This window comes from Ahaetulla prasina, chromosome 3, assembly GCF_028640845.1.
Source record: "Ahaetulla prasina isolate Xishuangbanna chromosome 3, ASM2864084v1, whole genome shotgun sequence".
NCBI lineage: Eukaryota > Metazoa > Chordata > Lepidosauria > Squamata > Colubridae > Ahaetulla > Ahaetulla prasina.
In genome coordinates, this window is record NC_080541.1 from 46,661,862 (window position 1) to 46,733,950 (window position 72,089).

The following is a 72,089-nucleotide window of genomic DNA, read 5'->3' on the forward strand; positions in this document are numbered from 1 at the left end:
TAATGGTTTCACACACTTGTGCTTTTTGCTGAACAAAAGAAAAACACCTTGCTTTTTACACCTACCAATACAGCGGGGATGGGAATAGATTATGTACCATTACTGTTTTAATTTGTATCTGATCACTGACTTGAAAATGGTGTTATCATTTCCCATGGCTTATGCCCAGTCATTTGCAGAATCATTACAGACTTTATGAACATGATCCAAAGTTTTAAGTCCAGCAGGTCAAACTTTTGAAAAATTTCAGAAACTGTAAAGAACAAGCTAATTCAGAACACAACAAAATACTCACTTTATACAAAGATGAATCTAAAAAGGAATTATTCCTCAGAATCTGAAATTAGAAATCAAATCTGAGATTGAGCACAAAAACTTATTCCTTTAACCCATTTGTTTTAACAGAAGCACATTTCAGAGAAAGATGAACAGGTGTCCCCCAAGAAACAAACCCACTTAAATCATAAGTCTCTTTTACCCTCTTAAACATTCCTTAAAAAAAAGTGTCCATTATATACTAATATAAGTTGTTACATTCATGAAATATAACAGCAATAATTATTGTAGGCTATAATCTGATGTGAATCTTCTATTTTATAAATATAACAATGAAAATGATAAATATTAGTTGAACAGCTGGAAAAGAATCCCAGATATTCCCATCTCAAAAGTCTGTTCATTCTAATCTGACAGTCCATGAAGACTGTAATGTATCTAATGAGTTTCAGTGCAAGCCTTCCCTTCTTTGTGCAAAGGGATAATAATGCCAAATTCAGAAAACAGAAAAATGCATTTCAATTGTCTTGAAGTATTGATTATCAGGCCCACGATACTTATGAATATTGAACTGTGGTGGTGGGGGGGAAGATCTCTGACACCTGAAACAGAATTTATATTGCTTTGTCTGGTACACTTAAAATACACCCTAATTACTGTATGTTTCAGTTTCATTGCCTCCTGGTGTATTTTCTTGGGAAAATCAGGCTAAAATAGCAAGATGGTTTAATGGAAGGAGGAAACAACCTGTCCATAATTCATAAATACTTGTACAATTTTTATTTACATTTCTTATGCAACTGACAGTAATATATGGGAATGCGTAATGTGAAAATTACTTACAGAAATTCATGTTTTGTCTGCTAGGATGGAATATCTATTTCCATTATTTAAAGGCTTTAAAAATCTGGTTAAGGCCCATTTTCAATTATTACATTGAAAAAACTAAAATATAATTGAACCCTTCAGTCTGACCTTAATGAGATTTTATCTTTCAAAATCTGAAATGTTTTTAGAAATACAATTGCTTAACAGAACCACTTCCCCACCTAATTATTTTATTGTCTATGGCCAAATGTTAGCAAGAACATTTTTTATTATGTTTTGACTCAAGGCAATCTTATAATTTTTTTAAAAAAAAATCTCAGCTGCTAGAGAAAATAAATCTGACTCGGGCACTCCCACTGTAGTTAAAGTAGCATAATACAGTGTTTCTTGTATTTGCCAAGAGTCTGTTCCTTCTTATCCACAATATTTAACAGCGTTTGTAACAAGTCCAAAAATAATAAAATCCGTCCCAAGAATAGAAGTGATAGATCCATTACATACTACTTTTTGTCATGGTCTTGGCTTTGTTAAGAGTATTTTAGTAGTTTTTATTAGCAACGATTTGGTTTCTTTCATGCATAGCAAACCTAGTACTGTAGACAGTTCATCAGCTGCTTGCATAGTACAGTATCAACGTGGATTATTTACAAACTAAACTTCAATATTACAATAAAACAAAACATATTAACAAGGCTGCAAGGATATTCTATATCTTAGAAAAAAAACTTTACTATATTGTCTGAGTAAAATATCAATAATTTCCATTCTAAATGAAAACGTATTTCCATAAATATATTTAGCTTTCATATTTGGCAATTTTTGAACTTTTCCGAGTGCCTCATTTTTAAAAAATAAAAACATAAAACAAGTAACTGATGAAGTTTAAGCTAAATACCATGCCAGGCACCATCCTTAAAGGATACCTCTATAGTATTTACAAGTAAATGGAAAAAAGCACTGTCAAAACAACTTTCTAGTTTTCCTAGTGATACTCCGAATTGCTCTACCAATTTCTAGAGACTAAACTTTAAAAAAGTTCCATACAATTAAAATGAAGCAGATTGCTAAGTATATACTGAAATACCTTATTCTAGGAATGATCAACAGTAAGCAGATAGGGTACTTCCAATGCCTTATCAAAGTTTCTTTAATGCAAAGGTATTTTCAACACTTGTAACACTATGGCTGCTAAAGCATCATTTTCAATATAATTCTGTATTGTTTTTGAAATGGGACAGGGAGAAAAGGAAGGAAAAGGGGGAAACGTTTGCTTGTAACAAAGGCAGAATGAGAATGACAGAGATGAAGCAAATATAAATTTGGAACATATAAACAATACTTCATGTTTTAAGTAGCTTCCAAACTTAGATAATGGTATAAGTAACATGTATTAGTCATTTCTCTCACTTTTGTGAAACACTGCATTAAGCAGTTAGATTTGTCTACATCTGGAATTTGTACCATACAAATCCAGTGATTAGAAACAACTAATACACACATATATTGTAATATAATAGAAAATTCAGAGATTTCTATTTCAAATATGTATGTGTACTGTATATATTATACATACACAGAGAGAGCATATTAGACGTGGTGTACAATACTAAAATGCCATATTGAATGAAAACGTCACAAGACAATGTGGGTCGTAGGCCTCAGAAACTGTATTAGCCTACCATATACAGTTGCTTAAAATGTTTGATGAAAGAACAGGATTTAAAAAGGTACAAATTCTATTTCAAATTATTCATCTTCATAACTGCTCAACTTTTGCAAGAAGGGAACACTGTACCTTAAGAGAGACAAGAAAAACATCACACAAAATATTTCAGTATGGAACAGCTGATTCATCATACAGATCAAGAAACTCAATTTTCATGGCCAACAAGCTCAGAGCTTTTAAAGTATGAGCTTGTTATTACATTTATAGAAAATGTACATTGAATAGTACAGTTGAGATGACAGAAGACAGCATCAAAGAAAAAACAGCACTAGTATTCCTATCATGAACAGTAACCTGAAATCATGCATGCATGTTCAACCTATAAAATCCTTGCATTCTGCATGCCGATTTTAGGTCTTGGGTCAATTCCACATATACTGGTGAATTAACCCTATTATCCCTAACCCAGCATGAACCCAGCAGATGAAGGGATTTGCAGTTGAACTAAATGTGTATATGTCACATATTTCTATCATTGCCATACCCAGCCCTTTATAGACCAATGTTAAGGAGAATGGAGCATTCCCTAAGCATGTAATCGTATCTCCAAGAAATCCGTTTCATGATTGTCATGAAGCTAAAAGGCTTCTCTGGGCACCTTAGAACAGGTGAGCATCCTGTGGGCAGCACAAAGCCAATTCTGTATTTTTATTGCAACTTCTAAAATCCCTCAGATCATATCACTAAAATTTGATGGTAAGGTGCTGCACTTCCCATTATTGATTAAAAGAAACATCAAAATCCAAGAAAAAGAGGTAAATTAAGGCTTGTGTAAAAAAGCTTTAGAAAAATCCACCGTATTAGCACACACACACATACACAAACACTCACCTTCACATAGCCTGGACTGTGGCTCATCCAGTTACAGTTACTGTCCTAACACCTACACTTGTGACTATCAAAAATGTGCAACCTTTGGACACAAATACTATTTGCTATATTTTTGTGATATGATAAAAATGTAGTATTGTTCAGTTATTGAATGTCTATCAAGAAGTTGTAACATTAAATTAGAAATTATTTTCACTTCCATTTGAATATGTCCATCATGTCATATTCTGTCTCTGGTTCTAAACTGGAAATGTTGGGTGATTTTTAAAAAAACAATTAGCAACACTGTTGGCTCAAGAAAAGGCATTCTCACTTAATACAAAAGTCCTATCCATCTTCCCTTGTTTAATATATGATTACCAGGAACTTATTTTGCACAGAGGAAAATAAATGAAAACTATGGAGAAAATGAAAATAAAATCACCATGTGGAGTGCAGCACTAAAGTATTTTCAATTTTGTCTTCAATCAAGTATTTGCAATCTGGCAATTTTATTGTCACACCTCCTTCACAATAGACAAGATGTTTACCATATTAAGATTACATGTTGCCACCAAAAAATAAAAAAAGCCCAAACCAAAAGAAAACCAACTTTACACAGTTACTGTACATCTAAGCTGAAAAACTGTCCTTGATGAAAAACATTTACCTATAAGTGAAAATGGAAATAAATTTAAGATCAAACTCTTCATAATGTACCATTTGGAGTTTCAATGTTTTCTCTTTTTTCATTCATAATATGTTTAACCTACACAATTAAGGCAAACAGCTAATCCATTTCTGAAGAGGTGTTATGGAAGTTGTGAGCAAATAGCAAACATTTGGCATTAAAATAGATAACACATATGTAGCTTCTAATAATATACATAAAGCATTTTTGGGGAGGTGGGGACTCTAGAATGACAAGACAACAAACATGCTAACATATCAATAAAGTTTAAAATTCAATATCTAAGCAATTTCTAATAATGCTTTGCACTTCCAAGCTCTAAATGTATTGAATTTATGCAAATGCATTAAAGAATTATAGCTTGGCAAATACATCCAAGCAGGTTGTTAAACTATATATACAGAAAGTAAATGATAAATACAGGATTAAGAATCCCTTTTTTTTTCCAGAGCTGAAAATGGACAAAATTGAGGACAGTTCTACAATAGTAAACATTAGGTAACCACAGTAGCTGGGCCACCTAACTACATAAACTGAATAAAGTACTCAGATGACTTTGTAGTGTTTAATACAGTTCGTAGTCAAGGGCACAAGACAATATTTGACAAAAATAATCACAACAATGGACTTCAAAATTAAATGGAAATATAGATATGAATACAATCTCCAAAACCTGTATTTTAAGTGAACGTTAACCATTTATTCAAAGTTGTACAAGATTTGAAGAATAAAGTCTTCCGCAACATGATGCCATCTTACAATAATTTCGTGTCATAGTTGAAACTGAGTGGAGAGAGGGGAGGATGAAAGTTAGTAGGTCTCATCAGGCAGCTAGGAAGTAAAAATAGGTTCAACAGCAGCCTCCACCAGCTTGTTGTCCTCCTTGATTGCCTGCAAGTGTTGCATTAGTAGCAGCATGCTGAGGGCCAATTTTAATGCCATTTGCCTGAAATAAAAGTGGAATGCACATTACTGATTTGAAACAATGACACGGAGTCTGAAAACATTCTATTTGTGATTTATGAACAAATAAGTTGTTCTTTCATTTTCATGTTAAACAAGCTGTAATTATCATAAATTTTAACAAAGGAAATGATAGATTTGTTACATTACTTCTATTTTTTAAACAATTTTAACTGAATATTAATAAATTCAGTACCAAAACACAACAGTCTTGCTATTATAAATTCATATAATATATACAAGCACTTACACATGGAACAGTTTCAAACTGCTTCATACCTAGAATTCCTCAACATTTCTAATAAATTCTTATTCACATCAAAAGAAAGTTCCTAGTTCTATTGCTCTCACACAAATGCTTTCTTCTTCTGAATGCATTTCTTTCTATGTTGAGTCAGCTGTACAGGCTAAGGGCATACAAGTGTTCTGTGTCATCAATAATTTCTATGATCCCCAAAGACGTGGCAACTTGCCAAGAACCACACAGAGAGTAGTTCTTTCATTCATCAAACTCACACTTATATCTTAACCCTCACTCCCTCAAGTGGATTGTACCTAAAATACAGCACTTTAAGAAAAGTAATACAGTAGCTTCAGAAATTAAGCTCTTAAGGAAACTTTGCGTCACAGTAAATCTCAGATTTATAGTGCTTGGCAGTTGTTCTGCAACAGTAGTAGCCTTGGGGTTTCTGGCACTAGCTTAGTATTGACAGCAGCTGATGTGGTTTCTTTTTGCTCTTTGACTCCTCTTTAATAAAAAGCATGCCCTATGGCTCATTGGTTTTGCCCCCTCTGGGTGGTAGCAACTTTTTGAGGAATCAAGTAGCCAGAGGTGGCATTGAGCCAAGTAAATAGCATGCACTGTTGGCTCCTGACAGCATATTGTAATCAAATCTTCATAAGGCATCGTAAAACAGTCAGATGCTGTATGAAACTTGACAGATACAACAAGCATTCTTTTTCAAGAGCCATGATTGCTGTCCAATATATATGCTGTCAACTATAAGCTAAAGAACATCTGGTATAAAGTTATTAAGAGAAATCTGGGGAATGAGTAAACAAATAGAAAGATATGCTATATTGTAAATTTCCCTTCCCATTTTAATTTGTTCATTCAACTTAAGCTATACTCACCATTTTATTGAGTACTCATGGAAGCCTTAATTTTACTGGGGACAATGGCCTACTTGATAATATATTTGGGCCCTGAATTAACATACATTCAAAGCCTTCACAAATTAGCACAGGTCTTTTATTTTAGTCATTCATTCAAATGTGTTATAATAATAGACTCTTATGAGGAGGTTCTTTTGTGTTGTACACCATCTTCCACAAAACATTGTACCTTAATAGACAAAACTATACGATGAGCTTCAAATATTTATAAATTATGAATTATTAGAAATTGCTTATATATTAATACTTTCACAAGTATTTATTATGAACTTCATACTTTGTGACATTTCAATATTTATTCATATTTTGATATACGAGACTATTCAAAAAAACTATCACCGTGGAAAGCTGAAAAGCTACCTAGCAAAGAAACAAAAGTTTAAAAAAAGATGTACAACAGATGATAGACTAATACAGGTAGTCCTCAACTTACAACAATTCATCTAGTGACTATTTAAAGTTACAAAAAGCACTGGAAAAAAGGACTTACGACCATTTTTCAGTTACAACCATTGCAGTATCCCTATGATCATGTGATCAAAATTCAGATGCTTGGCAACTGGTTCATACTTATGATTGTTGCTGTGTTCCAAAGTCATATGATCACTTTTCCTAATCTGAAAAGCAAAGTCAGTGGGGAAGCCAGATTCACTTAACATCCAGGTTACTAATCTTTCAATCGCAGTGATTCACTTAATAACTGTGGCAAGACAGGTTGTAAATGGGGCAAAACTCACATAACAAATGTTTTACTTAACAACGGAAATTGTAGGCTCAATTGTAGTCATAAGTTGAGGACTACCTGTACAGGGGAAATCCAGATTCCTGTTAACTATCTACCCCAAATGCTCACTCAATGAATTTGGGCCAATCTCTCTTTCATACCCATCTGCAGCATAGAGGTGATGTGGAGAAAAACAGAAGGAAGGATCACTATGTATGCCACACTGAGTTCCTGAACCAAAAGTAGTATAATTACAAATAATGAAAATAATAAAGAACTATAGGTTAGGTAAAAGTCACATCTTATTAACATTTTTGCCTTAACAATTAACCCTCACATTCTATCTCACAATATTTATCCAATAAAAGGGAAAAAAGGAAAACATACCTTCTTACTTATTATTTCATTTAATGAATAGGATTAATAGGGCATACCCTCCACTCTAAAGATAAAATCCCTAGTATTTCTGGGTATAGAAAAAAGGATTTAAAAAAACTATACTTTTTAAAACACTTAAAACTACTAAAGAAATACATTAGGCAAATTCAGGTTTTCCTTCCTTTTTTCCTTCCTTCCTTTCCTCCCTCCATCCCTCCCTCCTCATTGCTTTAAGTAGCAACTTTCCATTCTATACAAAAAAATTACAGTTTGGGACAAGATGTGATGTTCTCAAAACATGTGTTCAAAACCTTAGATATATGAGACAAATTGTGTGGTTCTTCGAATTCTAGCAACTAATTAATCAGCTAAGCCCACAGAGCTATACACAAAAATCACAGTCCATGGCATTTGCAGCCCATGGCAATCTGTCATTTTCAATTATAGAAATAGATTGAGATATTATAGTATGTCTTTTAGAGAACACAGTATGCAACAATGCAATATTCGTTCATTAAAATAGCTGGACAAGACTAATGTATATACTTATTATCTTATATAGATATTAAGGATGCATTCCTAACCATATTTATTTGGAAATAAATTCCATCATCTTGTCTTCTAATAGTAGAAAGATTTCAATTTAACATCTTACTTCAATAGTATTAAACAAATTTCAACTGGGTTCCCATACAGATAAGTAAAAGTGATTTTGAAAGATATCTTTGCCTTAAAAAAAGTAACAACAACTTAAAAGTTTTTCTTTGGATGAATTAATGTTGATTCCTGAATAAGGGGAGTCAGTTTATAATCCATTTCAATTACAGTACAATGCCATCCTGTTTTATCACCTAAGGCTGTCAAAATATACTGTTCAGGAGCTGTGTAGCTAAACAAAATTAATTATTAGAAGGGAGCCATTTTCAGACCCAGAGGTTGAGAAACCAGGAAAACAAAACAAATCTGGCCACCAAGCCAAAGAGATTAAACAGGCTGATATCCAGAGTAATCTGTGAAGTGGGAAATTTCAGAAAGTCCAAGAATCTAGAATTTACACCAAGCTAGGGCTAGATAATAGGACCAAAATATTAACTGTTTATAATTCTCATGAATTAGAAAACAAATTTTATATCCCCCAAGTAATGGCTACTTCTATGCTCTCACAAGAGTTTATAAATCTGAGTGTCTCTAGTTCTACAAAGTCTTTATAGTAAAAATATTTTATTTCACTGTCCTGTATTTTCTGAACTTGCACTCTCAGAAGCATTCTCTCTTTGGGCTGCAAGAGAAACTCAAGTAAAGGAGGAATCTACCAAGATACAATGCTCCACTCATCAGGGACCCACAGAATCCAATTCAGGTATGCACCCAAATTAGATTCTGTGGGCAACATACAGCTAGTTCTTGATTTATGACAATAGGGACCAGAAAATTCATTAAGTGGTACAGTCATTAAGTGAAACATCATGTGACCATACCCAATTTAATGATCTTCTTGCTGCAGCTGTTAATTGAATCATCATGGTTGATAGTTGAGACATAATGTGACTGTGATTTTCCTTGCTGGCTTCCCCCTTGACTTCGCTTGTTGGAAGCCAGCTGGGAAAATCACGAATGGTGTTCATATGACCATAAAATGCTGTGAGCATCATAAGTGCATGACAATTGTGGATGGCTAGGATGTAGACCAGAGTTCCCCAACGTTTCTGGCTTTTGTGGACTGGTGGGAGGGAGGGGATGGTTCCACGCGAGTAGCTGGCAAGCGCACGCACGCAGCTCCATTTGCGTGAGCAGTGTGCTCACACGCCTGCTACTCACTTAAATGGAACACACAAACACATGCTCGCCCACTGCTTGCTCAAGAGAGGATGTGTGCACGCACAAGCTCACCAGCCGTTCCTGCGGCCCAGTTGCAAACCCTTCATAGCCCACTAGTAGGCTCCAGCCCACAGGGTGTCGTGTCCCACTCCTCCGCTGACGGCTGGGTCCGGGAAATCCGAATCAGGCGTGCCTCTGCAGCTCTGCCCAAAGTCCTAGCAAAGTCCTCAGAGCAGGCAGGAGACCAGTAAGTGACTTCAGCAAGATAAGTTTGACTTTTGCCTGACTCAGAGACTGCCAGAAAGTAGATCCTTTATATAGGCCATGGGGTGTGGCTCCATGACTCAGCACTCATTAAGGCCTGCCCCTCCCTTCCCTCTGCAGCCTCCGCCTCTCCAATCTTCTGATGCGAGGGTCACACCAATCAGCTGTTGGTAATAAACCCTCCTCAGGCTCACCTGCTGTGGAGGAGGGGGAGGGGTCTAGCTGCTCCGTTTGCCTGGGCATGGAGTCAGGGCTGGGGCAGGGAGATTCTCCTTCTGCAGTTTGTGTGGGCATGGAGCCAGGACTGGGACCGGGAGGCATACATTCCTCAGTGTGCGGGAGCAGGTAAGAAGGCCCCGGCTGCTCTGAGGGCGGGCAAGACACAACACTATCCCTCACCGCAGGGCCCTTCCCCGGGCTGACGATCGGGATGCGGTCGGGCGGGTTCTGCTCGTGGAAGGCCCGCACCAGGTCCGGGCGTGACGCCGGAGGCATTGACCCAGGTGAACTCGGTCCCGTACCCTTGCCACGCCACCAGGTATTAGAAGCGCCCCTTCAGCCAGCGGGAGTCGCGTATGCTGTGCACCTCGTACTCCTCCGCCCCGTCCTCGTCGACAGCGACGGGTGGCGCCAGGCGCCGGAGGGGAGACGGCGGGGCCTCAGGGACCAGCAAGGACCGATGGAAGACGGGATGGATCCGCATGGAACGCGGCAGGGTCAATCGGTAGGCCACCGGATTGATGACCGCCTCGACGGGGAACGGACCGATGAACCGGTGGTCCAGTTTCTTCGCCGGCCGGTCGGACGGGAGATGCTTTGTGGAGAGCCACACGCGGTCTCCGACCACCAGCGGGGGTGTTGCCCGTCGGGAACGATCGGCGACCCGCTTGTAGTCCTCCTTCGCCCGATTCAGCTGCCGACGCACCATCTGCTGGACCGCGTGCAACTCGGAGAGAAAGGACTGTGTCTCGGGAACCGGGGAGTCCGGGGTGCCAGAGGAAGAGCGGATGGTACCCCAAGTTGGCCAGGAACGGGGTGGTCTGGGTGGAGGTGTGTTGGGAGTTGTTGAATGCGAACTCCGCCAGGGACAGGTAATCGGCCCAGTTGTCCTGCTGTTGGTTCACGAAGCACCGGAGGTACTGTTCCAGGATGCCGATGACCTTTTCCGTCCCGCCGTCGGTCTCCGGATGGTGCGCCGACGACAGGCACACCTGCACCTCCAATGCGGCCATCAGGCTCTTCCAAAAACGGGCCGTGAACTGCACCCCACGGTCCAACACCACCCTGTCCGGCAGGCCGTGGAGGCGGAAGACGTGCTGCAAGAAGAGACGGGCCGTCTTGGTGGCGGTGGGCAGCCCGCGGCACGGGATGAAGTGTGCCATCTTGGTGAGCATGTCCACCACCACCAGCACCGTGGTGAACCCTGAGGACGGCGGCAGGTCCGTCAGGAAGTCCATGGAAATCGCCCCCCAGGGTCTGTCAGGAGTCGGCAAGGGCTGGAGGAGACCGGGAGGGGCCCCCGTGGCGGCCTTGGCTTGCCGGCACGGCACGCAGGACGTCACATAGGCATGGACATCATGCCGCACCCGGGGCCACCAGAAGGTCCGCGTTACCAGGTTGAGAGTCTTGAAAAACCCGAAATGGCCCGCGGCAGGGTTGTCGTGGCACTGGGTCAGGACGAGGGACCGGAGCGGCCCCGTGGGCACATACAACCGCCCCCGGAACTTGAGTACGTCGTCTTCCAATGTCCACGGAGACGTGGGGCCCGCCTCCGCTCGCCGCTGCTGAGACCAGGCGTCTTGGCGCTGCGCCTCTCGCACCCGGGCCCGTAAGTCCACCGGTTCCCGGGCGGCGGCCAAGGCTTCCGCCGGCAGTACAGTCCGTGGGGGGAGAGGGGCTTGGGCGCTCAGGGACTCCGGCTTACGGGACAGGGCGCCCGCCCCCCGGTTGTGGCCACTGGGGATATAGGTGACGCGGAAGTTGAACCGGGCAAAGAACAGCGACCACCGGATCTGCCGCTGGTCCAACTCCCGAGCCGTGGTGAGATGTTCGAGGTTCCGATGGTCCGTTCGGACCTCCACCTGATGCCGGGCCCCCTCCAGGTGGTGCCGCCACGCCTCGAACGCGGCCTTGATAGCCAGCAACTCCTTTTCCCAGATGGTATAGTTGCGCTCGGAAGGGTTGAGCTTCCGCGAGTAGTACGCGCAGGGAAAAGAGTGCCGCCATCCGCCGGGCCTGTAGCAGCACCGCTCCGAGGCGGCGTTGGGCGTCCGTCTCCACCACGAAAGGCCGGTGCGGGTCGGGATGTCGCAGGATGGGCTCCGTGGCGAAAGCCTTCCTGAGAGCCGTGAAGGCTTCCTCCCGCGGGGACCCCACCGAACGGGACCTTCTTCTGAAGGAGCTGGGTGGCGGGCCGTCAGCGTGGCGAAGCCGGGATGAAGGTCCGATAGTAATTGGCGGCCCAGCAGCCGCTGGACATCCTTCACCCGACGCGGGGCTTCCCAGCTGCTCAGGGCCTCCACCTTGCGCGGGTCCATGGCGATCCCCTCGGGTGAGAGGATGTGCCCGAGGAACTCAATGGACGACCGGAGGAAAAAACACTTCTCCAGCTTGGCGTAGAGCTGGTGCTCCCGCAGGCGCTGCAGGACCAGGCGGAGGTGCTGGAGGTGACTTTCCCTGGACCGGGAGTAGACCAGGATGTCGTCCAGGTAGATCACCACGAACCGATCCAACATGTCCCGGAACACATCGTTCATAAAATGTTGGAAGACGGCGGGGGCGTTGGTCAGCCCGAACGGCATGACCGTGTACTCGTAGTGTCCGTACCGGGTGCCGAACGCCGTCTTCCACTCGTCCCCTTCACGCATCCGCACCAGGTTGTAGGCCCCGGAGGTCGAGCTTGGTAAAGATGGAGGCCTCCGCAGCCGGTCCATCAGCTCCGGGATGGCGGCGGGGGAAGCGTTTCCGCACCGTGATGGCGTTCAGCCGGCGGTAGTCGCAACACAGGCGCAAATCCCCCGTCTTCTTTTTTACGAAGAGGACCGGGGCCGACAGAGGGGACTTGGAAGGCCGGATGAACCCTCGGGCCAGATTTTTGTCCAGAAAGTCCCTGAGGCGCCAACTCGGCTCGGACATGGAATACAGGCGCCCGTGGGCAGCGGGCGCCGGGTTGCAGGTCCACGGGCAGTCGAGGGCCGGTGCGGGGTAAGCGGTCCGCCTCCTTTCGCTGAAGACGCCAGCGAAGTCCTGCAGCTCGGGGCACGGCGACAGCCGGGTGAAGACGTCCTGGCCGGGCGCAGGTGTGGCGGATGTGGTCGACACACTGCAGGCTGGGAAGCGAGATGGCGTTCGCGACCAGGCCACCTGAGGGTCGTGCGTCCGCAGCCAGGCCAGTCCGAGGATCACTGGGAAGTGGAGGTCCGCCGTCACGTAGAAGCGAATCGCCTCCTCGTGGTCCCCGATGGCGGGCGCAAGGGCTGCGTGGCGGTTAATGGGTCCGCCACCAGCTCCTCCCGCCGATGGTCTCGACGCCATCGGAGGGTCTACCGGAACCAAGGGGACACCAAAATGGTCCACGGCCCGGTCCATAAAGTTCGTGGTGGCCCCGAATCTACCAGCGTGTGCGGGATCCTTCCGCCGGTCACCCACCCACACCCGGTGTCCAAAATCAGGTGCCGAGGGGCCGGGGTCCACGCCGCCATGTCTGGCGGGGCTTGGTCCGTGCCCGCCTAGGGTTTCCCCTGGGCCGGGCCTGCCCCGTTTCCCGACTGGCCAGGCCGGGATTCGGGGATGGGCGTACGTGCTCCGCCGCGCTTCCTGGGGCATGCGGCGGCGAAATGGCTGGGCTCCCCACAGTACAAGCACAGCCCCCCTTGGCGCCTCCGGCTCCGCTCCTGGGCCGTCAGGCGGGGCCTGGCCGCTCCTAACTCCATGGGCTCTCGGCGGCGGCCACGGCGCGGGTGGCCCGGGACGGGTCGGCACGGGTCGAGGAGGCGACGGTCTTTGACGGTTGCGGGCGGCGACAGGACGGGCGTTGCTGGAGACGGTGTCGAGGCGCAGGCAGAGGGGCCCCAGGTCACCGAGGGCCCGCGGCGCCCCCACCCGAGCCAGCTCGTCCTGGAGCTCTTCCGAAAGGCCCCTCTTGAACGCGTCCGCTAGTGCCGTGTCGTTCCAGTCCGAATCATGGCACAGCAACCGGAATTCCACGATGTACTCCCGGAGGGGGCGGGGCCCTTGTTGGATCTCTCCGAGGCGCCAGGCAGCCGTCTGGGCCCGCACAGGGTCTTCATACATCAGGCGTAGTTGCCCCCAGAACCCCTGGTAGTCCGCCAGCAAGGGGCTGTCCCTGAGCACCAAGGGCGTGGCCCACTGCGCAGCCTGGCCAGACAACAGGTTCATCACGAAGGCCACCCTGGCCCGGTCATCTGGAAAGTCCCCCGGCCGCATTGCCATGTAGGTCTGGCACTGGGCCATGAAGGCCGGGAACATCTCCATCCGTCCTGAGAACTTCTCCGGCACCAGTACCGGGCTGTGGCGCTGAGGAAGAGGAGGAGGAGGAGGTTGGACTGCTGGGGCATTCCCAGCAGCCAGTTGAGCAGTCAGCTGGGCGACTTGCTGTTGCAGTTGCTGGTTGTCTGTTTGTAGCTGCTGCACAATCAGCGCCAGCTGTTGCTGATCCATCTTGTAGATGTGTCAGGAGTCAGGCAAGATGTCGTGTCCCACTCCTCCGCTGACGGCTGGGTCCGGGAAATCCGAATCAGGCGTGCCTCTGCAGCTCTGCCCAAAGTCCTAGCAAAGTCCTCAGAGCAGGCAGGAGACCAGTAAGTGACTTCAGCAAGATAAGTTTGACTTTTGCCTGACTCAGAGACTGCCAGAAAGTAGATCCTTTATATAGGCCATGGGGTGTGGCTCCATGACTCAGCACTCATTAAGGCCTGCCCTCCTTCCTCTGCAGCCTCCGCCTCTCCAATCTTCTGATGCGAGGTCACACCAATCAGCTGTTGGTAAACCTCCTCAGGCTCACCTGCTGTGGAGGAGGGGGAGGGGTCTAGCTGCTCCGTTTGCCTGGGCATGGAGTCAGGGCTGGGGCAGGGAGATTCTCCTTCTGCAGTTTGTGTGGGCATGGAGCCAGGACTGGGACCGGGAGGCATACATTCCTCAGTGTGCGGGAGCAGGTAAGAAGGCCCCGGCTGCTCTGAGGGCGGGCAAGACACAACACAGGGTGAGGACCCCTGATGCAGACCATTTAAACATTCTAATGGGTCAGGTATTGATTCCCTCTTCAGACGATGCTTTAAAAGCTCTTTTGATGGCAAGGAATTTGTTTCCACTAAATAATCTAGTTCTACTCAAAGCAATTGAGCTTCTTTAATTTGTAGGCAATGTAGTATATTTGCCACTCACCAAAAAACTATTGGGATCTCCACCATAAAGCCTGTTTCAAGTGAAACCTTTTGTAATGACTTCATCCCATTGACAACTTCATCTGAGATCAAAGTAAACAAGACATTGGTACTACCAGTCTAGAGAATTCAAGACTGAAATGTCAATAACAAAAGGTGCAGTCTAACAATCATTGCACACCCCTACTGCACCAAAATCCCTGCCAAATAAAATAGCTTCTATTTTGGTAGGATTCTACATTTCAGATGATGAAATATTGTTTGCAGGAAACTGATTGACAGTAGGCGTAGTTTATATTTCTAAGTTTGGCAAAGTATGTTTTCTAAAATACTATAAAGATGTCTGTGTAAGCTTATAGTTTTGATAACTACAATAAATCAGAGGCTGATCTTATTAAAGAGATTCGATCATTGAAGTTTGAAAAAAAATACATCAAGAGCAAGTGGTACAATTTTTAAAATAATAATTCTACTGAAGATTAGGAGGTGGGGTAGTGGATAAAGTCTTTGTTCAGAATTTTGTAGAGAAAGCATTTTAACATCACTAACAAGAAGTAACTTTGTCCTACTGGAAACATTTCGCAGGAACAAGAAACATGATGAGGTCATAAGGACGCTGAAACAGGAATTGTTCAGCTCTTTGGATTCCAAACATGCAGTGGAAAATCCTGTATTTTTTGGCAAGTTAATAACTTTACAACCCTTCATCCTGGGTATTCAATAGTATGCCCCTCCTGACTGGTAGTGTTGCTGATAATGGGAGAAATGGAAAACCTCCTGACCAAGAGATGAAATGAAGTGGGAGTCATGCAGTTTCAACTATGATCATGGAAAAAGTGGGCACCGCAACCAGATGTAACTGAATCTTTTCCTATGACTGAGAGTTGAGACCTGGTTTCCTGAACAGTGGAATCAGAAACCAGTAGACAAACATCTGTAGTCTCTTCCTGTGACACATTTCCTTTTATACCTGTGGAGATATGACGGACCTTAGCAAAAGTAGTATCCATTTTACTAGCAGTCTTTACATCAATAATAGGTTTTGTTTTTATAGGAGCCTCTCTAGAGATCTGTATGGTAAATTGAAACAAGACTTTTCCTTATTGTATTATCATACATTGGTCTCCTCCAACTCTTAGCACTCAAATGTGCTAGTTCTGCAGGCAATAACTGATGTTAAAAATCCCTCTGAATGGTACTACTCACGGAACAACTTAACAGGGCATGACATATGGAGAGATCTTACATCTAAGTCAATTAAGTATCATCGGTCAGTATATTTTAAGAGGCATTTAAAGTGGCAGCTAAATCTAAAAATATTCATTCTCCTGTTTGGAAACTTCCATGGTTGATGGAATTTTTTAATAAACAGAATCCATGGTTTTAAAACGATAGGAAAAGGAACATTTTCAGATTCAGGGTCAAGATTGGCATAGGACCGGGTTATTTACGAGACCGCCTGCTGCTTCCAATAGCCTCCCATTGACCTGTGCGCTCCCATAGGGAGGGTCTCCTCAGGGTGCCGTCAGTCAAACAATGTCGACTGGTGACTCCCAGGGGGAGGGCCTTCTCTGTGGGGGCGCCTGCCCTCTGGAATGAGCTGCCTCCAGGGATTCGTCAGCTCCCTGACCTCCAGAACTTCAGGCGCGAGCTAAAGACCTGGTTGTTTTATCGCGCAGGGCTGGCCTAACTGTAATTTTAATATGGGTTTTTATTATGGTCCTATTATAGTTTTAATTTTGTTTCAGCCGAATTGAATTAGATTTTTAAAATGTTCTTAATTTTTATGTAATCTGTTTTTATCTGGCTGTAAGCTGGCCTGAGTCCTTTGGGAGAAGGGCGGTATATAAATTTAATCAATCAATCAATCAATAAAAAGATTAAGAAAGCAAAAAATGAACCCACAAGAATTATGCAAGCAGATATTTGGATGAATCCAAAATCATCAGAGAATTCAGATCACTGCAGGAAGGAAGTCTGAAGAAAAGGTTCAAAATGGTATTTGTCTAAGGTGTAGGTAAGCTAGAAATGCAATCTTTCTATATGGTGAGTCTTGGAAATTCCCATGTTGTCATAGGTCTTTGTGTTTAGGAATCTGTGAAAGTGTCCCCGGTCCTGTGAATCCTGTTGCAAGACAATAGTGCATCTACAGGCTTTCATCTCAGGAAACATCTATGAAACGTGGGGGGAAGTCACTCTATCCATCAAGATCAATTATTATATTCTTTGTAAAATAGCCTCTGCTTGACACTATGTTCTACTAAAATAGCCTCTGCTTGACACTATGTTCTACTAAAACTCAAAATCTGCAGGTGCTTTCTGTACCTGATTTGTTTTCCAGAGAACAAAATCCATCAGGATAGGCATGACAGCTATATAAAATACAGGTTCAAAAACTAGAGACTTCAATATATCTTCCATGGTTGTACTCAGCCCAAAGTAAGATGTTTCTTAATCTAAGAAATGCATATTATTATTTTTTCTCTTGCACCTCTATTTTTCCTAAATGTATTTTATACTCACAGGCTATATACTAATATTTGGAAAACCTACCTCATTATTAATGTCAAAAACGCCTTCCTGTATTTTTTCATAGATTTCCTTTGCTGTGTTAATAAATGCCTGAAAGAAAATGGAAACGTTTGAAATAAGTACAAAATATGCTTCATTTAATTCTTCAATGGCTTATTATGTGTTTGTCAACCTTAGAAACCTTTTGCTTAACTTTTTGTTAAGTTGCCGCTAAACAAGGATTACCTGTTCTGTTAGACTATGATAACCTTTCACTTGGTCACTATATGTCTTCTTCTGGTTTTTTGATGAAAGTAGAATTCTTCATTTGGGGCTTCTCTGAATCCCAAGAAATTTCAACACTGCTAGTTCTAATGGACTAGTTTGATAGTAATTCCCAGGTTACTAATGAAATCTAGTGATAATCTTAAAATCTTTTCAAATGTTTAACTGTTTAACATACAGATAATGTAGCATCAGCAGGCAAAGCAAATCAATCTGTCCAACCAGCAGAGAATCAAGCATTATTTTTAAACAATTTTTTTTGCTATGAACCATGCTATTTATTTACAAACAAAGGAATAGTAAGAACCTAGAATGCATAATATTGACACTCCAGTTGAGAGAGGAGGAGGAAAGATTCTGCAATATAAATATACAAATAAATATACAAATGTGAGGACGACTTGATGGGTAGATTATTAGAACAATGTGAAGTTAAAAAAATGCTGCTCTACCTTATTCCAGGTGATATCCTTTGACCATCTAGCCTATTATGATATGAGTTGGCAGCATTTCTACAGGAACTCAAGCAGAGATCTTTCATGTCACCAACTATCTATTCTTTTGTAGCACAGCAAGGAAAGACAAATTAGTTGTTTGAAAGGGGAGTAGGGGATAATTTTTGTCTTCTTGCCTTAATACATTTCCATAATATAAATAACAACATGATCTTTGTTGTAGATCCAATCTTTGGATGCTTCATCTGGAAATCCAGTATCAGGCAAACATATGATAAACTAAAAATAATGTTTCTTTCTCTCTCTCTCCCTCTCGAGAAAACAAGTTCATATGAAATTGGTTGGACATTTTGCTTACATTTATTTCTTTTGAAGAAATACATGTAAGAAATATGTCTCTATATTCACATCACCATAAATAGTTAAGTTATTCTTCCCTCTTTAATAAGATTATTCAAATATAAAGTGGCCCAGAGTCACCTTATCGTGGAGATGGGTGGCACATAAATAAAATAAATAATCATCTTTCATATAATAGAAAATTGGCCTTATGTTTTATTTATCTATCACATTTATTTTCGCTGTCACCACAAGGCAATTCTGGGTGGCTTACAAAATTAATACCAATAAACAATATTAATATATGTAACAGTAAAATCATAAGATAAGGTAAAACGATGGGGATGGAAGGATCATAGTGTGCAAGGGTTGAGGTGCGATCTGCTATTACTCCATCAACCACTTCCAGCATGGCACTCCTCCATTTGGGGCCCAAGACAATTGGCAAAGCCAGGTTTTCAGGCCCTTATGAAAGGTCAGGAGGATAGGAACAGATCTCACCAGGGTGTGTGTGTTTAAGATGTTCCAAAGAGCAAGATCCTACATTGTAAATTGTACATATCAATATTTTATACAAAAATGTATCAATTTATATCACACACAACTCAATTAGTATTTGACAAATAATTCAGTTCCTATCACTGTAAGAATTTAAGATGATGCACTGTACTGACAGTAACAGAGATAGCCAAAAGAGTAAATCAAACCCTGTCCTTCCAACCTTTTATAATCACTAAATTCTGGTATCATATATTTAGGTGTGCTATATCTGATTGCAAATCTAATTTAAATACTAAAAAATAAACAGGGTTTATGGTGGAGAACAAATCATACCTTTCCTAATTTCTACTCTAGAAGCATTTGACTGCTGAACTTGCCACCAGAGCTTTGTTTCCTAATTAACAGGACTGATATGTTTTCACCTTTAAAGGCCTTACAGCTCCCTAGAGTAATCAATCTACTGCAGCTCAATTATTGCACCAAGTGCATACTACAGCCAGTGAAGGAGACTCAAATATTTGCAGCCATGGGTAGAAAGATATGAATATGCATAAACTGTAAGTGGATGATCGAATCATCACAGAGGGTCATGAAAATTTGCAGCAACATAATGAGAAGAATTAATCACTACAGCTTCACAGGACATGTAGTAAGCAAGACAGTTTTCAGACATCACTAGAACTCGGAAATGAATTGTCTGATGACTCTGAACTGATCTGTAGTCTATAGAAATAATTGTTTTCAATATTAAAAGGGGGGTTGCAATAATTAAATTAACTACTATGGGGGCATAAATGTTCTAATAATTTAAAACTGCAGTCCAAACTTTAAATTTTCTCACAGCTATAATCTCTTAAGAAATTTTCTATTTTCTAAAACAGAACAGAACAACTTTATATCAAAGCAATCTTTTGCTTATTTAAAAATACACTGCTGACAAATAATTGGCAGTCCACTATCTAACATGGTTGTCCCAAAGGTGCTTTTTCAGGAGGCAACTGGACTTTCTTGTTTTTTCTTTTAAAGTCATTTTGCTTCTCATCCAAGAAGCTTCTTCAGCTCTGACAGGATAGTGGGGAATGGAAGGATTTATATTTCTTGCAATTGGAATGGATTTCCAGAGGAAAAATTGCAGACTATAGGAACCAGAAGCACTACTCAGGTGACCCTAAGGCCACCGATAAACCTCCAAGTACTTCAATGACCTTCCTCCAGTTGCCTCCTGAAAAAAGCACCTTTGGGACAATCATGACCTGGATGACTGAGAATCTCTACAGACTTTTAGCTGTGCAATTTGAGATGAGCACCCTTTGAATGGTGTGCGAGTAGAAATGGATTTCCAGAAAAAAAAAATTGCAAACTGCAGGAGTCAAGAGCACTACTCAGATGACTTTGAGGACACAAATAAACCTCCAAGTGCTTCAACAACCTTCTAAAAGGATGCAAATGATCAGCTGTCTGCAAGTCCTTCCATTCCCCATTATCCTGTCAGAGCTGAAGAGGCTTCTTGGATGAGAAGTAAAATGTCTTCAAAGAAAAAACAAGAAAATCCAGTTGCTTCCTGAAAAAACACCTTTGGGACAACCACGACCTGGATGACTGAGAATCTCTACAGACTTTTAGCTAACATGGTATGTTTGTCATTCTGGAATATGAGGATTTCCTATATTTTTCTGCAGCAAGAAAATAATTTGAAAATAATATATGAACTGGATGACCAGGAGATTCCCCTTTCCATTCTGTTTTGACTACTCCTAGAATAGGCAAAATGTAAATTGCATAGAGAACGATAAATTGGCCTAAATGAAAGGGAAGGTGTATTAGGTACTGGTCCTTTTTGTTTGCAGAGAATCAACTTTGAGATTCCTGAATTTTCAAAGGTCTGAATCAAGACACTGGAATATACTGTATGTTTATTTTATTTAAGTAAGTCTAGATTTTGGTCAATGTATTGAGAAATAGTCCTCTTAAAAAGTTATGTTCCTTCCAATCTATTCTCTCTCTCAGCATAACCCAACTCATAGGGTTGTTATTGTGGGGAAAATTGGAAGAGAAAGGTAAGTTGGACATGTTTGCTGCTTTGAATTATATGTAAAAATAAAAAAGGTGAGATACAAACAAATTCCAGTACTATTTGGGACTACAAAATATTCTAACAAAAAAAGATTGCCAGGATCCTATAAACAAATTCTTCCTCTTTTCTTTTTGTTTTTCTTATTTTTCTTCTTCTTCTTCTTCTTCATCATCATCTTAGCTATTTTGTATCCACTGCAGGATGAAGGGCACTTCTGAATGTTTCCAACCAATATGGTCCTGAACTTTCTTTTGCCAATTGGGCCCACAATAAACAAATTATAGGTTCATAACAACAATAAATGGTTTACATGCATGCACTCTCAGCATCCTCCAGTTGTAAAAGTCTTAATACAGGTAGTCCTTGACTTACAACCACAAAATTTCTATTGATAAGCAAAACCATTGTTATAACATTTCTTGCTACAGTTGTAGCACTGCAATTGTTAAGTGAATCTGGCTTCCCCATTGACTTTGCTTGTCAGAAGATGACAACAGGTGATCACATGACCATGGGACACTGCAACTGTCTTAAATATAAGCCAGTTGCCAAGCATTTAATTTTTATCACATGATCAAAATTTTAACTTCAAACGGTCACTAAACAAATGGTTGTAAATCAAGGACTTCCTGTACATAGTCTGAGAAAGACATCAAACTCTTGACAGTAGGATTATATACTAATCAACATGGACTAAAGAACCCTTTTAACATAAGGGTGACTTGTTTACTCAAGATTATATCAGTGTATCAAATTACTTTGAAAATGCAGAATAATAATTCAAAATATGTGAATTTTACAAATTCTAATGTGGGAATAATATTTGCCTAATTTTTAAAGATAACACCTGTTGAAGTTTATTTATTTAAAACATTTGCAAAGTTGCCCATTTTAAATACAACTCTGGGCAGCTTACAATCAATAAAACAATAAACTTACAAACTTGGGAAAATAAACAAAGATATAATTTCGGATACTATTAAGTTTTAAAAAATACATCTGTATGATACTGAAAAAGTCAGATTCCTTAAGTTTTTTATGTAACATGCTGCCATCTGGTGGCAATATATAGTTGATTAGATTTATAATACCAAATCAATCATAAAGTAACAAAAAAAATAGTATATTTTTGAAAGGAAAAAGTTTCACTTTACAAATGTTAGTTTGCATCAAAACTCCAAAATTTCACCCAACATTTTAAATTAAACTGGATAGGTTTTCCTAGAAACAAAACAAAATAGATTTAAGATAGCAATATTATGTTCTGTTTTTTTAATGTTACATAAGGTTCTGTTATGGATTGCACCAGAGAGGCTAAACCATTTTCTTTGTATATGATGTACAATGACAATAAATGCTATACTACTATACTCATTTCAAAATTAGAACAAGCCATTTTGTTTGGGGTCTGCCATATTATTTTGAATCAGCCACCTCTCAGATGAACCTAATTGTGGAAGTTTTTGGTAATTCCTGATTCAATGAAATAAAATTCAAAGAAATAAGAAGGGCAAGACCACCACATCAGCTCTTTCCTTAACATTGTAGTTCTCAGTGTGTGGCATATTTTGCCAGTCAGCTAATGCATCTTCCTAGCACAATCCATTCGTTCCCTCCCCACAAAAATGTTTTAGCCAAGACTGTTTTAGTATATTTTATAGGAGAAAAATAAGGGATTGCATATGAGAATGCAAAGTGGCATCCATATTTCTCCCTTCTTTGGGTATTTAAAATAAGGTTAAATGATACAAAGTGGTTTATTTACAAATGGTTGTTTGCTGTTGACCTGAATATTGTACAAATCTCAATGTTTGCCTCCTGCCTCTGTCATCCAATTTTGATCAAAGTCTTTTGTAAACAACAGATCAATGGACTCTTAATGCAACTTGTGATTTATACTGGAGATTCTGTTGAAAATCATTCCGCCACTCCATGGTGAAATACAACTCAGTAAATTTTTATTTAATGTGCCATCTAATTAAGAAAATAATAGCATTTGTAGTTTGATTTCTGGATTTTCTATTCTCTCTCTTTAGGTTTTATTTTTAATCACCAGCATTTATTCTACTTCCTCTGAGTAAAAAACCTGAAAAGGTTTTTAAACTGTTCTGAGGAAACCTATGGCTCTGTGAGAACTTGGTGGTGTTGCATGACACACTAAATGTAAAAAAAGAAAAGAAAAGAAAAAGTAATTCTAACTTGTCAATTGGCAAATTTTCTAATGTACAGTAGAAAAAGCAGGGCTTTTCAGATGACATTCAGAACATCTCCTTTCCCTAGAGCACTTGACAGAATAAAGTCTGAAGTAGCATGGAAGATAGCATGCTATATACAGCTATTCAAATCCAAAGTAGGGAAAGTACTTTAAATTTGGCATGATCATGCTCACTATATCACTCAATAGCTCCTTAAAAAAAAACCACTGCTTTGTGTATTCATAAATTAGGTATGTGGTCTCAGGGTACACATTTGAGGTAAGTAGGCATTAAGATATCAGTGAAAGGACTGAGACATAGCCAACAGCTGAACAACCTTACAATCCGCATAGAATGCTTCATTTCATTCTGTGGGATCAATAGTTCAGGAAAAATATTTTATCTTTATTTCAAAGATGTTTTTCAATATTTTTCTAAACTTAGAATTTTCATCTAACATATAAAAAAATACTCAAAATTACCTCTTCTACATTTGAAGCAGTTTTGGCAGATGTCTCCATAAAGATAAGGCCATGCTCTCTTGCAAATGCTTCACCTTCTTCTTTTTTCACTTCTCTTCTAGACTCTAAATCACTAAGGGAAAAAATTAATTGAGAAAGATCAGAATTACTTAGCTGTATCTATTTATAATATTTAGGTAAGATCACAATTATGTCAAATTGTCTTATCTCAGGTAGTATTATTTTTCAAAAGTCTAGATTTATGAAATTGCAAATATATGCACTACTGTTGATTAAAAACTCCATGTGGAAAGCTTTAAAATTTCTGTCCAGCGCCAGAATTGCCAGTATTGATGCTTAACAGAAGACATGCCTCTTCAAACAAACTAATGGTCATTATCTTAGCTAACTATTTCCAAACAATTGCCTTTGCTAGGGTATGAGATACAAGTGGCAATAATAAAACAAATCCTGTCTATAAATGCCTATTAATGTATATGACTCATCATAATGGCAGAGGTCTACAACCTAAGTCACATGTGGCCCAAAGCTTTAAGTGAGTCTCCCATATCTTTCAGAGATAGTTATGAAATTCTAATTTTAATGGAAAATTATAAATCGACATTTAGCATACCTATATTTAGCTGAATTAAATGTTAAGTGAAATTAGATCAAATTTAATTATCTTACTACTTTTCAAGGTTTGGTTAGGTTAAATTTGGTGTATAGAATTTCCCACATCACCAAAGTTTAAGAAACTATTTTAGCTGCAACAATACTGCTTACATATTTGAAGTAAGATTAAAATCAACATTATGGAAATTTCTGCTCCCTGTTATTTTGTGCTATTAAGGATATTTATGGATATTCTTAAATAGTAGGTTCAAATTTCAGGTGTCATGCTTAATAATTTCAGGTGTCATGCTTAATAATTTAGGATCTAAAATAGTTCCTTACTATTGCCCAACCAAGTATTCTGACTCCTCCTTAAAACAGCTTTCATTAATTGTCTCCTAAAATATTTCTAGGATATAGTACAAAGGCAATCCAATGTTTCTTTCATCCTATCTTATTAACCATAAACTATTATAAATTATGGAGTTGTGATTTCTCTAACAAGCTACAATTTGAAAGAGTAGCTGGCTATATGGAAGAAGTAAAATCTACTCACTCTGTCAACAGATTTGCTTTAATCAGAAAAAAGTATTTTATTATTCATTATCTTGTTCCCTAAGGACAGTAACATTGTAAATAAAATTTAATAAATTTAAAGCATGCCAGATTTTGGCAATTGCTAAAGTTATAAAACAATGCTTTAAAACAAAAACAATGAAGAATGACAGCAGAAGCCAGAGAAAGTTATAGAAACAAATCCAGCCTACTGAACTGCCAACAGCAAAAAAAATCATGTTAATGTTTCAAATAGCAAATCAACTGGCATAAGGAAGAAGATCAGGAATCTGGTGATTTTATTTAGTTGCAAGAACTGTTGAGACAAGAAGCTAGCTAGCTAACTATACAATAAAGGGCATTTAATATTTTGCATAGAGAAAATATAAAATGTTTTAATTAAACCACTTTTAATAGCCTCAAGATGAGAGTTAAGGTTTGTAATCTTATCATTGTATTTGTTCCATACTTTCTGCAGCTGAGAACCGTTTGATCTAGTGGTTAAGGCACCGAGCTAGAAACTTGGAATCTGTGAATTCTGATTCCACCTTAGACACAAAAGTCGGCTGGGTCACTTTGTGCAAGTCAGTCTCAGCCCAATTCACCTCAGATGGTTACTGTGGCGGGGAAAATAGGATGGGGGAGGAGTATTAGGTACGTTCATAGCCTTGAGTTATTTATAAAAATAAGAGTGGAATAAAAAAAATCTAAACTATAAATTTATATATTACAATTACCTTAATGTACACTATTTCAGAAAACAAAGTACCTTTTATTTCCAATTAGCATAATAACCATATTGGAATTAGAATGTTGACGGGCATCTTCTAACCATGTTGTCAAATGGTTGAAAGTATCCCTCCTGAAAAGAAACTAAAATGTAAATGAACGCAAAAAAAAAGACCCAATAAAATATCTCAAAAGATTAATATTTAGATGTTATATTCCAAATAATTGATATCAATCCTAAGCAACTTACAAATCAAAACTAATTATCGTATTTTTCAGTGTATAAGATGCACTCACCCTCCCCACAAAGTGGGTGGAAATGTCTGTGCATTTTATACAACAAATGTTGCTGAAGCACCCCCCCACCCCCGCCAGCCCCCATCCTTTGGCCTCTGCCTCCCAGCAATTTGCCTCCTTGCAGCAAACAGCAAATAGCCAGGTCAGCTTCAGCATAGCCTGATTTAGCACGAGCAGCTGATTGGCAGTTGGATCTTCCTTCTGGAATATCACCTATCAGCTGTTCCAGGCTACAGGGACTGCCACCACCCATCGCTACTGCCACCTATAGCCGCCTCCGCGCACCCCATTTTTGGCCTTCACACGTCCCATTTTTAGCCTCTGCGCGCCATGTTTGGCCCGTTCCAGGCAGTGGTGATCCCTGCCTGGCAGGGCCAATAATGGGGCATGCGGAGGCCAAAAATGGGGCAAGTGGAGACAGAAAATGGGGTGCATGGAGGCAGCTGCAATGGGCGGCGACGGTGATGGGCAGTGGTGATCCCCGCAGACTGGAACAGCTGATAGGTGGTATTCCAGGAGTCAGATCCAACCATCAATCAGCTGCTCGTGTTAAATCAGGCTGAGCTGAAGCTGACCTGGCTATTTGCTCTTTGCTGCAAAGAGGCAAATTGCTGGGAGGCAGAGGGAGATTTTTTGTTTTTTTTCCTCCCCAAAAGCTAGGTGTGTCTTATAGTCCGGAGCATCTTATAGTCTGAAAAATATGGTAATAACTTGGGAAAAACCAAACACTCTTCACCCTTTTTAAAAAGGCCTTACATTTTGAATTTATATAAGATGCAACCAAATAACACAACTAGAACCAGCACAAACTACCATATTTTTCGGACTATAAGACGCACCTATAAGACGCATGAAAAAAGCTGATTGGGGGTGGATCAGCCTCCCAGAATACCCCCAATCAGCTGTTGTTCCCAGAGGTGAACTTTAGCAACAGGTTCGTTGGTTGTGAGCTCTGCGCCTTGCTTTTTTTTTCAGCCTCTCAAACCTCCGTTTTAGAGGCTTTTTTTTCAGCCTCTCAAATGGAAGTTTTGGAGGCTTTTTTCAGCCTTTGAAACCTCCATTTGAGAGGCTGGGCGGGGCTACTTTTGGTGTATAAGACGCACCCAAATTTTCACCCTCTTCTGGGAGGAAAACGGTGCGTCTTATACTCCGAAAAATACGGTATTTAGAAATCATTCTTGCTTTGACTGATATGATAAAGAAACAAGAATCAATATTTAAAATTCTTTTCATTTTGGTGCTTTATAATCTGAATAACATAAAAACTCTCAGCACAATGTGATATTAAAATATAACCTAATCCAGACAGAAAAGTAATCAACTACGTGATACGCACACACATACATACAACCCCTCTCTCTCCACAGTGTCTATGTAATCTTTAACAAAAAATACCTAGCATTCATCTGGTTGGGAATTCTGAGTTTCTCTACAGAAAAGTATAAATACTTAAGAATGTAGCAGCAGAACACTGTGAAATTTTGTCTCAAATTACAAGCTTTATCAGCTACGCAGAAAATCCACTTCAGAATTAAGTATTCGCCTTAGCCACATTTAATATTGTCTTTAAAACTCAACATGAATATACACATTCAGTCCTACGAAACTTGAGTGTACTTTCGACAATAGATATAATCCATCTTAATAAAGCTTAAAATAGGTCCACTGATAGCAATAAAATTTAAATAAAGCATGAACTAGTAGACCACCAACCCAGTATACTTTACAAGAGTCTAAATCACACTAAACTGCAAGGTTCTCACCTTGTAATGTCATACACTAGTAAAGCACCTGCTGCCCCTCTGTAGTATGACCTTGTGATGGAACGGAAGGACTCCTGCCCAGCCTGTAGTAAAACAAGAGCAACAGTTCCTCATGTGTGAGAAATATCAGTTTACTTAGCTATACTATGAAATTTATTTTACTGAGATTAGAAACAAAATAAACAGCCACTATTTCTTGAAAATAAAACTTACATATTTAAAAAAATCTATAGCACCATTAGGGGAAAAATCAAGAACAAGACCTCTAAACCTTTTTTGGCAATCCCTGACAACCCAATTTACTGAATGGCTTCACAATACATGAATCATTATTAGAGTACAGAATGGACTCCTAGCAACTAAGCTCTGAAGACAAATTTGAAAGGAAGCAAATAGCCCAGTGCTTCACATTTGAATTCAATAACTCCCTCCCTGGGGCAGCTGTTGACACTAGAATAAATAAAGCCCATTGTAAATAAATGATGAATGACATCTTTACGCCCACCATCTGCTGGAGTAAAAGTTGTATGAAGGCCAAGGATGCAGATTTTATTCATTATATCATAAACTGCAACCAGATTTCAACAATTTTCAGATGGGTTTTTTTCTCCATCATTTTATTATGAAAAGCAAGAGCTTTGAATTTGGTTTTATATGTGCCTGTTACCATTTAAATAACATCCTGTACTTCTGAAACAAAGCTTATCCTGAGAATGAAACACACACACACATACACACTGGTAGAATGGCAAGCACAAAAAATGTACAAAACATCTTGTGTATAAGATGGTCTTTCAAATAAATATCCAGAAGTCTACATAAACTAATTATCAGTATAGTTTGGCACAGCTATGCAAAATATGTAATAGATGTTTAACCCATAATGTAATTTATAAATATAGACTTTATAAATACTGTAAATATAGAGATGGAAAAATGGACAGAATTCACATCAATATCAGTAGTTTTTAATAAGCAGTTAATAGAAACAGCTTGTTGTCTGTTAGCAATACTTAATCATGTAGTGATGTAAACAACATATAGAAGAAAATATATTTCTAACATCATCTGCAGAAAAGATATGACAGCTTTGCTTTTTAACCCTAGATAAATTATAGTGAAATAAATTAAGGACATTTAGCAATCAATATTAACTATGCCAAGTTTATGTAGCTTGTGAAGTCTCAGGCTAATCAAAGCAGGGCAGTTACTTCATAAGCTCTGTTATATAATATTAAGCGATCGGTCATATTATAGAAACTTGTCTGGTATTAGATCTGCATACAGCTCTGATATGACATGAAGATATTTACATAAAACATGCAATGTCAGAAGTCAATGATCATATATGAACCATACTTTATTTATTTATCCATCCATCCATCCATCCATCCATCCATCCATCCATCCAATTTCTATACCGCCCTTCTCCCGAGGGACTCAGGGCGGTGTACAGCCATATTAAAAATACAAAAATACACATAATATAAATAACAGATTTAAAAAACATTTAAAACAAATATATTAATTGGCCAGATTGCTAAAACGGTCAAAGCCGACATAAAACCTTTTAAAATTTAAAAGCTATAATTAAAATAAATTTAAAATACATTTAGACTAGTCCCGCACGATTAAATAATAAAGTTTTTAATTCCCGCTTGAAGGTTCGGAGGTCGCTGAGTTGGCGTAACCCTGGAGGTAACTCGTTCCAAAGAGCCGGTGCTGCCACAGAGAAGGCTCTCCCTCTGGGGGCCGCCAACCGACATTGTTTGGTCGACGGCATCCTGAGCAGGCCCACTCTGTGGGAGCGCACAGGTCGTTTGGAGGCTATCGGTGGCAGGAGGCGATCTACTTCATGATTTATATCCAGATCAACTCTATGTTACAATTTAGTAGTTTTCCATTATAGCAATGGACAATCTGTAATCTTTACCTACTTACTCAATCTTTTTTATGTATTTCTCATATCCATCCAGGTTATATTGCAAAAGCTTTTAAGAAAATGTTGGATAACCATCTGTCTGAGATGGTGTAGGTTGGACTAGAAGGCCTCCAAGGTCCCTTCCAACTCTGTTGTTATTATTATTATTAGCTACTATTTAATTTTGATTGGAAATAGTCTTCCAATATTGTTGGAAATTGTGTTCCTTTCTCACTTTCACAACATCCCCACCTTGCTAATTCCAAAGCTCAATAGCTGAAGGGAAATCTAAGGCTTGGTCCTGTTTTCCCTTCCAGCAATTCTAAGCAGAGTTATTTGATGAAAACCGGAAGCAACAAGACTTCCATGCTCTTCCCAATGTCCTGCTGTAAACTTCCAGTTTCTTGTTATTGGGTGCAGAAAGCAACACACAAATACTTTTTTCGGTTTCTTTTTATGGCTAAGAACTGTGAGTTGACCATTATGTATTTATTTTTTAAAAAATTCAGAATGGAACAAAAATTAAAAACAATTTTTAAAGCATTGTTTTAAAGGGAAAGCCTTTTTGCCAATTGCACTTAATTAAATGATGCAATACTATTGAATAAACAAATTCTATAATGTAACTGCTTAAAACCTCTTCATTCCAGTAAACATTTTTAACTTACTACAGCCCCTAAAACAAAACATGCTAATTCAGACCATGGGTCTGTTATTAAGAACACAGAAGCCTGCAATTACTGCAGGTTCAAGCCCGGCCCAAGGTTGACTCAGCCTTCCATCCTTTATAAGGTAGGTAAAATGAGGACCCAGATTGTTGGGGGGGCAATAAGTTGACTTTGTAAAAAATATACAAATAGAATGAGACTATTGCCTTATACACTGTAAGCCGCCCTGAGTCTTCGGAGAAGGGCGGGGTATAAATGTAAACAAAAAAAAAAAAATAGGTAGACAAGACAAAAATTGAACAATCATTTCCCTACTCTTTTCAAAGTCTAGAAGTAGCAAGTTAAAAATAATTTCACAATCATCATCATTATCATCACCACCACTCCAAGTATAAAATGAAGCCACTGTCTATCCTGACAGTGGAAAAATAGAAACTGTTGATTCATAATATTTCCAGCTTAACAAGTGCAAAATCAAAGACCAATTTTGCTAATCTGGAGAATCATATTATTTTTGGTAGCTTCTATTTTTTTAAAAAATAACAATCTGAATTTGTCTAAAAAATTCTTGCAGGAAGATTTTTACTTACTGTATCCCATATCTGAAGTTTTATCTGTTTCCCGTCAATGGTTATCATTCGAGCACCAAATTCTACACCTGAATAATGAAACAAAATCAATGAAACCCATTGCTTCTTAATTTTGATTAACTATATACAAGAACAATCAGAAAAATACACAAAATTGTAAAAGAAAATGAAATAAGGATTTACGTTAGTCTTTCAAAAACATTGCAATACTGTTCTCCAGTTGCTTCAGTATTCCAGTTCCTTTACACTATTTGATACAGATTTGCTAAGTTTCCACTCATGCCAGACATTGTAGTATAGTTTCTAGCACTTAGATGGCTCACACTCGAACCCACTACTTTAGCATGAAGAGGCCTTACTAATCATTTCTAAAGGACATATAATTATGACTTTGCCCTTATCTCTGCAGGCTACTGTAGAGGCAACTTATATTCATTTTAGCATTTAGACTGACATGTAAATGAATACAGATGCCTTACTTATGATGTTAGTGATAACATGAATTGGGATCTGTCTAGTTCGAAGTTACAGCTTCAAGCTGTAGCATGTATGCCCTCTCCCTCCAGAGAATGAGCACAGCCTACCATGTCATTTTGGGATTGGATTCCAAGACAGAAAGCGTACCTGGCTTCCACAGAAGGATCTCTCTTCATAATGCCTGCCTGGCTCATTCTGAAACTCTCGTCAAATCTTATACATGGCCATAGTTCCTATTATTTTTATTACTCCCTGGGTATGTGCCACATTCCATTCCTCTTCTGAGAGGCAGAATGCAGCTAGGAGAGTTCACTAATTGTGAGCAACAATGAGATAGTACAGGACTCAGTCATTGCGACAATACAATCAATGTTTGCATATATTTCTGCCAGTTCAAGGACTACAGGAAAACATTTAATCACAGCCATGAGGAAATGCAAGAAAAAATAAAATAACACTCATAAATGCTTATCACAAGAACACAGAATTTATGTTTTTGGAAAGGTCTCCAAAAGAAGGTTTATATTCTGTTTACAAGACTCTACCCTTTTCCTAAAATCAGAGGTGGAAACCTGATGGCCAGAGTCAAAAATCATTTTTGAAGGGTCCTGTATTTTATCATAGAACCGTATGACAGGAAGGTAGCATTGGTTTTGAGGAAATTTTAGGAGAGTTCATTGACAGAGTTACAGGAATAACTTTGTAATAGTTTCAATATAGGGTTTTTACTAGGAAGAAAATGGTTATCTCCTTTCTCCCGCAAACAACAATTGAGCCCAAAATTTATGTTGTTAAGTGAGACATGTGTTAAGTGAGTTTTGCTGCATTTTACAATCTGTCTTGCCAGTTATTAAGTGAATCATTGCAGTTGATTAGTTAGTAACCCAGCTGTTAAGTAAATCTGGCTTTCCCATTGACTTTGCTTGTCAGAAGGTTGCCAAAGGTGATCATATTGACCTTGGGACACAGCAATGGTCATAAATATGAACCAGTTGCCAAGCACCTGAATTTTGATCACATGATCATGGGGATGTTGCAAAGGTGGTAATTGTGAAAAGGGGTCATACATTACTTTTTTCAGTGCTATTGTAACTTTGAACGGTCACTAAATGAAATGTTGTAAGTCAAGGACTACCTGTACAAGTCTCCAGCAGACAGCAACATATTCAATTCCCATCTTCCTATTTTTCTGGTCATTTTAGTTAAGAATAAAAAGAGTTCCCCAGATTTACCATAACTTGGAAAGATTATCCTGACGTTATTTCCTCATATACCATTGATAAGCTATCATTTCCAGTTTATTTGCTAAGCACATGCTTCCTGGCTCAATCAAAAATCACACAGAAGAGCAGATAAATCACATGAATCAACAGTTTGCCCACAGTAAACTAAAATTCCCTAGATTTTTCATACAACTATGAAAAACAGTAGTTGTATACAAATGTAATTATAATTGTGGAAATAATAATTGTTCAGTATATACCTAAATTATATATCAAATGGATTAGGAAACATTTACATACAAATGTTTAATCTTTCATCATTTACCTACTAAGGTCATTTACCTACTACTTACCTATAGTAAGGTCATGAACTGGTTGAAACCTTTTGTCTGTAAACTGCAACAATAAACATGATTTTCCAACACCTGAAAAACAGGAATGTCAAGAATCTACAGTTATACAATATTTGCAGAGATGAAAGTATTTAAAGGTACACACTCATTAAAACATCTGTTTCTGGAGTTTAAAAAGGGTATTACTAAATCTTAATCTCAGCAAATCATTTTAATGATTTAAACATATAGCAAAAAAAAGTGACTTAGAACTCATTATTCCCATTATACTGTGATAGTTATATATACAGGTATATATAACATATATATACAGGTATATCTCAAGTTACGACGGTAATGGAACCTGACCATTACAGACGGAAGTCAGGACAAATATTAAATGAATTGCCTCACATTACAACCAACCCTCCCTACCCTCCCTAGTGCAGTTGTTAGTGCAATGAATGTGCAGATCATTAAAATGAGCATGGGGTGCCTCGGGTATGCAGAGATCCTGGAAGGCCTAGTGCAGACATAAGCCCACCTGCTTTGGGCCTCCCCACCTCCATTGCCAATCGCTCACTTACTTTTTACCATAGACCTCCATCTAGAAACTTTGTCACATTAGGAATGAAAGCAAGCTGCTCCGTCCCCCAGTGTCCCTGGGCAGCGTGGCTGTGGGCCCAGAAGCAAGGGCCAGGCTGAAGAGTAAAGAAAAGGAATGAAGCAAGTAAAGAAAATCTTTCTGCAACTTTTTGTTAGGAGAAGCTAAAAAATTTAGCTGGCTAGAACAGATCATATGAAGCAAATTGGTAGTAGGTCCTTGGAAGTATTTTTGCTGTTTGTATAGGACCCAGTTAGGACTTGGCTTTAGAGTCCTAGCCAGATTTTAAAGACAGACAAACAGCAAAAAGTTTTTAGGGAAAACTCAAGGAAAAAAGTTACAGAAAATTTTTCTTTGCTTGCTTCATTCCTTTCCTCTACTCTTCAGCATGGAGTCAAGATAAGTAATTTACAGGTTTTGTCACCCTCTTTCCAGGCATGCAGGAAGTTTAATAAATTAAATTGTTAGAGGGGATAGAGATTGGAGGACAGAGGTGGGGAATTTAGTTTCAACACCTAAGGGGATTGGTGAAGAAAAAGATGAACAAGTTTGCCTCTCCCAGCCTTTTTTGTTTTATGTTTTTATTTTCTTTAAGAAATGTCAAGGGGGGGGATATAGAGGGGGTTTAAAGCAAGGAAAAGATTTTGGAAAGTTCATCCTGAAGCCACTGCCTTAGTATGCAGGTTCTGGTTTCCCAAAGCCTAGCAAGAGGCAGGAGAGCCTTGCAGTTTTCCAATAGCAGCTGATTGGGGCAGAAAGCTCTGAAAACAGCCACCATTTCTGCAAGGAATTGGAGAGTGTTTGTGAGGCATGGGAACAGGCCCAAGTCCTGTGGAGTCCCTTTGGGATGGGATTGGGAGAGAGATGAGGGGCTTTGCAGCAGGACTACTGAGTGTACTTTCTATTTGCTGGTAAGGGTGCAAAAGGTGATCTTCATTTACTTTTCTTTGGATTTAGAAGATTTTTTTTAAAGAATAACTTAACTTTAGAAACTCCACATTACCCTTCTCTATCTGGTAAGATTATTATCCATTTTTTGAATGGTAAAGCCAAATAATAATTTTTAAAAAACCCAAATCAAACAGAACCACTATTTCCAATTTTTAAAGACTCTCCTTGCAAAAAAAACAACAACCCTAAACTCTTACACCTGTTAAACAGTCTTGAACAAGTTTTTATAAATAATACTAAATTATATACAACAAGCAAATAAATTATATTTTCCTTTAAAAAAAAATTCTGGGCAGACAGCAATTGCTTATAAGAACCTACTTTATTTAATGTTATTCCTTGTTATTCCTTGTTGCTAAAAAGCAAAAATTTATAATAAGTATGTATGGTTCCTTATTTAACAACAGGGTAAGTTCATTTCTCTAGATTTCAGATTTGGATCAAGGTAGGAGCAGACAGTTGTTGATCTGGCCCATATTAAATCATTTTATTTTCCAAATACACTTGGACAAACTGCATGTTGAGAACAGAACATTAGAACATTTTTTCTTTAAATAATAACTTTACCTACTTTGCATAATTGCTAGAATTCTATTATTCAAAAGTTTGAGAAGTTCCCTATTTTATTAGAAATTTATGTACAGTCTTTGTAGTTAAGATTCTTGTAACATTTATAAAAACGTATCTTAGACATCCCTACCCTTCTGCTACATATGCTAAATGACAATTCTAAGTCAAGTGATATGGGGATGTACATGACTGAACTCAATTTTATAGTGTGTTGAGTGAAACATGCTTCAAACAGGCTAGTATCAAAATAGTCATTACCAAAAAAGAAGTACCGTATATACTCGAGTATAAGCCGAGTTTTTCAGCACGTTTTTTGTGCTGAAAAACGTCCCCTCGGCTTATACTCGAGTCTACGTCTTCGGGAACCCCGCACAGGAGGGGGCACCGAACGGACTCCCATGGGAGGGACGGGGAGCGGGCCCGCCGAGGTCTCACGGGATTTGTCGCCCCCAGGCCGGCCCCCATTCCCGTGTCTGGTGGGCGGACGGCGCAAACTTGGCGGGCTGTGCATTGGCGCGGGGAAGCCCTGGTGGTGCAGTGTTCCCGTTCGCCCTGGCCTCCGTCCTCCGATCTCCTGCGCTGGGAGCGGCGGCGAGCCAGCGGCAACCGGGCACCGCGGACTTTGGCAAGGAGGAAGGTGGGAGGCGGAGCTGCCGGCTGTGGGGGTTGAGGCGTGCAAGAGAGTGGCGTGGAAAGGCCTTTGTGTGTGTGCTTGTGTGCGCCTGTGTGCCCTAGGGAGGCGGAGCTGCCGGCTGTGTGGGGGTTGAGGCGTGCAAGAGGAGTGGCGTGGAAAGGCCTTTTGTGTGTGTGTGCGTGTGTGCGCCTGTGTGCCTAGGGAGGAAGCGGAGCTGCGGCTGTGTGGGGGTTGAGGCGTGCAAGAGGGCGCGCCTCCTCCTCTTCCTCCACGCCGCTCCTCTTGCACGCCTCAACCCCACCATCCCCACCCTCTCCGCGTGAAGGTCACCTCCTCCCTCTTCCAGGCGGCGGCGGCTCGGGTCGGCTCGGCGGGCGCCAAAGCCGGCAGCTCGCTTCCTCCCACTGGTCCCAGTCCAGCCGAGCGGTGGCGACATGCGGCGCCGCTCCGCTTTCACCGTTCGGCTGGATTGGGACCGGCTTAACAGGTCAGCGCGGCGGGCGGGGAGCCGCCAGCCTTCTCGGCTGAGGGAGGGAGGGTTTCCCGAACGGTGGCGTCGGCCGAGAAGGCTGGCGGCTCCCGCCCGCCGCCGCCGCCGCCGCCGCCGCCTGGAAGAGGGAGGAGGTTTCCCGAACGGTGAAAGCGGAGCGGCGCTCGGCATGTTGCTTTCACCGTTCAGCTGGACTGGGACCGGTGGGAGGGAAGCGGAGCTGCCGGCTGTGGCGCTCCGCTCGGAGCCGGAGCCGCCGCCGCCTGGAAGAGGGAGGAGGTGACCTTCACGCGCGGAGAGGGTGGGGGATGGTGGGGTTGAGGGGCGTGCAAGAGGAGCGAGCGTGGAGGAAGAGGAGGAGGCGCGCTCCTCTTGCACGCCTCAACCCCCACAGCCGGCAGCCCGCTTCCTCCCTAGGGCACACAGGCGCGCACACACGCACACACACAAAAAGGCCTTTCCACGCCACTCCTCTTGCACGCCTCAACCCCCACACAGCCGGCAGCTCCGCTTCCTCCTAGGGCACACAGGCGCACACACGCACACACACACACAAAAAGGCCTTTCCACGCTCACTCCTCTTGCACGCCTCAACCCCCACACAGCCGGCAGCTCCGCTTCCTCCTAGGGCACACAGGCGCGCACACACACACACACAAAAAGGCCTTTCCACGCCACCTCTTGCACGCCTCAACCCCCACAGCCGGCAGCTCCGCTTCCTCCCTAGGGCACACAGGCGCGCACACACACGCACACACACACAAAAAGGCCTTTCCACGCTCACTCCTCTTGCACGCCCCTCAACCCCCCCACAGCCGGCAGCTCCGCTTCCCTCCCACCTTCCTCCTTGCCAAAGTCCGCGATGCCCGAAGCCGGTCGCTGGCTCGCCGCCGCCTCCCAGCGCAGGAGATCGGAGGACGGAGGCCAGGGCGAACGGGAACAGCCCACGCTCCGAAGAGGGAAAGGGAGCGAGTGGGTGGGTGGCTGGGACGAGACCCCCACCACAAACACACACACACACGCCCCGTGAGACGTCTTGCTTGCATGTCACACACACGCACCGCTCGCTGGGAAAAAAAAAAGGATGGATGGATGGAAGTAAGGAAGGAAGGATGGATTGATGGATGGAGGCGACCGCTTTGAAGCGCAACCCTTCTCCCGCAACTAAGGGGGGGGTCAATGTTTTCCCCAATCCTAGGGTGTGGCGAAACAGTCATTCTTTCTTCCCCCCTAGTCTCTCCCGAGATCGCACTGCAGCGCCCATCATCCCCAGCCGGCAATCTGAGCTCGTGCCATCGATGTGGTCCTTGAACTTCCCCCTCCTTGTTTCTAACCCAGCCTAGGATGTAGTGGTGGTAAAACGGCCAGGAGAAAGCTTTCGCTCTTTTCGAGAGGTCCTCTTGGAAGGCTGCCTTGGAAAGGGAAAGTGGGGAGGGGGCAGAGATTTCTCCCTCAAAGGTCCCCTTGGAAGGCTGGGTTGGAAAGGGAAAGTGGGGAGGGGGCAGAGATTTCTTCCTCGGGTCCTTCTAGAGTCCTTGAGAAACTGATATCATACAAGGTTAATAAATTATACTCCTCCTCCTCATTGATGAGTTTTTCATCCTGAAATTGATTGAAACATTGTACCATCATATGCTGCCATAGTATAGTGTTAACAACATCTGTAAAGATGATATATGAGCATGACACTAAGTTTTTTCTATATTTCCCCCTTTATTGAAAAACTTCCATCATGCTTCTTTCTGAAAACAAAGGTCATTATAATATACCTCATTATATATTTGATTTGATGATATTTCAGTTAATAAATACCATTTAAGGTGTTAAGCTTCTTTTCTTTTTCAGCAGCAAAGTGAATTACAACTTTAAAGAACTTTATTACTTTATATTCATTTATTTTAAGTATAGATTTTAGATTTTTAAACAAATATGTTTAGAGCTTTTATATCTTTCAAGTTATTCAAATTATCCCCTCAGCAGGTATATAATGGCATCCAATTCCAATATCATGTTGGGGCTTTTGAGCAAGGGAGGAGGAACGTGAGCACCACCTTTCGCTGGCATTCCGGGATTTCCCTTTGTTTAGAGCTCTGAATGCTCCCTCCCCCTTTTCCACTCCCTCCCTCCCTCTCTCTCTCTCTCTCTCTCTCTCACACACACACACACACACACACACACACACACACACACAGACTTCTAAAGTCGATTGGCACAATGAAAGGCAAAGACCACAATTGTTTTAAGAAAGAAGCTTTAGCAGGGAGGGGGGATGGGAGGGTGTTTTAAGTTTTGGCAAACAGCCAGGCCAACTGTATTGGAGAAGGTCACACAACTGGCCTTAACATTTTAGCTGCTGTCTTTTTCCTCACACTTGGGTTTAATGATATTAGAGACCCTTATTGCCCTGCCAAAAAAAAAAAAAAGAGCCACCCCAACGTCTATGAAAATTAACCTTCTCTGCCAAGAGACACTGTGCAGGGTATTTTCACTATTGGTGTGCATACAGGCTTAGATTTGTGCTGGGTTCTTAGTGCTTAGAGCACTGACCTTCAGAGGCACCCTGGTCCCTTGGAAGCTAAAGGAGGACTCATTTTCATGCTTGCAGTTGTATTGTCAATTTCTGTGAGACAATGTTGTTGAAGTAACTCACTCACTCATTCATTCATTCATTCATTCCTTGTGTGTCCAATCACACTTAGCCAATAAAAATTCTATTCTATTCTATTCTATTCATTCATTCATTCATTCATTTTATTTTGTCAAATACATATTAAATAATTATATAAATATAAGCATGAATTGAATACATAAAAGGAATACAACTAAAGGGAACATTAGGACAGGGACGGTAGGCACGCTGGTGCTCTTATGCACGCCTTACAGACCTCTTAGGAATGGGGTGAGGTCAATACTAGATAGTCTTTGGTTAAGGCTTTGGGGATTTTGGGAAGAGACCACAGAGTCAGGTAGCACATTCCAGGCATTAACAACTCTGTTACTGAAGTCACATTTTCTGCAATCTAGATTGGAGAGGTTCACTTTTAAGTTTGAATCTATTGTGTTCTCGTGTATTGTTGTGGTTGAAGCTGAAGTAGTCATTGATAGGAAGTACATTGTAGCAGATAATTTTATGAGCTATGCTCAGGTCATACCAAAGGCGGCATAGTTCTAAATTTTCTAAAGCTGGGAATCCTCCTTCCCCCTTTTGCACTTTTATTGTTTTTCGTTCAAATAAATATTCATGTTATTTTACTTGGCTCTATCTTTATTTTTTACATTGACCAGTAGCTGCCTCATTTCCCACCCTCGGCTTATACTCGAGTCAATAGTTTTTCCCAGTTTTTGTGGTAAAATTAGGTGCCTCGGCTTATATTCGGATCGGCTTATACTCGAGTATATACGGTAATTGTTTTTTCAGTCCTAGACTACGGCTATTTAGTCCAAGAAACTATGACATGTGAGAACAATTAGTTCCCAAATTCTATTGAAAGATACTTTCTCCAAAGCAATGGAAAAAAGAGTTATTATGCTTGGTCCGGAAAAGAACAGATTGATCTAAGAATGTTCCAAATAAGGTCCTTCTTACTTTACACAATTTCCAATCACTAATTAGTTATTGAATGGAAACTTCTTTCTCCTTTTAAAAATAATGTTTGTATATTAAAATACAAAAAATAATTATTGTATAAATTTGGTTCAAACATGCATGTCAATCATTTCACTAGCATTTTAGCCAAGTATAAGATTTCATTCATATATATCATTCATATATATCAGAAAATAAACCAACTCACATATATTAAGAATTCAAAAACTATTTTCTAATTACAACTATATTCGAGTACAGTAGTGATAAACGCGACTGAAAAGCAAGGCCCCAACATGTCCGATGGAAATCGTGGCCGATAATAGGGCCACTGACGTACCTCCGCTGAAATTCGCTGAAGTTCGCAAAATCGCGGCCATAAACCGGCTGGGGGGATCGGCGGATGGAAAATCCGGAAACAGCTGAAATCACCCACCACAATGCCGCTGATGGTAACCGCAGCTGGGCATCAGGCCAGGCATCAGGCCGGGCATCAGGCCGCACCAGGCCGGAACGCCAGGATGCCGAAACGCCCCCCCATCGCCCCAACATGGCCGCCGCCATCTGCTGCCGCCATCCGCTGGAGTCAGCCCACCACAATGCTGCTGATGGTAACCGCAGCTGGGCATCAGGCCGGGCATCAAGACGGGCATCAGGCCGCACCAGGCCGGAACGCCCCCCCAGCGCCCCAAAATGGCCGCTGCCATCCGCTGCCGCCATCCGCTGCTCGTCCCAGGCTCCGTTCTCGGCAACCAAGGGTCTTCCGGAGCCCGAAGACCTCTCCCTCGGTTGCCAACATGCTGATCACGCGGAGCCAGAGACTCGAGCAGCCCGGCGGTCGGCAAAAACAGCGCCTCGGCCAGGGAACGCCCCGCCTGCCATCTCCATGAAAATTAGATCGCCGCCATTTTATCCTCAGTTTATCCTCAGCCGCGCCTTTCATCAGCGGCACGTTGGTGGCTTGACTTTTGGCCGTGATTTTCATCAGCTGTTCTCCATCAACAGCTTTGGCGGTCATGGCGGCGGCGGCACTAGTAACATCAGCGGTGCGGACCGTTCCCTTCCCTTCTTTCGATGGACTGTATTTAATACGGACAGGGGTAAAGCAGACGGTGCGAACGGTTTAGGACTCAAGACTCGTGATGTGGCATCTTGCCCGGGGACTTTTATTATCGTCCTACGGGAGAGTGAACTTGCCCAGATTTTTTAACATCTTATGGCGGGTCTTGATCGGGTCATCTGAATGATTGTAATATCTATGCCGGTTAGGGACGGACCCTTTTCTGCCACTTATTTTGTTTCCATGAGATATTCGCCTATTGACCTCCTTCGACTGCGAGGTTCCCCCGCCTCGCAGGAATGGCCCTCCAAGTTATCGAGGGCTTACCTCAACGAAGGGTCTTGGGACCCAGAGAGGTGGCATGCAGCTAAGAAGAATTTATGGGGATTTTTAAATAAGGGTTTTTTAAGGGTGGGGAGGGACAAGACGGGTGGGGGAGAGAACCCGTCGGGGAGGGATCCAGCCCCTGTGCTAGTTCGCGACACCACTCCATCTGGTCCGAAGGCAGGGGGGGAGGGCTGTCAAGGTTCCAGAAATACCTCTTCTGCATAAAAGAAACTCAGAGACATTTCTTTTCCAGAGTTCTTTACTAGCATGAGGAGACTGGCACACGATGAGTGCAATTCCAAAACTGAAGTTCCGGATTCTTTTCCCCAGTTATACAAACCCCAAGAGTCCCACCCCCCTGACCCCTTTGATGGTCACATGGTCCCACGTTCTCCCAGTCCATTCGAATATCTTCTTGCCACTCTTCCTGCAGATGTGAACCCCATCCGACCTTGACTGTCTAAAGAATGTTACCATACCCCTCAGCCCCCCTTCTTCCCCTCAGGGGAAAAAATGTGGCAGCGTTTGGAAACCTAAAGTCTAATATGGTTTCCAGGCCTGACAGGCGTCCCCTCTTGGAAAAGAAACTATATCCTAGGAAAGAAAACAAAGAGTCGATAAAGAAGAGTGTCAGTGGTCCACACTTCCCTTCTACCCCCCCCCCTCTCCAAGAGGTTTCTTAGGTTTGTCAGGGAAAGTGTCGTGAAATTGTTTAATCAAATTGTCCGCATTTACTTTCCAACTTTTGACCCAAGTAGATTCAGATAATGGATATCCCTTCCAGTGGACTAAATATTGTAATTGACCTCTATATAGTCTAGAGTCAAGGATTTTCTTGATTTCATAGTGGGTTTCACCTTGGATTATCAAGGGTGGTGGGGGAGCGGCAGGTTGAGGTCTCAGACCAGACTGTCTAGCAGGTTTTAATAAGCTGGTATGGAATACCGGGTGTATTTTCCCCAACATTCGAGGGAGCTTGAGTTGGACGGTAACGGGATTAATAATTTTTACAATGGGGAAAGGACCCAAAAATTTTGGACCGAATTTTCTGCTGGGTATCCTTAATCTTAGATACTTAGTAGACAAAAAGACTTTATCTCCAATGCGAAAAGGGGGTTGAAGGGAACGGTGTTTGTCAGCTTGGGCTTTGTAATTTCGAGCTGTCACAGCTAAGGCCTTTTTTGTGTTTTCCCAACCTTTCTTCAACGAATTCATCCAGTCCGTTAGGGAAACCGAAGTGGGGGGTTGCACGGGGAGTTCAGGCATTGGAACGAAGTCCATGCCGCTGGTTACTTGAAAAGGGGTTAACCCCGTGCTGCTGTGTACGGCATTATTATATGCAACCTCTGCAAATGGTAACAAGTCGGACCAGTTTTCTTGTTGGTAATTTACGTAACACCGTATGTATTGTTCCACCATCAAATTTAATTTTTCAGCCGCTCCGTTAGTCTCCGGATGGAATCCAGAACTAAGTCCTTGAGACGACCCAATGAACCGTAGGAACTCTCTCCAGAACTTGGCTGTGAATTGAACACCCCTGTCGGATATTATCCTTTTAGGGACTCCATGCAGTCTGTAGATGTGTTTGAGGAAGAGCTTTGCTAATTTTCTAGCCGATGGCAATCCGCTGCACACAGTGAAGTGGGCTTGTTTAGAGAACAAGTCCACCACGGTCCATATCACTGTATTTCCTCCACTAGGTGGGAGTTCAACAATAAAATCCATGGCAATCTCTTCCCAGGGTCTGGTGGGTTCGGCTACGGGTTGTAGGAGTCCAGGGGGTTTCCCTGGTCTGGACTTCATGGTGGCGCAGGTAGCACAGCTCCTGACATAGTCTTCGACATCTGATTTCATTTTCGGCCACCAGAATTGTCTTCTAGCCAAGTGGAGAGTTTTTAAAAATCCAAAGTGACCTCCTAGGCGAGAGTCGTGGCTTCTCTGTAGTATTGGCAACCGCATAGCGATGGGTACATAAATTGTGGTGCCCTTCCAGGGTACCCCATCCCTCAAGGTGAGGTTTGGCAAGTTTTCTTTAAACCAAGCATCGTCAGTGAGTGCTGATTTTAAGTCCGCTAGCAGTTTATTTGGTGGGATGTTAGTACTGCGGCGTGATCGCGGTCGAGTAAGTGCTTGGCTAGCCGGTTCACTATCGGGGATTATCGCATGTATCACCTCTTCGCGTTTGCTGTCAAATTGTGGTTTCCTAGATAGGGCGTCAGCCAGTAGGTTTTGTCGCCTGGGATGAAATGGAAGGGTGAGGGTGAAATGGAAGCGCTTGAAAAACTGAGCCCATCGAACTTGTTTGGGAGAAAGCTTTCGGGTTTTTTTTAAGTATTCGAGGTTTTTGTGGTCCGTCCACACCTCGAACGGTTCCTTTGCCCCTTCAAGGAAGTGTCTCCAGGAGAGGAGTGCCCAACGTACTGCAAAGGCTTCTTTTTCCCAAACTGCCCATCTGCGTTCAGTGTCGGTCAGTTTTTTAGATACGCACGCGCAGGGCATAAAGTTGTTCTCGGTATTCCGTTGTAATAAGAAGGGGGGCTGCAGGGGGGTTTAGCTGGCCTGCTTGCGGCTGCAGAGGGATTTGCGGGGGCGGGGCTGCTGCTGTTGTGGCTGGCTGTTGAGCTGTAAAGGGGGGTGGAATTCCCCCTGGCTGCTGAGAAGGAAGTCCTTGAAATGCTTCCGTTGATGAAAAAACCATCGGCGTGGGGCCCACAGGAAAGAAAGGGGCTGAACTAGCTGGTTGCCATTGGCATTGGATCCACCCTTGTCCAGGATAAAACGCCCAGCCAGGAGGAATACAAGCTGCTGGAGGCAGCGTAGGCCTTTGTTGGCGGGAAAGATCAATTGGAGGGGGGAGTTGTGATTCCCCCCAAGCCCCTGGTGCTGCCTGAACTCCCTGCCGTCTGAAAGAGGGAGGGGGGGTCCTCCTGCGTTCATCGGAACGGCTTCGAGCTTCATCAATTTCTCTCTCTCTGGTGGGAGGGAAGGTGAATCTAGGCTGAGCTAAAGGCTCTCGAGGTCTCACTTCCAGGCGCTCAAAAGTTTCAGGGAGGTCTAATAGGGACTGGGATTTCAGGGGGTTTCTCAGGTCCCAATCCAGTGACTCTCCCGATCCTCCAGGTTTTATTGTCCTCCAGTGAGGTTGAGAAAAGGGAGGGGGCTCTCCATTCCATCCCGGGGAAATGTTTTCTCCCGACTGGCAGCTTACCCATGAATCAGAGTCCTTGGGCCGTGCTCCAAGCTGACAAGCAGGCTCTACCATTTCGGGGCTTCGGGTCCTCTCGTCAGATGGGAAATAGGTGACTTCAACTAAATTGTCAGAATCATGTTTCGCTGCTCCCTCTACGCTCTCAACTTGCTGCTCTTCCATCTTCACTGGGTCTTTGCACCGCTGTGGAGGTTGCGGAGACTGGGGCCCAGCACCCCTCTAACGGGCCCCCTCTGAGAGGAGGAGAGGGTACCGTTAGCAAAAGAAAGTTACGAGTTTTGGAATAATGTCAAGGTTCCAGAAATACCTCTTCTGCGTAAAAGAAACTCAGAGACATTTCTTTTCCAGAGTTCTTTACTAGCATGAGGAGACTGGCACACGATGAGTGCAATTCCAAAACTGAAGTTCCGGATTCTTTCCCCCAGTTATACAAACCCCAAGAGTCCCACTCCCCTGACCCCTTTGATGGTCACATGGTCCCACGTTCTCCCAGTCCATTCGAATATCTTCTTGCCACTCTTCCTGCAGATGTGAACCCCATCCGACCTTGACCGTCTAAAGAATGTTACCATACCCCTCAGCCCCCCTTCTTCCCCTCAGGGGAAAAAATGTGGCAGCGTCTGGAAACCTAAAGTCTAATATGGTTTCCAGGCCTGACAGGCGTTGTTCCAGGACTAGAGGGTTGTTCGATCTGTACGGTAAGTGGGAGAGGCAGATATGGCGGGGGGGGGGCCGTATCGAGAGTTGGGAGCACGTGTTCGATGTCTGAAAGCGATCACGTGCTCCGGCCCCTCAGTCCCTACCCGTTCCTCGGGCGGCCATGATCCTCAGAGCTTGGATCTTCGGCTGATGTTATGTAATGCCCGGTCCGTGGTTAATAAGGCTCCCCTGATTTGCGACCTTATTCAGGGGGAGTCCGCGGACCTCATAGGCATTACGGAGACCTGGTTGGGCCCAGAGGGGGGGGGGTTCCCCTTGTTGAGATGTGTCCTCCAGGTTTCCGAGCATTTCATCAGCCGAGGGCCCAAGGTAGGGGTGGGGGGGGGGTGGCAGTTGTTATTAAGGAAGACTAGAGCCGAGGGAGGCCACTGTTCCTCAGATTGCCGGCTGTGAATTCCTCTATGTGCGGTGGGGCCATAGGAATCAGTTGGGCTTGGTGATCGCGTACCTGGCTCCTTGCTGCGTGACCACAGCCCTGCCTGAGCTGTTGGAGATACTGGCTGCTGTGGCGGTTGAGACCCCCAGACTTATAGTCATGGGGGATTTCAACCTGCCATCAGTTGGTCTGTTATCGACGGCAGCTCGGGAGTTCCAGGCTTCCATGACGGCCTTGGACCTGATTCGAGTAAATGATGGCCCCTACGCACATGGGGAGGCACGCTGGATCTGATTTATATCTCTGGACAGTGGTTAAATGATCTGGTATTAGACGATTTAGTAACAGAACCAATGTCATGGTCCGATCATTTTCTCCTTCGCCTAGACTTCCAAACCGCCACTCACCATCGCAGGGAGACGGAACCTACACATTGGTTCCGTCCCAGGCGCCTGATGGACCCTGAGAGGCTCCCACACTCTGGAACGAGCTTCCCCCGAGCTTATGCCAAATACCTGACCTTCGGACATTCCGTCGCGAACTGAAGACACACCTTTTTATTCGCGTGGGGCTGGCTTGAATTGAATTTTAATTTTTTAATTTTGTAAATTTTATTAATTTTAAATGGGGTTTTTAGTTCATGGCATATTTTAATTTTTTCAGGCTAATTTTAAAATAAGTTTTTTAAATTGTATTTTAATTTGTACATTGTATGTTTTATCTTGCCTGTACACCGCCCTGAGTCCTTCGGGAGAAGGGCGGTATAAAAATCAAATAAATAAATAAATAAATAAAATAAATGTGAAGAACCAGAGATGCCTATCTCTGGAAATCAACAATTGGTTGTGTTATTTTTGAGAAAATTCATACTTTAAAAACTCTACCAGAATTTAAAGGTGGATATAGGGATAGGATTAAATTTTAAAACAATTATCAATATTTTTACATGAAAACAACAAAACCTGCCATATTGGAAAGTGCTTTTGTCAGCACCATGGCGTCAGCCTGAAAGGCAATGATTGCCTTGCAACTGTCAAGCTTTGATAGGAGGCTTAAGAATTGTCTCCTGTGGAGAAGTGGGGGGGGAGAGGTAGGGAGGATATTGGGGGTGGGGGGTATGCCTGATGTTGAAGGCAAGAAGGATCTGGCAAACGCCAGAGGCCAATGGCCTGTCCCCCCCCCCAAGGTAGCGGCAGCATTATCAGCTTAAACTGATCTGGCCAGCACACAAACACAAATTGAGATATTTAGAAAAACCTGTGAATGATTCAGAAATGGTTTGATTGAAGAGCAATTGCCAAAGATGTCTCTGTCCGACGACTGAGTCGAAAACTGGGGCCTGACAGAGAGACGTGGCTACAAAATGACGACTCAATCTCCAGGCAGATTGCACCGTATCAACCCATTCCTGAACCATTCCGCAGCCTACTAGGAAAAGGTACTCTGTTTCTACATTATTGCCCCTAGAGTTCAAGACCCACATTTGGAAACAACATCCTAGCTTGAACTTGAGAAGAAATCATATCTTTTCCCAAACACTGACTAGTGTGTCATAATTACAAAATGTACTTTTCAGCTTGTAAACTAATCTCTTTCTCTAATGTTTTCTTATAAAGGGGAAAAACCTAGAAAAAAATGTAGATCTCTTTCTCCCTCACTCGGTCTCACACACACACATATGAACACAGACCAAAATGGTGATTCACTTTCAGAATGTCAAATTGGTATATTTAGTCTTGATTGCTTCATAATAAACAGTGTCCTGAAATAATAAAAATGCTATCCAAAATAGTCCTATTATATTTCAAAGTTAGTAAATCTACTGCACATGCTTTCCTATCATTGCTTCCAGTATTATAATTACAATTATATTAAATTAAATTAAATTAATGTTTCTGGCATGGTTTTGTATATTATTTTTTAGAACATGGCCTCTAGAATGACTCAAAAGCAAGTATGGGAGGCAGCCTACAGTACCTATGTATTTTATTTAATGTAAGATCTAGTGCTACTATATACAAACATCTGAACCACCCCATGATACATAATACATTTATTCTTAATTATAAAATGTGTTCAAATAATTCCAAAAGAGAGTGATAAAAGATACTTATAATAATGTCTCAATTTATAATTTTGTTAAAGTGCAATACACAAAACAAACAGCAATGAAATAGATCACCTATTTAAATAAATTTAATTTAAAAAGAACAAACAAGCTCTCTACAGTATACCTACAGGTGCCATAGTCAAATTTTACTTAGTAGAAGAATTTAGTAAACTATTCTCAAATAGGCAACCATCTCATCACTATTTGCAAAAAACCTAAACAGGAGGAATCCATTACTGCTCTAGTCAGACTGTTAAAAGCTCTTACCATCAAAAAATTTCTTATGCCATTAAGTTTGAATCTCTTTTTAATTTCAAAGAGTATTTTATCTTCTTTAAGCCTTATGTTTTGCAAGTTGAACATGTGTTGCTTCTTTAAGCCTGTGGTTCCCAAATCATGTGCCATAGTAGTCCAGCCAATTCATCAGGATGCTGTAAGATATTTTACTACTTAATAAACAAAACAGCTCCATGAGAATGTTTAGAAACTTCTGCTTTAAGCCATTCTTCATGAGGATAAATTTCCAACCCCGTAATCCCTCTTAAAAGTCCACTCCAGCTTTACTATGTCCATTTCAAGTGGACATAATATTCCAAGTACTCTAATTAGCCCAGAGTTCAACAGAGCTATTATCTCATATAATTTTGCTATAATACTTTTAATTCAGACCAAAATTGTACTGGCTGTTTTACTGCATCATCACACTGACCATTCATAGAGATATTGCCACAAAGCTAATACTCCAGTTATATACCTATACAATTATTTTTTCCCTAACTAAATGCAGCACTTTAAAACTTTGAACACTATCACGTTAGTTGTGACCTTACTCAATACTTCCTTTTAAATCAATGCAGAACCATTTACAAGTCCACCAAATCCCAAAATCCTCTAGCCCAAGGATTCCTAAACTTTTTACCATCATACTTTCCTTTAGTGTAATCTTAATATACACACCTCCCTCCCCCCCTCAAATTCAAACTGCAAAATAAACACAAATGAACAATGACAATACAATGAAACTGGGAAAGGAGGATTTTTTTGTAGCAATGTAATTAAAAGGTTCCGCATACTTCCCCTGGACACTGTCTGTGTCTTCCCCAAGGGGGTATATCTCAAAATTTGGGAAACCTGCTCTAGCCTTATGTTACACTGTTTGCAAGGTTATGATGAAAGTCTTGTTATATGGTTTACTACACAGCATTCCCTTGGTTAACAAACTCCATCATAAAAACAGATAAGGCTATTCTGGCACAAGTTATTCTTAAGAAAACCATGCTGCCTCTTGAAAACAGTAGCATTTTCTCTTAATGCCTCAAGAAATGCTGCTGGACAAAGCATTTTAATTCCTTCTAGAACAAATTCTAAACTAACTGGTCTGTGGTTCTGAAATTACTTCAGCCTGAATTTATTTAATTATCAAACTTGTATGCCACTCCTTTTATCAAAGGCAACTTTAGCAACCTGGAAGGTAATTTGTCTCGCCATAGAGATCTAAAGTCATTTAAAATAGCAAGGTGGACTCTTACTATAACATGAACAATCCTGAGATTTTTCTCTCTCTCTGTCCTGACATTAGGAAAGACTCTTTTTGTCTTCTGAGAAATCTCAGAAGGAAGATATTAAGGAGTTCCACTTTCTCTTTACCGCCATCATTATGACTTTCCTGCTTTCCTGATGCAACAGACCAACAGCTTCTAATTCTTCTAAAATTTAGATATATTATTATTATTGGAATTTCTCAGCAGTCTGGTCTTAGTGTGAGCTTTATTTTTTTCTATTCTATCTATTCAAATTTCAGATAATCCTTTTACTCCTCCCTTACCATCCTCCTTTTCCATTTTTTATGTATTTCTTTTTCTGCTTCAGGTATTGCTATTCATCCATGTGGACCTGCTAAAATTTGTCTCACTCAACTGTTTTAGAAACTATTTGTGCCTATTCCTTCAGTATCTTGTTTCAGGAGATTTCCCAACCTTTTTTGACTTATCTTTAAGATTCAAGTCAAGGCATGATGTCTACCTTTTTAAAACTTAAAATCTTTCTTCTTGAAGGCCAAGTTATATGACTGACTTTGCTCAGCTTTTCATTAGTTATCTTGAACTCCAATATGACATGATTGCTTTCCCATGAATACCACACACCTCCAGTCCATTGACTAATTCCTCTCTGTTGGTCAGGATTAGATCCAGGATAGCTGAAACCCTTGTTTCTTCTTGCAATTCTGAGAAATGAAATTGTCAGGAAGAGAAATCAGAAATTTGCTGGGCCTCCCATTACTAGTTATATTAACTTTTCAGCAGATATTAAAACACTGTAGTCTGCCTCTTTGAAAACTTGGGACGTGATTCAAAAATCTAAATCCTTTAAATTTAGTATTCAATGTCTTATAATAAAATTCCCACGTAGATATGTCTTTGTTTTTTAGGATTTTTAATCTTACCCAGAAGCTTTCAACAAAAGTTCCATATTTTAAGCCATATGGCTTATTTACATACAAAATTACTCCACCACCATTTTATTGTGTCTGTCTCCTGAATAAACATCATTTATGCTTTAATCATATCCCACCAGATTCCTCTGATGTTATCAGGTTATATTTGTTTTAAAATTTCTAGTTTTCTTTTCTTTTTTGCTCAATATCCATATTGTGCATACTGAATACAAACACTAGAGACTTGAGGGTGTCACTATTTCTTGATGTCCCTACTATAAAGTACTCTTTCCTGCTTTATGATTCCCCCATCACCATGTGTAATCACATTTCTAAAATCGAAGACTTCTCTGAATGTAATTTTGTCACCCTTTCCATTTGGGACTTAATTAAAGACTACCCTAATTTTCAAAGCTTCTGTCAAACATACTTTTCCCTTAGCTTATTTTTGCCTAGAAATCCCTTCTCCAATTCTAACATCATCATCTCCATAACTAGTTTTTCATTTTCAGAACACCACTTCCCTTCCGGTTCCTTGAACCTCAACAGGAAAAACAAATGAACAATCACTTCAAGAAAGTATTTTGTCATCTTCCTATGCAGGATTTTATAATAACTTGTAATCAAGAATGTTCACTCTTTTCTAGCCTTGTTCCTTGTCTGCAAATGATTATGTGGTAATCCTTCCACCAAAAAATATCAGAGAGAAGCAAAAAGAAAGTGAACAGTGGCCCTTTTACATTATTGCATCCACACTGCCCTCATCTGGCATGTAGCTCTGAACAAATATCTTCAAACGAATATTGTCCTTGAAAAGGAAAAAAATTAGCCAGACCTGTTTTGGGACTTGATACTGTGTAAATCAGAAATGACTTTGCACAACATTTGAAACCAACCCATGCAATATCTGCTATTACGTAATGTCTTACTTAAAGAGGATTTGTCTTGGAACATAGTAGCATCAGAGGCTAGAATAGCGTGGGCACTAATAGCACTTGCTAATACAACCTTTCTAAGGTACATTACTATGGGGAAAAGAAACCTGGGCAACTAAATCAATTAAAAAATTGAATCAAGGTTTATCTGTTCGTGAAAGATAGCCAACACTGCATATAAAACTTCTGCACCAGAGACAAATTCATTGTGTTTTAATCACACTTGGCCAAATAAAGTATTCTGTTCTGTCCTGCTCTGCTCTCCTCTATAATATATGATACTATGATCAGAGCTTCTTCATACCTTAGTCCTTTTAACAGATAAGGAAATTCTAATTAGGCAAACAAGTTACAAAATAGTGAATGACATAATACTTTTAGCAGACAATTGACATTTACTGTACTTGCTAGAATAAGTTTATAAAGTCATAGGAAATCAGCACTCTTACAGAATAATAGAATAGAATAGAATAGAATAGAATAGAATAGAATAGAATAGAATAGAATAGAATAGAATAGAATAGAATTTATTGGCCAAGTGTGACTGGACACACAAGGAATTTGTCTTGGTGCATATGTTCTCAGTGTATATAAAAGAAAAGATACCTCCATCAAGGTACAACATTTACAACACAAATGATGGTCATAGGGTACAATTTAACACTTAATGATATAACACTTAATGATAATCACAGGGCACAAATAAGCAATCAGGAGCAATCAATATCGATATAAATTATAAGGATTACCAGCAACAAAGTTACAGTCATACAGTCATAAGTGGAAAGAAATTGGTGATGGGAACTATGAGAAGATTAATAGTAGTGCAGATTTAGTAAATAGTTTGACAGTGTTGAGGGAATTATTTGTTTAGCAGAGTGATGGCCTTCGGGAAAAAACTGTTTTTGTGTCTAGTTGTTCTGGTGTACAGTGCTCTATAGCGTCATTTTGAGGATAGGAGTTGAAACAGTTTATGTCCAGGATATGAGGGATCTGTAAATATTTTCACGGCCCTCTTCTTGATTCGTGCAGTATACAGGTCCTCAATGGAAGGCAGGTTGGTAGCAATTATTTTATTTATTTTATTTTATTAATTAAACAGGATGACAATTGGGTATAAATGGTGGATCTTTCTCTATAAAAACATCATCATTGTAGACTGCTTTTCATGACAGAGATTTCTGGAAGCGAATGATGCCCTGATCAAAAACAATCTGTGAACTTCAGAAAAAGTATTACTTTTATGAAGATTGAAAGGGCTACAAAACCACCACAAAGTAGGTTTCTCTCTAACAACTCATGATAAAAGATAGAATGCATACAAGTGGAGAAAATGCAGCACTATAGCTACTCTTTCTAAGAGTGATTGTCCAATGAAATTTTCTCCAAGAGCAAGTCATACAATATCTTGGGAGGTGGTAAAGGACTTCAGGTACCAATAAAGGAACTGCCTAATGCCGGCGTCTCCCATAAGGAAAGCACTGAATAAGAATGATGCACATGGGAGGGTATTAAAATCACTGCTCTATAGAAAACATACTACCCCCTTTCTCAAGTTTGTTAAAATTCACCTGAATGATTTAGAACAGGAATGTCAAACATGCAGCCTGTGGGCCAGATCTGGCCTCCGATACGCCCAGAGTTGTCCCGTGGGGCCATCCCAGAGATGGCAAGGGACCGGCCCATGCTGCCCCAGCAATGGCCTACCGCAGCCCTGTCCACCCAGTTGGCCGAAACAATCAGCTGTACCCACCCTGGGTCCCCAAGGGCAAACAAAATCCCAATATAGCCCATGATGTGATCGAGTTTGACACCCCTGACTTAGAAGGTTATTTAAACTATGTTCTGAGTTGGATGACACAAGACTGGAACTTTCTAGCAGTAATGAAGATTGTTGGGGGACCCTCCCCCCGAAAGACTGCATTGCAACGAAAGAATTTCATCCAAATATGAATAAGATGGGAGTCGGAGTGGGCCTGGATAGCGTGCTACCATTCTAAGAGCAATTGATTTTAGATTCTGTCAGCAAATTTTATAAGACAGCGTCAGCAAATCTGTCCGTGAAATAAAGCTTAAGCAAATGAGTCATGCTACAGTACTATAATGATCACAAGTAAATCACAAGTAAATGTACACAAGTAAAATTACAATAGATTGGCTAAAGTATAAAATAATTCACATTTTGAACAGGCCAAGTTAAAACCTTGACTGTAACTCAACAGAAATCCAAAAATAGTCCAAAAATAATGAGTTGAAACAGTTCTATAAGGAGTGATGTGTCATTTGCAGAAACAATCAATAGGGACAGGAAAAGGCTGGTTGAAATCATGGCTGCTAAAAAAGATTCCATAATTTACTAAATCAAAAGCTACATATTTTTCCCTAACAAAATTAGAGAATGTTATGTTACTGTGTTTAATAAAACCACAAGATTCTACTCTATTTGTAGGTTGCTTAATCCAAATCTCATCTATTAACAGGATTTAATAATTCCATACTATTATTAGTATTTTTCAACTAGTACAAACTATTGGAAAGCTTTCAGCTACCTCTTTCCCCTCTGGAGTACTGAAGCTTAAAGTTAGAGCTTGCAAGTTTCTATGCAGGTAGATTTCAGAAAATTCTGAGTCCATTTATATTTTTATTATGTTTGTTATATTTATTTTTATTATATTTTATAAACAAATTACCTGCTATACAGAATATAATAAGCTAATGAGTTTGATGTTCAATTTTAGTTTGTAGGTTACATGAACCCAAGCAATTTGGATTACTTAATAACGATAGGAAAACCCAGTTAATAACTCGCTAAATACGGTTTCTAGTAAATATGCCTCATAGTTCCCTTTGCTTCCTTCCTATCAAATGGTATATTATTATTATTATTATTATTATTTATTGGATTTATAAACCGCCCTTCTCCCGAAGGACTCATTATAAACCCCCCCCATACCCATACATTAAAAAAACATGTTACAGAATTTCCAGTGTTCTAATATTTTATTTACTTGTTCAATAGTTATATCCTGCCTTTATTATTTTATAAATAACTCAAGACAGTGAACATATCCAACCATCCCTCCTCCTATTTTCCCCACAACAACCCTGTTAGATGAGTTGGACTGAGACAGAGTGACAGGCCCAAGGTCACTCAGCTGACTTCCATGGCTATATTTGTAAATTGCCTACATGCACTAGGATTGAAACAGCAGATAAAGTACACAAATAACTAAAAAATAAAATATATGAAGATGACTGTTGCTTATTGCCATCTGGAAATATTCTAAAAATGAGTTTCAAATGAACCAGGGAAGTTTTTTAAGCCAATGAGAACAAGCAGAAATGTACATTGATAAATTATACAAACAGACTTCAAGTTACTATTTGTTCAGTGACCCTATGAAGTTAAGGGGGTGCTGAACAAATGGTAGTTATGCCTAGTTACTCTTGCTGCAGCGCCCCACTGTCACATAATCAAAATTCAGGGACTTGGCAACCACAGGGGCAATTCAACCCCACCCCTACCTGCCTATGTCCCTCTATCTCTGCCCTTTGGTAGCCCTGCACTCTGATGGCTCAAGCCAACCAGCTTGTGCCCTGCATGCCCTCTGTTAACTGGCCCTACAGCCCCTGCCAAATAAAACCGCAATAAAAATCCAAATCCAAATAAAATCACCGTATCCAAATTAAAGCCACAATCATAATATTAAAATAATATAGCATGCACCATGCAGTCAAGCTTATCTAACATCCCAGACCAAAGCCGAATTTTAAATCCTTGTTGAAATAGCAACAAGGTTGCGGCCATCTGAATCATACAAGGGATGATCTTCTACCGGTATATGGCGGATGCTGCAACACATTTAAAAAAGTTTTTCCCCTTTCATGATTTATACTTTTCAAAATTACTTAAAGCTTTTATGATTGTTCCCTCTTCCCACCCTTCCATTACTAATTTCCCATTTTCAGTGTTAAGATTCTGTATATTTTAATTATGATTTTCAGATGAGTTAACCACTGAAATAGAATTACAATAAAAAGAATATTTTAATATAATACTAATTAATCAATATGAGGCACACTATATAAGAGACTGTAAGATAATTCCATTGTAGATCTATTTATAGTTGGAACAAATTAAGGGTATCTCAGAAAACAGATTCCCTTGTGGGAACTTGCTTTGCTTCTCCAGATTAATACCTGAAATGATATGCTGTTAGCATATAGATCACACACAAAGAAATCAACCAACACACATATACTAAAAATGTATGTAAATTATGTGAAATCTCTGAGATTTATAATGGTGGTATACAATATGTCATCATTTTTGAACCTAATGTGACTTCAAAAAGATCTTAGAGAAATGTATCGAACAGGAAAAGACATAGGTCACCACTATCCAGTAAGAACTTTACATGGCCCACTAGAGTCTACAAAAAATGAGGGGGGGCGGATCAGGCAACAGATTCCTTGTGCGTCCAGGCACATTTGGCCAATAAATAATTCTATTCAAGAATGTATTTGGAAACTTTTCACTTCCAAAGTTCAAGCAGCTCCTTGCCTCCTATAATTTTATAAAACTGTTAAAAACATTATTTCATCATATTTTTAAGCAGGGTTGAATATTTTGGATAGCTGTTGCTTTTATTCAGCATTTTAGTCTATTATACAGTATTTGCTAGAGCAGGATACAAGAATTGTGAAAAATCCTTTGTATTACTTTAGTGTTTGTGCTGATTGGTTTAAAAGTGTTCCCCAAGTTCATCTGCTGAGCTACAGATGGATTTGAATCTGATTTTTGCAGTCTTTGTTTAATATCTTAACTGCTATCCCATACTGCTTCTATCCCCTATTTTAACTTTGTTTTCTAAAGTAAGTATGCCCTTTATTGTAAGATGTAGCAGTAAAAATACAGGTAGTCCTTGCTTACCAACCACAAATGAGACAGCAACTCCATCACTATGCAACATGGTTATAAAGTAAAAAATCACACAGATGTGCCCAACTTATATCACTTGTGGTTGCAGTTGTTAAGGGAACCATTTAGGTTAAGTGCAACATCATCTGAATTCAACTTTCAACTTCCTGCTGGCTTCCCCACGAATTTTACTTGTTGAAAGCTGGCTGTGAAGGTCGCAAATAGCGAACATGTGATCACACAAAGCTGCAACTCTTGTAAATGTGCACTGGTTGCCAAGCATCTGAACTGTGATCAAGCAAATGTTCTTTTTCAGTACCATCATCACTTTGAAAAGTTGCTGAATGAGCAATCAATAAATGAGTAATATGTATAAATTAATATTTTTGTACCACTATTTAAGAAATACATGAATTATCACCAAAGTCAAATATGGTCCAACTACACTCCCAAATGTCAATTTCCTACTATTAGAAAGAAAAAAAAAAGAACCAATACCAAAATAGTATTTTTTCTATCTTAGATCATTTCAAGTTTGGAAATAAAAATATTCTGTGCATTCTTCAAAAACGACACAGAAGATCTGCATAGCACTGCTCTAGTATTAAGGAAGCTTGGCTATTGTTTGAGCCTCAACATATGTGTATCCATGTGTGTTGTTCCATGAAAGAGATGATTTATTAAAGTTAATGCAATTGTTCATGAAACAGTTGTTTAATGAAAAGAGATGTGCGCTGTGTTCAGATGAGATCCAAAGGATTTCTTCCAAATCAAAGTTTGTAGCTATGTAAATATGTGCCTATTTGCTTTTTGTTTCCTTTTTCCCAATCTTAATTTATTTTGTTACAACTTATTATTGACAAGGGAGTCCCTGGATTTATCAATTTCTATAAACCACCCTGAGAAGTTTATACTGAACAGTATGGAAGATGCTTGGTATAAACGAAACATTCATTTTTAGCAAGCTCAGAATGAAAAATAAGGATCAAAATCACTATTGCTCCTAATTACTAGTGATGGCAGGATTACATAAATGCATCATTTAAATTGCCAAATTTAGTTTAATGTCTTTCATGAATAACTATAGCTGCTATAAATAAGCAACATGATTATATTTGGACATCCTGTCTACCCAAAAGCAAATTACAGTATGTATACTTCATTATGCATGAACCAGGCCTAAAAATCAACCTTCTATCAGCTACAATGTCCCTTATACTCTGGACTTCTCTTATAATTCTTTATCTGGTCTGCTTGGGGAAAATTAGCTAATTCCATAAATCACTACAAAAAATTACATTTCACAGGAAAATACAAAAACCTAGAATACAGAACTGCCAAGAGCATATTAGCCATCTCCTTCACATGGTTTTTAGTTTTTAGTTTGCAGGAACCATTTGGCTTTAACTTTGTACGGACTTGATAAGGTCAGACTTTATTATATCTCTTTCTGATATTAAGAAAATGAGTAATGCCTTGTTTGGGGATACATAAACCTTCAAGTACAGCCCCTTTAATAAGCAACCACTGCTTCTTAGGAAGCAAATACATGGAATCCAGAGGATTTAATTACCACAGTGCTATATCTGTATAAACAGATCAGATGACAAGTTACTCCAAGAGGAAATGATAACAAACAAGAGACTAATCTCAACCCGGGCAATAGAAATTTAACAGTACAAATAGATATAGCAATAAGAAAAAAAAATCAAGCCTAGAAATGCTGAAACAAGAGACTGCATATTCTCCATGTTATATAGCTAAGATTCTGAGGCCAAAAGAAAATAGATTGCCTAAAATCATGTTACTGTTAAAAACTATATTAAAAAAGGCTAACCATTCAATTCAATTTCCCAGCAACTGTATTGTAAACCTTTGTTTTTCCATTAACTCGCCATTCTCCAAGGAATGGCACTTTTATTGGAGCAGCTTCAACTAAAATTTCGCAAGTATTTAGCCTCACGGTACGTAATGGGAGATTTAGACAGGAACTTTTCAAGCGTGGCAGGTTTGAGGTCTAGAATGGGAAACTATCGGGGCGTTGTCACGCTCCGTCACCATTTTTTTTAATCTCATCGAAGCATTCGCCTAACAGCGCTCTTTCAGGCCTAAAGAAACCCCCACACACACACACATTAAACCACCCCAACCGCTCTTCTTGTGCTTCACGTCTACCAGCTTGGCAATGGCGCTGCCACTCTACGAAATCGGGGTAGCACTGAAGGGTTAGTAACACCCAGAGGCTTGACGGGGAATCCCGGCGCAGCCACGGTCGCCGGTGTAGGCCTTACTAGGCCGGCGTCAAGCTGCGGGCGGTCCCTAAGTCGAGCACCTCCCCCTCTTGAGCAGTCACTACCACGTCGGCGCAGCCAACACTGCGGAAATGGAGCGGCTGAGGCGGGCGTTGCGCAGGCGGCTTGGCCCTCAGGCCGGGCTTCCCAATTCCCGCAGCGGCTCTTTTCCCTCCCCCACGCCACCCCCCTTTTGCTTTCTCACCTGTGTCCCCGATTATGATATACTTGAAGAGATACGCGTAGGCCATGTCTTCCCGATCCCCGCCGCTTCACCCTCCTGCCTTCTCCGGTAGAACTGTCGCTCCTCTGTGGCGCGGCGTGACGTGACGCCCCCTCCGCCCTTTTATGTCAGAGCTCGCGCTACGTAAGATTTGAAGCCGTTAGCGACTTCTTCCCCCCCCCTCCGCGCGCGCCGCACGACTTCCAAACCACACCGCCTTTTCCCTTTCCGAAGCGGAATCTCTCACGTCGGCCCTTCGGCTGTGCCGGCCCGCGCGCCCCCTTCCTTTCCTTTCCCCTGCTTTTCCGCCGCGTCTCCGAAGAGGCTTGTAAACGTCCCGAGGCGAGAGATGGGAGCGTCCGAAGGGGGAGGGAGGGAGGGGGGCAGGAACAATAACAGGCAGTAAGGCTCCTACAGGGTTCGGCAACGTCACGAAACGCTCTTCGCCGACCCGGAAGTGCTCGAACCCTCCGCTGCCTCTTCTTGGTGTTTGGGCGGGGGAGGGGAGAGAGGGGGAGGAACCTTGGAAGTGACATACGGGCGGAGGCTTAAGAACTCGGGGCGGGGAAAGGAGGGGTCGATGGTGGATCTGAGTCACGTGAGAAGAGAGGTCACGGAATGGCCGTAAGAAATGTTCGGATCTCTCCGTAGGGAATAGAATAGAATAGGAATTTTTTTATTGGCCGAGTGTGATTGGACACGCAAGGAATTTGTCTTGGTGCTTGTGCCCTCAGTGTACATAGAAGAAAAGATACCTTCATCGGGAATTCTAATCATTTAGTTCTTTCTACTTAATGATAGTCATAGGGTACAAATAAGCAATCAGGAAACAATATCAATATAAATCGTGAAGGAGGGGAGCAAAGAAAGACTCTTGACGAGACTCCTCTCTGTTGAAATCAGTGCAAAGCTGAAAGTGAATTGGTGGGAATGCCTTATGAAATCAAGTGGAATGGGCCAATAGAAAAAATCGACTTGTGATAGATCGTATTGCTTTGTGAATTATAAACATATAAAATGATAAATGATACAGTTTGAACTGAAGGGCAGGAACGGGGCTGAAATAAAAGGCTCTGCGTTAAAAAGAATGGCCAGCTTCTTGTGGGGAAAATAGGAGGATGGTGTGTTGGATATGTTTGCCTCCTTGAGTTATTTGTAAAATAATAAAGGCAGGATATAAATAAGCAAAGAAACTACAAGGGTGACTGGAGTAGGAGCAGGCACCTACTTACCTTGAAAACAATGATACAAGACTGGAATAGTCGCTCCTGTAAGAACTGTTAGGGTAGGTTAATGGCAGGAATGATGGATCCTGGGGGAGAAGGGTCAGCCCAAAGGCTAGAAAGATGGCTTTTAAAGGCAAAAAAGATCACTGGAATTACTATCCCCAGAAATAGGAGGAACCGGCATCATTACTGGGAGTGGAATGACAGTCAAGATCTTAGAACAGGCCAAGAACTAGAAAAATCTTCTTAAGCCCTATGGGCCTGGTGTATAATTGAAGAGTAAACTCTTGAAAATGGGCAAAATGTCTTATTCACAAGCATTTCTATTCCAGTCATGCAACTCATACTTTCAAGGCTCAGCACTATCCCATTCCCCGCCGTTCTATTATTCTGCTCTCAATTTTAACCTTGCCCTTTCAGATGCAGGTATGTTGTTCCAATGTATGCTACAGTATCACTGTATTTCAGTTACCTGGGATGGTCATTTGAGACTTTGGCCTGATGCATTATGATATTTTAGACCTTTGATCAGACGTACACATCTCTTTGAGAACAGTTTTAAATCTTGAGTTTTAGACATATATATACTTAGAGTAGAAAAACTGTTTGCCAATAATAATTAATTCTTTATTCAAAAACATTGCATGTTAATATAAGTGAATTAAATAGCAGTAATTCCCCCCATTTAACTTTATAAAAAACAAAAATACGGTACTTAATTCCTGAGACAAATACTCGCAGTCTTTGTATCACCCTTATATGTTAAGGAATGAGCTTGGAGTTGGGGGGACCACGCCAGGAATGGCTTGGATTGGGGTGGGTATTTGCTTAACAACCTGTGATTCTCAGTTAGTGACAGAAATAAGTGCTGCACTAGATAAACTCTTGACCTAATCCAGTAAGGGTCTTTAAGGGCATCATGTTGTTGGTACTGTATAAATAAATTCTGTGCTAATGGCTACTAGACTATTTCTCCAAATTTGAGTTGCAAACCTCACAGTATGATGACACAGTGACTGGAATGTTGTCAGAGTGCCTTCCTGAGCCCTCTTTGAGCAGTTTTTTCCAGAGAGAAAATTCCAAAAGCAATTTACAATATTTCAGTGTTTTTCAAGTTGGCGTATTATAAAAGCAGTTTAAGAAAATATGTTTTAAACTAAAAAGCACCTTTTCCCCTCTTTCTAATTCTTTTAAATGAGTGTGGCTGTCTTCCAAGAGAAATGCAAATTTCAGAATGTCTACAAAAGCAAGGAAATTCATCCTTCCCATTAAAAACACGTTTTTAAAATTAATTTAGCTTTTGTTTCCTCTAATGTCTTTCGTAAAGTTGTATTTTACTTTATAAAGTCCTAAGGCTATATCATCATTTCATCTGATACCATTATACTACTAATTTCTTACTGTGTTTGTCTTTGTATCCTCATATTAGTTTAAATGGTCCATTATATGTTCAATTAAAAAAATCTGGGACTCATTATTCCTGTGAAATTGATATTTCTATGATGTTCATACCAGTTTGATTTCAAAGTTGTGTTGTGGCTGCTGCAGCACCCCTACAGTCATGTAATCATGATTTGCTATGCTCCCTGTTAGCTTCCCACAAGCCAAGTCAATGGGAAAACCAACAGGAAGTTGGAAGTTGCTCCCACTCCCACATCATTCTGTTTTCTGTTTAGGTAATTAAACGTTGACTAATTATTGTTCTAATCCCTAGCACCGCATAATGGGGTGAGCTCCTGTTACTTGACCCAGCTTCTGCCAACCTAGCAGTTCGAAAGCACATAAAAAATGCAAGTAGAAAAATAGGGACCACTTTGGTGGGAAGGTAACAGCGCTCCATGCTTAATCATGCTGGCCATATGGCCACGGAGAAAGTCTTCAGACAGCGCTGGCTCTTTGGCTTAGAAACGGAGATGAGAACCACCCCTAGAGCCAGAAACAACTAGCACACATGTGCGGGGGGAACCTTTACCTTAACTATTGTAGATTGTTTGCCAGTACAATTATTTTTCTATTTATGGTATATACTCTTATTAAATGATCATGGGACAATATAGCATTGGGGTAAAAGAAATTGTCAGCCTAAAATTTAATATTTATTCTGATCACATCAGACTTCACTACCTTTATCTCAAAGAAGGACCCAATGGCTCACAGAATTGTCTAGTATAGATTAAATTTTAACTAAAAATTTAACAATTTAGGATGTAATAGAATTCTTTTGCACAAGAAAAAGAATTGACCTTAATATTAATGAAGCGATTACTTTTATTGGTGGGGGAAGAATTTCATGATTTCATTTTCTTATTTTATGAAATCCCAGTACTGTTTCACAAAGATTGAGAATTTCTGCATATGAATAAATACAATCCAAATTTATTGGCAGATGTATCTAAGCATTATGAAATATGAACAAGGCAGAGTTTCAGAATGTTTTAGTCCTGTGACACAATGATTGTATCATGTATCCGTGAATGTGCTGTTTAAATTGTCTTTCCGACATGGTTTGATTCCTTGTAGATTTTTTTAGATGATAGTTTGAATAGGGATTATGTTTTCTGTAACAGCATGTATGTAGCTTGGGGGTAGATACTGAGATATTGAGATATTGTTGGTCACATACTAGTGAACTCTAGGCAACTCTAGTTGAGATAAACTATTTTTGTAACAGCTATTAATTCTGAATGCCATTGCAATTTTCTTTTTGGCATAATACTATGTACAGGGCAAGAATGTGACATTTAGCAATAAGAACTGAATGGGTCTTTCTATACATTTAGTTACAAATACCTAAATCTCATTGAATTGTAGAATAGAACTTTGAGAGCTTCAGTGACATCTGCAAGTTTTTACTGTCATTAAAAAGAGAAAAATGTTTTTATATAATATTTCTGAAGCTGATGCAACGAGGAACAGAGAAGGCCTTTTGACAAATACTATGCCACAATTATAAATCTACTTCAAAAAAAGAATTCTTTACTTTGTAGCTGGATAATTGGGATGTTTGGTCATTTGTAAAAGAAACCTCTGCAATAACTGCATAGTAATTCTTAATGCATAATCAAATGATACCAGAAATAAACTGGATTGTTCTTTAACAGGATTAGCTTCTACAGATATTGAACTAATTATCAAAGTTATTAAGTTATTTTCCAGAATCAAAGGAGTGCAGTCTCTTGATATAATACAGAGGAGTCAGATTTAATGATCTTATTTTAGAACTATGAATAATATAAACAAAATCATGGCAAAATATGAATACTGCCGTTTGCACTTTGGTTCATCTACTTAACTACAGTTAAGATGGAGGTTACTTGAACAAAACTTGCTTTTAATTTAGAGATGTTTATTTTAGGTTCTTTTTCTATGAAAAACAAATCCAGTTAGCAAGTGTGCATGTACTAATATTTTACAAACTCTCATATGTAACCAGATATTTAATTACAGAAAATATCCAAATTCTAGTGATCAGTATTTGAAGTTCATGAAACTAAAATTTGATACCAAAGGTCACTGTAAATTAAAAAATCCACTTTCCACAACTCCAAAATAGCAGCCCATCAGGTTCAGGCAACACAAGAGGACTTCAGGCAACACAAGAGGACCATTGGCAAATACTGTACTGCTAATCACAGAATCATGGAACTGTAGAATTGGAAGATAATTTGGCCTAACTTTCTGCAATGTATAGGAGAATCAGTTAAATCATCCATGAGTGGTGGCTGTCCAGTCTCTCTTATGGAGATGGAAAAACCACAATCTCTATAATATTCCCCTATTGTACAGGTCGTATTGTCAGAAAATGTTTCTTCAATTTTAAACAAAATGTAGCAAATATGTTGCAAATTATACCCATTATTTCTGACTCTGATTTCTGTGGCCATAGTTCTTGATCATCTTCCTTGTACTTCCCTCATTGGATCAGAATAAAGTTATGTCTCCCTTCAGTTTTCATTTCCTCAGACTGAACATCCCAAATTCCTCATAGGGTATGTCATCTAGCCCAGCAGTCCTAATTTTTTTCCACTGCACAGACTGGCAGCAGTGGGAGGGAGGGGGGCAGGGGATGGTTTTGCACTTAACCCTGTGCACGCACAAATGGAGCTTCGTGCAATTGACCGCCACTTGCGTGGCCTGAATCCCAATGGGTTGCAGACTAGTACTGGTCCATGGACCAGAGGTTGGGGACCCTTGGTCTAGTTTTTCGATTATCTGCACTGCCCTCCTTGGAACCCTTACTAAAATGTCAATAACCTTTTGAAAATGTGATGCCCAGAATTGTATATAGTACTTCAGATGTGATTTCACTAGCACCATATGAAAAGAAATAATGAATGACTTCATGTGTCTTTGATACATAGTTTCTTCTAATCAAGACAAGAACAGCGTTAGCGCTACCATCAGCTGACTGAAATCAATGACACATGTTTTAGCTTGTTGTCTACCACATCCAAGGCTGCCTCAGATGTGTGTCTCCCAAGTCATGGAGTTTTATTCCTGTAGGCATATCTTATATTTTGTGGCTAACCAGCCAGTTGTAAATCCATCTTATTATAATGCTATCCAAACCACACTTTAACTGCTTGTCATATATAACTTGGTTAATATCAAAGTAAATTAGTGTCAGTATTTGCTTTCTTCAGTAGAGTAGTTACCCTGTCACAGAAGGAGACAAAATTTGCCTCATGTGCTCTTATTTTTGACAAAGGCATGTTGACTCTTAGCAGTAAGGTTATTTTTAAGATAGCGTGCTCTATTACCTGCTCTAACATCATCCCAGATATCTCTAGCAGGCTGACTGAGCTATAATTACTGGGATTTTTTTTTTCTGAGGGGTCAACATTTCTGTTCTTCATGTGTGTGTGTGTATGTGTGTGTGTGTGGTTTTATATATATATATATATATATATATATATATATATATATATATATATATATATATATATATATATATATATGTTTATACACACACACACACACACACACACATACACACACACACACACACACACACAGGCATTGATGCACCTAAGGTAAAATTGCAGGTTTTTTGTCAGATGTGACCATCAGCCAGAGAAAACAGGAAGACTAAGGAATTAAGAAATTTATTATTATTCATTTCATTTCAGTTCTAAATAGGCAAGGTGAACTATGGTCCTGAAGTATTGCTGAAATACAAATTTGAGCAGAAACAATCAGCATATCAAATGATAACAGAGGCTAAGTCCTGTAATTTAGCGACATCAGGATTACCAGTTGTCACTCTGGGAAATGAAGTTGTGTTTTAGAATCAATCACTTCCCTTGTCTATCACCACCCCAACCACATCTCTTCTTCTCCCCTTCTTTTTTTTCTAAATAACTTATTGGATTTGCTAGTTTTGATGGCTCCACCTTTCTTTCTCGTATGACTGGAATCATTATCTTTTTCTCATGGAACCGAAAATAAATCCCTTAAATATAGTGTTCTCTCAGATGAAGCTTTTAAGATAGAGTTACACTGTCTTATACACAAAATTGTGTAGGGAACTCAAATAAAATATTTATAACACTCCCTTGTTTCCCAATTAGTACTTCTGATTTAAGATAGATTAGCTGTACAATATATGTTAGTAAGAGTTTTCCATCTGGAAATAACCCTTCTATTTTTATTTTTATACATTCAAAAAAAAAAAAAGGAAGAAAATAATCTTTGCAAGCCAATCAGCAAAGTGTGTCATTTTAAATATCACAATGTTTCTTTGGACTTCACTTACTAACCTTTTTTACACAGCCTGTTTTGTTTCCCTTGATAATCCATAGATAATATTTTTCATTCTCATGAACAATGTCTGTTTACAGCTCAGTAATTTGTGGACGTGTACACAGTTAAAATTTCAGTCTAGTCTCACTTTAAGCCTATTCACATTGAAGTCCTAAATTGATGTTTTCAGGGCTTGTAAGGTTTTGATTCTATGATTACCTAAGAATATTTGCTGCAGAAAGCAGCATCTGAAAAAGCAGGTTTTAAGGATTGTTACCCCTTCATGGATTACTGTCTTGTCATGGTGAAGGAGCTTGTGTAGCTCAATGAAGCTATCAGCTATGCCATGCAGGGACACCCAAGATGGACAGGTCATAGCAGAGAGTTCTGACAAAACATGATCTACTGGAGAAGGAAATGGCAACCCACTCCAGTATCTTTGCCATGAAAACCCCATGGACAGTACAAAAAGGAAAAAAGATATGATGCCGGAAGATGAGCCCCTCAGGTTGGAAGGTGTCCAATATGCTACTGGGGAAGAGCAGAGGGCTAGTACTAGTAGCGCCAGAAAGAGTGAAGTGACTGGACCAAAGCCGAAAGCTGTGGATGCCTCTGGTGGTGAAAGGAAAGACTGATGCTTTAAAAAAATTTTCTCCATAGGAACCTGAAATGTAAGATCCATGAATCAAGGCAAGCTGGACATGGTCAAACTAGAGATGAACATCAACATCTTAGGAATCAGTGAACTAAAATGGACAGGAATGGGTGAATTTAATTCAGATGACCATCAGGTACTGTATACTACTGCAGGCAAGAATCCCTCAGAAGAAATGGAGTAGCCTTCATAATCAATAAAAGAGTAGGAAAAGCAATACTGGGATACAATCCCTAAAATGATAGAATGATCTGTTTGAATCCAAGGCAAACCATTCAATATCACAGTAATCCAAGTCTATGCCCCAACCATTGGTGCTGAAGAGGATGAAATTGACCAGTTCTATGAAGCCCTACAGCACCTTATAGAATTAATACCAATAAACGATGTCCTTATCATTATGGGGGATTGGAATGCTAAAGTAGGAAGCCAAAAGATAACCAGAATAATGGGCAAGTTTGGCCTTGGAGTACAAAATGAAGCAGGGCACAGGCTGATAGAATTATGTCAAGATAATGATGATCATAACAAACACTCTTTTCCAACAACTCAAGAGATGACTCTACACATGGACATCACTAGATGGTCAACAAAGAAATGAGATTGACTAAGTGGTCTCCAGCCAAAGATGGAAATAATAAAAACAAGACCAGGAGCTGACTGTGGCTCAGATTATGAGCTTCTTGTTGCAAAATTTAGGCTTAAATTGAAGAAAGTAGGGAAAAGCACTAGACCACTCAGGTATGAATTAAATCATATCCCTGATGAATATACAATAGAGGTGAAAATAGATTTAAGGAATTAGATTAGATAGACAGAGTGCCTGGAAAACTATCGACAGGTTTGCAACATTGTACAAGAGGTAGCAACTAAAACCATCCCCCCAAAAAAAGAAAGGCAAGAAAGCAAAATGGTTGTCTGAGGAAGCTTTGCAAATAGCTGAGGAAAGAAGGGAAGCGAAAGGCAAGGGAGAAAGAGAAAGATATACCCAGTTGAATGCAGAATTCCAGAGAATAGCTAGAAGGGATAAGAATGCCTTCTTAAATGAACAGTGCAAAGAAATAGAAGAAAACAATAGAATAGGGAGGATCAGAGATCTCTTTAAAAAAATTGGAGATATGAAAGAAACGTTTCACGCAAAGATGGGCATGATAAAGGACCAAAATGGCAGGGACCTAACAGAGGCAGAAGAGATTAAGAAAAGGTGTCAAAATTACACAGAATGAGCTTAACGTCCCTGATAACCACGATGGGGTGGTCACTGACCTCGAGCCAGACATCCTAGAATGTGAAGTCAAATGGCCCTTAGGAAATCTGAGCAACAACAAAGGCAGTGGAGATGACACTATTTCAGCTGAGCTATTCAAAATCTTAAAAGACGACACAGTGAAAGTGCTGCACTCAATTTGCCAGAAAATTTGGAAAACTCAACAGTGGCCACAGGATTGGAAAAGATCAGTTTACATTCCAATTCCAAAGAAAGGCAATGCCAAAGAATGTTCAAAGTATCGCACTATTGCACTCATTTCACATGCTAGTAAGGTTATGCTTAAAATCCTACAAGCTAGGCTCCAGCAGTATGTGGATCAAGAACTACCAGAAGTACAGGCAGGATTTCGAACTGGCAGAAGAACTAGAGATCAAATTGCGAACATACGTTGGATCATGGAGAAAGCTAGAGAGTTCCAGAAAAACATCTACTTCTGCTTCATCGACTATGCTAAAGCCTTTGATTGTGTGGATCACAACAAATTGTGGCAAGTTCTTAAAGAGATGGGAGTACCAGACCATCTTATTTGTCTTTTGAGAAGCCTGTATGCAGGTCAAGAAGCAACAGTGAGAACTGGTCATGGAACCACTGATTGGTTCAAAATTGGGAAAGGAATCTTGCAAGGCTGTATACCGTTGCCCTGCCTGTTTAAGTTGTATGCAGAGCACATCATGAGAAAGGCGGGCCTAGATGAATCCAAAGTTGGACTTAAGATTGCTGGGAGAAATATCAACAACCCCAGATATGTAGATGATACCACTCTAATGGCAGAAAGCGAAAAGGAACTAAAGAGCCTCTTTATGCAGGTGAAGAAGGAAAGTGCAAAAGTTGGCTTGAAACTCAACATTAAAAAAACTAACATCATGGCATCCGACCCTCTCAATTCCTGGCAAATAGATGGGGAAGAAATGGAGGTAGTGACAGATTTTATTTTCCTGGGCTCTAAGATCACCGCAGGTGGGGACTGCAGCCAAGAAATTAAAAGACGCTTGATCCTGGAGTGGAAAGCTATGGCAAATCTAGACAGCGTACTAAAAAGCAGAGACATCACCCTGCCAACAAAAGTGCGTATAGTCAAGGCTATGATTTTCCCAGTTGCAATGTATGGCTGTGAAAGCTGGACCATAAGAAAGGCTGAGCGCCAAAGAATTGAGGCCTTTGAACTATGGTGCTGGAGAAGACTCCTGCGAGTCCCTTGGACTGCAAGGTGATCAAACCCGGTCAGTCCTAGAGGGGTCAACCCTGACTGCTCTTTAGAAGGCCAGATTCTGAAGATGAAACTCAAATATTTTGGCCACCTAATGAGAAGGAAGAACTCATTGGAAAAGAGCCTAATGCTGGGAAAGATTGAGGGCAAAAGAAGAAAGGGACAACAGAGAATGAGGAGGCTGGATGGAGTCACTGAAGCAGTAGGCATGAGGTTAAATGGACTCCGGAGGATGATAGAGGACAGGAAGGCCTGGAGGAACATTGTCCATGGGGTCGCGATGGGTCTGACATGATTTTGCAACTAACAACAAAAGGATTGTTAGCTGCCTGTACACAAAAACAAACAAATAAACTTGAGTATTGAATATGATATATTAAATATTGAAAAAGCCTTCACATATTTAAGGCACTTAAATTGACCTAATATTGTCATTGCCTCTAATGGTTTTTGGAAAGCTTATTTTTAAATAGCTTATATTTTTAAATAGTTAATGTTCAAGGGCAGATATAATGTATCCTTAAAAAAAATGTCACTTAAATTTGAATGGTGATATTCTTTAAAATGTTGTAAATGTTGACGATTTAATTTTATCAGAATAATTTTAATAATCTGATTCTCTTGTAAATCGTAAAACCTGTAAATATACTGAATTTGGTCATATCACTATTTGTGTAACAATTAAAATTCTATTTGGAGTTATGTTTCCTAATATAACTCTTATGTAGTATTGGTTATATAGTCAGTAAATTATACTAGTGAGTCATTTACATGACAACTAAGTCTTTTAACAATACACATTAAAATAGAAATCTGACTGTTTTTAGAGTTAGCAATTAGTCCACTAGGTGGAGAACTTGCATTAAGTTACATTCAACACATGTAATATAATATTAAGTAGTTTACATAACAAATGAATGTTCTCAGATATTATTTTTTATCTATATATCAGAGAGTTGTAGTGAGATTCTGATACTTGATAAACTTAATTGCTGAACAGTATATTGTACATTAAAAATAACCTATTAACTGGAAAAAGTAAGCCGTATCTAGTCAATATAAAACTTTTTAAATATTAATGATTTAAATGAATTTTTTTAACCTATACGTAACATCCACATTGTAATCTGGACTTCAAAATGCTTTGCTTTGATTGGATCATATCAATTGTTAGTAGATAATCAATTAACAGAATTCTAATTATGAAGCATTCTTCTATTAGCCTGCTCTATTTTAATATTCAGATTTAATACCAAATGTTTTTAAGCTTTCAGTGTTAGCAAATAACTATTGATCTTCCAGATAGCATTTTTCATGTGCTAGAATTATTGTACTCTGTCAGTTAGTATATACTTGTTTCCATTTTATCCTGTTGGTTATTTCAGAATCTGAATCATCTGAAAAATCATTCTGAGGGCATCTAGTTTGGCCCATGTCCTTAGGCCAATTAGTAATAGAAGACAATATCATAGGCCTTCTCTGAAGTGGAATAGCCTTTGATGCCACACCCAGGTTCTTCCCACTATGATATTAGCGTGCAACCCAGGGGATATCAGAATTATGCCCTAAAGTCCTAAAGCATGTAAATATCATACATGATAAAGCAAAATGAAGCAACTATTTTTGATCTTTTGATAAAAGCCCCTTTGATGACATTTATGCTAATAAGGATCCCTGTCTTGGATAAGCTATGCATCTTCAGCTGGGTCTTGGGTGAAAGCTTTTATCAGCTTTCTTAAACCTTGTATGTTGAAATTCCAACTTCCATAATTGGCTAATTGGTTGACAATTCTAAGAATCGTATTCTGAATCACTTGGAAAAATAGGAGAAGAAAATTGCCAAGATTTATTTTTTAGTTTTCTAGGATTTTTGTTGTTTTAAAAGGAATACATTTTACCAAGCAAGACTCAGGCTAAATTAAGTGTGGATTTAAAAATAACAGGTTATAAGAATGATTTGGAAAAATTCTACACAGTAAAAGGAATAATACAAAAAATCAAAAGAGTGACTTTTTTTAAAATTTGAATTTATATCCCGCCCTTCTCCGAAGACTCAGGGCGGCTTACATTGTGTTAAGCAATGGACAACTTTCCTATATTGGATTTACAAATGAAACTTGTTAAAATTTTGAAAGCTTTTGTGAACAGCAGCAAGGAAAAAAGAAAAAGAAATTAAATTACAAATGAAGACAAATATAAGTGTTCCAGGATAATGATGCAAAGTCAATCTAGGACCAGAGATTTACTCTTCCAAACTTTCAAGTTCTGAGAAATCAAATTCTAGAATATTACTTGAAGAGATTAAAGATTAAGATTGCTAAAAGTGAAGAAGGAATATAAAATTGGTTTATTTGATCAAGGTTAAAACAGATATGCAATTATCTCTGGTAATCACACTAAACATTCAGTCCTTAATGGAATTATATCTAGATGGAAGGAAGTGGGTTTCCTCAAGGTCCTGTCTTGGACCAGTATTCTTCAACACATTCATAGTCACCTAAATCAGGGGGTTGAAGGGACACTCATCAAATTTATAAATGACACAAAGCTTGAGAGGCATTGCTAATATTTCGGTAGACTCAAGTTTTAGAAGGATCTTTTAAGATTTGAGCATTGGGCCCTATCCATCAGTGGCAAGAAACAAAGTCCTATACCTACGGAAAAACAAACAAACAAACAAAATAGATCCACTGATACAAAATACGCATTCCTGGCTCAACAGTAGTGCCTATGAAAAACATACACTGTAGATATCCTAGTAAACCACTGCTTAAATATAAGTCAGCAGCGCCCTGCAGTTGCCAAAACAACAACAACCCCAAAAAAAACCCAATGCAGTGCTGGGCTGCATCAGTGGAGGGATAATAATGTTCAAGTTAAATGATAGTACTGCTATTTATTACACAGGAAAGGGCACATTTCTTGTTCCTGTCCTATTGTTTTTCTTTTCTTCTTCATATAAAATAAATAAATAAATAAATAAATAATACATCCAGTTGTGGTCATTACGATACAAAAAGAATGCTGAAGCCTTAGAAAGGAGAGCAATGAAGATGATAAAAGGTTCTTTGAAAATAGGTAAAGGAATTATGTATGTTTAGTTTTATGAAGAGAAGAGCGAGGGGAGATATGACAGCATGTAATACTTAAAGGAATGTTATAGGGAAGAGGGCATCAATTTATTCTCTAAAACAACTGAGAGGACTAGAAGCAATGACTGTAAGTGTCAGACGGAGATCCAACCTGAAAATAAAGAAGAATTTCCTGACAGAACTATTAAGTGGAACAGCTTGCCTCCTGGAGTTGTGAGTGTTCCATCACTGGAGGTTTTCAAGACTGAACAACCCCGTTGGTCCATTATGGTATGAGGACTCCTGCCTTCGGTTTGGGGTTGTACTCACATTCCTTCCAACCCTATGACTCTGATCCCTTAATGGAGGTTTACTGACCAAGATTTAAAGGCTCATCTTTCAACCTTTTAGGATTTCTTGATAAATAAGAA

At 40.3% G+C, this 72,089-nt stretch overlaps 1 protein-coding gene across 3 annotated transcripts; it reads right to left on the reverse strand.

Moving 5' to 3' along the window:
* Nucleotides 1–1,412: 1,412 nt before the first annotated feature.
* RAB2A (RAB2A, member RAS oncogene family) lies at nucleotides 1,413–58,874 on the reverse strand. 3 transcript variants are annotated; one of them, XM_058175342.1, is made up of 9 exons: nucleotides 58,470–58,613; nucleotides 49,828–49,907; nucleotides 33,069–33,140; nucleotides 31,016–31,083; nucleotides 27,837–27,919; nucleotides 25,817–25,909; nucleotides 23,899–24,010; nucleotides 17,610–17,678; nucleotides 1,413–5,277 (listed from the first exon to the last, which is right to left on the reverse strand). In XM_058175342.1, exons 4-9 carry the CDS (start codon nucleotides 31,061–31,063, stop codon nucleotides 5,182–5,184), a joined length of 501 nt encoding a protein of 166 aa, XP_058031325.1. In that variant the 5' UTR covers nucleotides 31,064–31,083; nucleotides 33,069–33,140; nucleotides 49,828–49,907; nucleotides 58,470–58,613; the 3' UTR covers nucleotides 1,413–5,181. The 3 variants fall into 3 exon arrangements, with proteins under 3 accessions (XP_058031325.1, XP_058031323.1, XP_058031324.1); XM_058175340.1 differs by lacking the exon at nucleotides 49,828–49,907 and having other exon boundaries at nucleotides 58,470–58,874; XM_058175341.1 differs by lacking the exons at nucleotides 49,828–49,907; nucleotides 58,470–58,613 and adding an exon at nucleotides 33,635–33,725.
* Nucleotides 58,875–72,089: the final 13,215 nt, after the last annotated feature.

What these genes read in the sequence shown, in the direction of transcription:
- RAB2A (XM_058175340.1), bottom strand. Translation starts at nt 58,515, where the DNA reads ATGGCCTACGCGTATCTCTTCAAGTATATCATAATCGGGGACACAG. An exon ending in TATCATAATCGGGGACACAG is followed by an intron (nt 33,141 to 58,469) that starts GTGAGAAAGCAA and finishes CCTGTTTTTCAG; the next exon opens with GTGTTGGAAAATCATGTTTA. An exon ending in ATGCTAATTGGAAATAAAAG is followed by an intron (nt 24,011 to 25,816) that starts GTACTTTGTTTT and finishes TTTTTCCCTTAG; the next exon opens with TGATTTAGAGTCTAGAAGAG.